Source organism: Blennius ocellaris (genome assembly GCF_963422515.1).
Source record: "Blennius ocellaris genome assembly, chromosome: 19".
Taxonomy (NCBI): Eukaryota; Metazoa; Chordata; class Actinopteri; order Blenniiformes; family Blenniidae; genus Blennius; species Blennius ocellaris.
This window is the reverse complement of record NC_137668.1, coordinates 3,940,990-4,010,699: the sequence shown is the minus strand read 5'-3', so window position 1 is coordinate 4,010,699 and position 69,710 is coordinate 3,940,990. Positions and strand designations below refer to the sequence as shown.

The window sequence follows — 69,710 nt, the reverse complement described above, 5'->3', positions numbered from 1 at the left end:
CCAAAAAGTCCCTCCTTTCTCCTTATCTATGGACTTTACCTTAACCCCCTGGATGAGGTCACAGGGTAAAGGAAAGGTGTTAGGAGACTTCCTGAAGGAGCTAAGGAAAGGAGTTGTCCAGTACTGAAGGTCCTGTTCCTCCATGGCCAGTACTGAAGGGCCTGTTCCTCCATGTCCAGTACTGAAGGGCCTGTTCCTGTTCCTCCATGTCCAGTACTGAAGGGCCTGTTCCTCCATGTCCAGTACTGAATGTCCTGTTCCTCCATGTCCAGTACTGAAGGACCTGTTCCTGTTCCTCCATGTCCAGTACTGAAGGGCCTGTTCCTCCATGTCCAGTACTGAAGGTCCTGTTCCTCCATGTCCAGTACTGAAGGGCCTGTTCCTCCAAGTCCAGTACTGAAGGAGCTGTTCCTCCATGTCCAGTACTGAAGGAGCTGTTCCTCCATGTCCAGTACTGAAGGTCCTGTTCCTGTTCCTCCATGTCCAGTACTGAAGGTCCTGTTCCTGTTCCTCCATGTCCAGTACGGAAGGACCTGTTCCTGTTCCACCATGTCCAGTACTAAAGGGCCTGTTCCTCCATGTCCAGTACTGAAGGGCCTGTTCCTCCATGTCCAGTACTGAAGGGTCTGTTCCTGTTCCTCCATGTCCAGTACTGAAGGGTCTGTTCCTGTTCCTCCATGTCCAGTACTGAAGGTCCTGTTCCTTCATGTCCAGTACTGAAGGTCCTGTTCCACCATGTCCAGTACTGAAGGTCCCGTTCCTCCATGTCCAGTACTCAAGGTCCTGTTCCACCATGTCCAGTACTGAAGGGGCTGTTCCTCCATGTCCAGTACTGAAGATCCTGTTCCTCCATGTCCAGTACTGAAGGGTCTGTTCCTGTTCCACCATGTCCAGTACTGAAGGTTCTGTTCCTCCATGTCCAGTAGTGAAGGTCCTGTTCCTGTTCCTCCATGTCCAGTACTGAAGGGCCTGTTCCTCCATGTCCAGTACTGAAGGACCTGTTCCTGTTCCTCCATGTCCAGTACTGAAGGTCCTGTTCCTCCATGTCCAGTACTGAAGGTCCTGTTCCTCCATGTCCAGTACTGAAGGTCCTGTTCCTCCATGTCCAGTACTGAAGGACCTGTTCCTCCATGTCCAGTACTGAAGGTCCTGTTCCTCCATGTCCAGTACTGAAGACCCTGTTCCTCCATGTCCAGTACTGAAGGGCCTGTTCCTCCATGTCCAGTACTGAAGGACCTGTTCCTCCATGTCCAGTACTGAAGGTCCTGTTCCTCCATGTCCAGTACTGAAGACCCTGTTCCTCCATGTCCAGTACTGAAGGTCCTGTTCCTCCATGTCCAGTACTGAAGACCCTGTTCCTCCATGTCCAGTACTGAAGACCCTGTTCCTCCATGTCCAGTACTGAAGGGCCTGTTCCTCCATGTCCAGTACTGAAGGTCCTGTTCCTCCATGTCCAGTACTGAAGGGCCTGTTCCTCCATGTCCAGTACTGAAGGGCCTGTTCCTCCATGTCCAGTACTGAAGGACCTGTTCCTCCATGTCCAGTACTGAAGACCCTGTTCCTCCATGTCCAGTACTGAAGACCCTGCTCCTCCATGTCCAGTACTGAAGGACCTGTTCCTCCATGTCCAGTACTGAAGGTCCTGTTCCTCCATGTCCAGTACTGAAGACCCTGTTCCTCCATGTCCAGTACTGAAGACCCTGTTCCTCCATGTCCAGTACTGAAGGGCCTGTTCCTCCATGTCCAGTACTGAAGGGCCTGTTCCTCCATGTCCAGTACTGAAGGACCTGTTCCTCCAGGTTCTCCTGAACTTTGCGTCACGTCTTCAGTCACCAACAATCCTTAATTCACACGTTTCCTCTGGAAAAGACAGAAAATTATGTTTCAACGCTGCATCAATAGTATTTGACCAGCAGAGACTGAAACCAGACTGTCTTCCTCTGTCGTCTCCACCTGGTGGAGGGACGTCCAGTCTGAAAGACACATTAGTGATTTGACCAGCAGAGACTGAAACCAGACTGTCTTCCTCTGTCGTCTCCACCTGGTGGAGGGACGTCCAGTCTGGAAGACACATTAGTGATTTGACCAGCAGAGACTGAAACCAGACTGTCTTCCTCTGTCGTCTCCACCTGGTGGAGGGACGTCCAGTCTGGAAGACACATTAGTGATTTGACCAGCAGAGACTGAAACCAGACTGTCTTCCTCTGTCGTCTCCACCTGGTGGAGGGACGTCCAGTCTGGAAGACACATTAGTGATTTGACCAGCAGAGACTGAAACCAGACTGTCTTCCTCTGTCGTCTCCACCTGGTGGAGGGACGTCCAGTCTGGAAGACACATGAGTGATTTGACCAGCAGAGACTGAAACCAGACTGTGTTCCTCTGTCGTCTCCACCTGGTGGAGGGACGTCCAGTCTGGAAGACACATTAGTGATTTGACCAGCAGAGACTGAAACCAGACTGTCTTCCTCTGTCGTCTCCACCTGGTGGAGGGACGTCCAGTCTGGAAGACACATTAGTGATTTGACCAGCAGAGACTGAAACCAGACTGTCTTCCTCTGTCGTCTCCACCTGGTGGAGGGACGTCCAGTCTGGAAGACACATTAGTGATTTGACCAGCAGAGACTGAAACCAGACTGTCTTCCTCTGTCGTCTCCACCTGGTGGAGGGACGTCCAGTCTGGAAGACACATTAGTGATTTGACCAGCAGAGACTGAAACCAGACTGTCTTCCTCTGTCGTCTCCACCTGGTGGAGGGACGTCCAGTCTGGAAGACACATTAGTGATTTGACCAGCAGAGACTGAAACCAGACTGTCTTCCTCTGTCGTCTCCACCTGGTGGAGGGACGTCCAGTCTGGAAGACACATTAGTGATTTGACCAGCAGAGACTGAAACCAGACTGTCTTCCTCTGTCGTCTCCACCTGGTGGAGGGACGTCCAGTCTGGAAGACACATTAGTGCTCTGCTCTTCTTCAAACATACAAACACACATATTTCAATATTCAAACACATCAAGACCCTATGAGGGTTTTTAATTAGTCACACTGACATTATGTTATATTTATATTTATTATATTAGTCATTAGAATGATTCATTGTTGGCTTCAAAACCTTCCAGACATTTGAACTCAACATTGTGTGGAAGAACAAGACAACAAATCAAAACAGCTTTTAATTTTGGAGGTCAACTGTTCAGAAAGTCTCTAGTTCAGATTGTGAAGGTCAATTTGTGAAGAGTAAAGTTTTCTATAAAATTTTCTGACAGTCATGTTTATTTCCTGAGTTTCACAAGTGATTTCACCATTTTGAGTTTGAACTGAGGGGATTGAACACTTTTCTTTATTTCGTTTTAACTGATTGGCTCAGAGTTTTCTGGATTTATTTCCATGTTCAAAGTTCTCCCAGCGTAATCTCTGTAGTTGAAATTGTGTTTTATGTTCAATTATTTCATTCAAATCCATTTTTAATTTCCTTAACTCTGTTAATAAGTGGTCGTCATTGGAAGCAGCATGAGCTGTCTCTATGGTCTTGATTTTATCTTCTAGTTCTTTTTCCTTTAGTTTTTCCTTTTTGGTTTTGTATGAGGAGTAAGAAATAATTTTTCCTCTCATGACAGCTTTAGCGTCTCCCAGAGGACACCGGGAGAAACACCAGGCAGGTCGTTTGTATCTAAAAAGATTGTCCATTGTTTTTTAAAGAATGTGAGGAAGTCTTGATCCTTGAGCAGTGAAGTGTTAAATCTCCATTGTCTACTAGGAGGGTGATTGTTCTATTAGTGACGTCATAGTGACAGGTCATGGTCAGTGGTAGTGACGTCATAGTGACCGGTCACGGTCACTGGTAGTGACGTCATAGTGACGGGTCACGGTCACTGGTAGTGACGTCATAGTGACAGGTCATGGTCACTGATAGTGACGTCATAGTGACCGGTCACGGTCACTGGTAGTGACGTCATAGTGACAGGTCATGGTCACTGATAGTGACATCATAGTGACCGGTCACGGTCACTGGTAGTGACGTCATAGTGACAGGTCATGGTCACTGGTAGTGACGTCATACTGACAGGTCACGGTCACTGGTAGTGACGTCATAGTGACAGGTCAAGGTCACTGGTAGTGACGTCATAGTGACAGGTCACGGTCACTGATAGTGACGTCATAGTGACAGGTCACGGTCACTGGTAGTGACGTCATAGTGACAGGTCAAGGTCACTGATAGTGACGTCATAGTGACAGGTCACGGTCACTGATAGTGACGTCATAGTGACAGGTCATGGTCACTGGTAGTGACGTCATAGTGACAGGTCACGGTCACTGATAGTGACGTCATAGTGACAGGTCACGGTCACTGGTAGTGACGTCATAGTGATGGGTCACGGTCACTGGTAGTGACGTCATAGTGACAGGTCATGGTCACTGATAGTGACGTCATAGTGACGGGTCACGGTCACTGGTAGTGACGTCATAGTGACAGGTCAAGGTCACTGGTAGTGACGTCATAGTGACAGGTCACGGTCACTGATAGTGACGTCATAGTGACAGGTCACGGTCACTGGTAGTGACGTCATAGTGACAGGTCAAGGTCACTGATAGTGACGTCATAGTGACAGGTCACGGTCACTGGTAGTGACGTCATAGTGACAGGTCACGGTCACTGATAGTGACGTCATAGTGACTGGTCACGGTCACTGGTAGTGACGTCATAGTGACAGGTCATGGTCACTGGTAGTGACGTCATAGTGACAGGTCACGGTCACTGATAGTGATGTCATAGTGACAGGTCACGGTCACTGGTAGTGACGTCATAGTGACAGGTCATGGTCACTAATAGTGACGTCATAGTGACAGGTCACGGTCACTGATAGTGATGTCATAGTGACAGGTCACGGTCACTGGTAGTGACGTCATAGTGACAGGTCATGGTCACTGGTAGTGACGGGGTGAATCTGTCTCCCAGGTGTCTTTGATCACTGAGTTACTCTCCAGAAAGTAATCTAAGTGTGAATAGGACTGGTGCACTGCTGAGTAGAAGGTGTACTCTTTAAGAGGAGGATGAGAGGTGCGCCAAGCGTCACAAAGACCAGAGTCACTCATCAACAGGAGGGGTCATCAACATCTGGGCCATAGATGTTTGTGATACACATCTCGATGTTCTGAAGAGAGATATGAAGAATTATAAATCTTCCCTCTGGGTCTATGGTTGTGTCTTCATGAGAGAATTGTATTTTATTGTGATTAATATAGCTCCGCCTCTCTGCTTGGAGTTCTAACCAGCTGAGTGTGTGAGGGAATTGTGGTGAGATCAGTGTGTGATGTCCTGTGGAAGGTGTGTGTGTCTCTGGTAGTAAGACAATGTCTGCCTCTAGTTTATCCAGGTGTTCGAAAACTTCTTGTCTTTTTGTTTGTGTGTCCATTCCAGGTGACAAATCTGAACATGTTCCTCGCTACACTCATCTTCTAGGTGGGTTTTATAATGTGTGTGTGTGTGTGTGTGTGTGTGTGTGTGTGTGTGTGTGTGTGTGTGTGTGTGTGTGTGTGTGTGTGTGTGTGTTGGAGGGGTTCATGCTCAGTTAATGAGGACCATCAGTAGAGCCAGGTTGTGACGTTGGGGTCTCGGTCCCGCTGGTTGGACGTAGAGTCTGTCCACAGTGATGTTGACTCAGGATCCTTCAGGATGAGCTTCTTCCTCACAGGAAACAACAAGAGACGTCTACGATCTTCTGGAACTGGTCGTTACGCTGAAGCTCGTCCCTCGTAGTTCCCTGCTGGTCTTCACCACTTCTTTCTGCTTGAAGGGTTCAAACTTAGTGGTGATGGACGGGGGCGCTGGTTGTCCTGTCCTCTCCCTCCCAGGTGGTGGACGGGGGCGCTGGTTGTCCTGTCGTCTCCCTCCCAGGTGGTGGACGGGGGGGCTGGTTGTCCTGTCCTCTCCCTCCCAGGAGGTGGACGGGGGCGCTGGTTGTCCTGTCCTCTCCCTCCCAGGCGGTGGACGGGGGGGCTGGTTGTCCTGTCCTCTCCCTCCCAGGAGGTGGACGGGGACGCTGGTTGTCCTGTCGTCTCCCTCCCAGGCGGTGGACGGGGGCTGGTTGTCCTGTCGTCTCCCTCCCAGGTGGTGGACGGGGGGCTGGTTGTCCTGTCGTCTCCCTCCCAGGCGGTGGACGGGGGCTGGTTGTCCTGTCGTCTCCCTCCCAGGTGGTGGACGGGGGCTGGTTGTCCTGTCGTCTCCCTCCCAGGTGGTGGACGGGGGCGCTTGTTGTCCTGTCGTCTCCCTCCCAGGTGGTGGACGGGGGCTGGTTGTCCTGTCATCTCCCTCCCAGGTGGTGGACGGGGGCGCTTGTTGTCCTGTCGTGTCCCTCCCAGGAGGTGGACGGGGGGCTGGTTGTCCTGTCGTGTCCCTCCCAGGAGGTGGACGGGGGGCTGGTTGTCCTGTCGTCTCCCTCCCAGGAGGTGGACGGGGGCGCTGGTTGTCCTGTCGCTCCCTCCCAGGTGGTGGACGGGGGGCTGGTTGACAAGGTTGTCTCTCATGCTCCTGCTTTGACGGTCCAGGATGGATTCCTTCATCTTCTTGTTCTCCTGGTTCAGTCCTTCAGTCCCTGGTTCAGCAGCTTCACCTCGTCTCCGAGCCCAAGGTGTTGATGCTGTCCAGGATGTCCTCCAACTGTTTGTAGGTGAAGGAACTGCTGTTGGAGAGCTTTAAGCACGGCTGCCCTTCGAAGATGACGTCTGTGGAGTCTTGGACATGACGAGACGGTCGTAGCGTCCAAGTAGGTTTGAAGGTCTTCTATTGTGTCTTCTTGCAGCGTTATAGTTTAGCTTAATTTACCCTTTGTTTCTTTGTTTAGTTTAATTTGGGTTTTTTTTCCCTCAGTGGTCAGAAAAGTTTGTCCACTTCCGGTTTAGGCCCCGCCCACTCCGAGTACAGATCATTTAGATGGTTGAACAGGTACAGATACAGATACAGATAGTGGTGTACTCACTCATCCCTACAAGTAACCTTCCCAACCCTGGACATGTTGTACTTCCAGGTAAAGTCTTCAGTGTGTTCAGGCTGTTGGTTGTTGTCATGTTGGTACGTCACAGAGATCAACCACAAACATGTTTCCATTATGGAATACATGTTAAATGTAAACACACCCATATACAATATAAATTAAAATAAAAGAGAAAATGAAAAGCAGCCACTTTTATCAATCGCTACTGGATTAATATTACTCTACATTTGATATATGTTAATTTCTTTACTACAACTGATTAAGGTTGACCTATTTTTAACAACGTTAGATATTAATATAAACTACAGTGATGAATCATGTTGGTTTACCTTATATGTTGATACTTTGGTCGTCCTGTGAGAACCTCGCTTCTCTAAAACCTTCACACACTGAGAAAAACATGTTTTCTACTTCAGTGCAATGTATTAGCTACTGCATGGAGGGTTTATCGTTTACCTGACATTTTACAAACTGTTTCACCCATTGGATATATGAACAGTTACTTTACGTTATGTACTTAAAAAATGTAAACCTGGGGTGCTTTAGCCACCGTTAGCATAACTTAGCTTTAAAATGACACGGACCCTAAACCACTGGTGTGACACACTGTCATTCTCATCATCAATGTATGTTAGTTTACAGCAGCTATATAAACGGCGACCACACGCAAGAAACCATACATTCATAACTTTTTTGGGAAATTTCAAAGTAGCAACTTACCAGTAATATATAGCTTGTGCCTGTGCATTCGGGTTAAATGTGTTGTCATTTCCTGTCTGAGAGTGGAGGACGCCTCACAGTGGAGGAAGCCTCACAGTGGAGGTCCTGCAGCCAGACCCCTCCCCCTTTATTGGAGCTTTAATGGACAAGAAGTCAAGATGTGAGTAATGTATGGCTGCAAATGACAGGAGGAAGAAACATTTCGTCTCTTTGGATCAGGCCAGTGTTTTTCTACCTTTTGTGTGTCGGTTCATATTTGACAGTGAAGAACTCCTCTGACATGCAAATTATTGAGAGCAGGGCTGAAAAGTGCAGGAGTACAGGAGCTTGTCTATGAGATATGAGTTATCACTTTGATTTAGTTTTGATGGCCAGACAGTTGCACTGAATCATATGAGTTATTGAGAAAGAACAAATATTGCATATTTTTCAGACTTTATTTGGAGTGTCGAAATTAACTGTATTGCGTTACAAACTGAGTAGGTCTATTATACTATCTATTGTTTTACTTCAGGTTTTAGTAAGATGCATAACATTAAGAAGTATAATTATATAGTGTTGAAACGTGTAATTTTTGCATTTTAATCATCTGCTATTCAAAAGTGAATAATTTGTCACAATATTCATCTCGTCAGAAAGTTGTTACTGAAAAGGACCAGTTCAATTGCCAGACAACCAGTAAATGCATTTTTTTACCACAATCAACTGGATTTTGACTGATATAAACATATTAAACAGTGCACCTGTGTGTTACTAAACTCGTCTTTGTTCTACTGAAACATTTAGCTTGCTAGTCATCGTCCAGTCCTGTGATGACAGAATCATTATGCTTTAAGACTCAAGCGGTTTTGTTCAGGAGGAAGAGGGAATGGTTTGCAATGGAGTTAATTTTTGACATTTCTGCTTAAACTATTTAAGTTCAGTTTTCCAATATGTGTCCCCCCCTAAACTCATTCCTATGCCCTTGGGTGCCGGTCCCTAAAAAACCCCAGAGCTACAGTTAAGAAGCAGTTGTGTTTTCCAACTCTGGTCATGTGTGAATGAATTATTACTCGGACATTTTCCATTTGATTAAAATGCGATCCTTGAGCTGCTGTACAGAAGCTTTTACATTTAAAAGCAGTGAACATGCTTCCTTTTTGCCCAGAGGAGCTTTTCATCTGCGCCTCCTGAAAATGAAATCTCTACGTGTTAACACAGAGCAGCTTTACAACGGAGGTAAAAATCCTGGATTTTAAACGCTGCCTTTAATATTTCAGCACGTCAGACACTGAGGAGAATGTGTTGGCTGGTTGGATTCCTCCTCCGAGGGAAGCAGCAGACACTTTCCCTTCAGGAGGCAGAAGTGGAAGGAAAGTCAGATCCCTGGCAGACTGGCATGAAGCCCATGAGGCAGAATGTACTGACTGCATTCAGACACGTTAACGTTTGGTGGGAGGCTGTTTGAACGTCTGATCGCCAATTTGAGGAAAGCCTTGAGGGAGCACAGGCACTCGGTTCTCACTGTACAGTTTACTTTGCTGCTCTCCCTTTTACTCAGGCTCTTACATGGATCCGACGTCGCTGCTTGGTTGTCTGCAACAAGGAGGCAGGAAGCAGATTCTATGGGAGGAATCCGTCTTGCCATTTCCCACCTGCTGTCTGGTGGCGGTGCTGCTCATCACCTGCTCCTGGAAAGTACCTTTTAGTTTGGAGAGGAGCTTCCTGCTTCCTGTTTGCTGCTGCCTCCACATGTCTGAGACGTTTGTTCTCTGTGCTAAGTTACATAACTTTGTTAAATGTTTAATATTTTCTAGCTTTTCTATAACAGATGAGACATAAAGCTCAGATCCTCACGGGTGTTCTGGCAAATGTATTTGCTGAGCAGAAGAAGAGTAAAGAAGATGAACACAGGATTATATAGAAGAGGGCATCTGCTTGTGTCGTCTTCTAATCTTCTGCAGAAACATTCTCTTTCTATCCTCTAACTCTAACCACAACAGCAGGAAATCTCCTCCTCTGAGTCTGGTCCTGCAGGGAGTCTCCACCAGTTTTATGAAATGGGGTTTAGTTAGTTTTTAGATCCTCCAAACCGCCACCAATAATCTTTGCTGTAGCAGTCCGCTGTTGACGGAGATCGTTGAGATAACGCCGTGTTGACGGAGATCGTTCACATAACGCCGTGTTGACGGAGATCGTTGAGATAACACCGTGTTGACGGAGATCGTTGAGATAACGCCGTGTTGACGGAGATCGTTGAGATAACACCGTGTTGACGGAGATCGTAGAGATAACACCGTGTTGACGGAGATCGTTCACATAACGCCGTGTTGACGGAGATCGTTGAGATAACACCGTGTTAACGGAGATCATTGAGATAACGCCGTGTTGACGGAGATCGTTGAGATAACACCGTGTTGACGGAGATCGTTCACATAACGCCGTGTTGACGGAGGTCGTTCAGATAGCGCCGTGTTGACGGAGATCGTTCACATAACGCCGTGTTGACGGAGATCGTTGAGATAACGCCGTGTTGACGGAGATCGTTGAGATAACACCGTGTTGATGGAGATCGTTGAGATAACGCCGTGTTGACGGAGATCGTTGAGATAACACCGTGTTGACGGAGATCGTTCACATAACGCCGTGTTGACGGAGATCGTTGAGATAACACCGTGTTGACGGAGATCATTGAGATAACGCCGTGTTGACGGAGATCGTTGAGATAACACCGTGTTGACGGAGATCGTTCACATAACGCCGTGTTGACGGAGGTCGTTCAGATAGCGCCATGTTGACGGAGATCGTTCACATAACGCCGTGTTGACGGAGATCGTTGAGATAACACCGTGTTGACGGAGATCATTGAGATAACGCCGTGTTGACGGAGATCGTTGAGATAACACCGTGTTGACGGAGATCGTTCACATAACGCCGTGTTGACGGAGATCGTTGAGATAACACCGTGTTGACGGAGATCATTGAGATAACGCCGTGTTGACGGAGATCGTTGAGATAACACCGTGTTGACGGAGATCGTTCAGATAACGCCGTGTTGACGGAGGTCGTTCAGATAGCGCCGTGTTGACGGAAATCGCTCACATAACTCCGTGTTGACGGAGATCGTTGAGATAACGCCGTGTTGACGGAGATCGTTGAGATAACGCCGTGTTGACGGAGATCGTTGAGATAACGCCGTGTTGACGGAGATCGTAGAGATAACGCCGTGTTGACGGAGATCGTTGAGATAACGCCGTGTTGACGGAGATCGTAGAGATAACGCCGTGTTGACGGAGATCGTTGAGATAACGCCGTGTTGACGGAGATCGTTGAGATAACGCCGTGTTGACGGAGATCGTTGAGATAACGCCGTGTTGACGGAGATCGTTGAGATAACACCGTGTTGACGGAGATCGTTCACATAACGCCGTGTTGACGGAGGTCGTTCAGATAGCGCCATGTTGACGGAGATCGTTCACATAACGCCGTGTTGACGGAGATCGTTGAGATAACACCGTGTTGACGGAGATCATTGAGATAACGCCGTGTTGACGGAGATCGTTGAGATAACACCGTGTTGACGGAGATCGTTCACATAACGCCGTGTTGACGGAGATCGTTGAGATAACACCGTGTTGACGGAGATCATTGAGATAACGCCGTGTTGACGGAGATCGTTGAGATAACACCGTGTTGACGGAGATCGTTCACATAACGCCGTGTTGACGGAGGTCGTTCAGATAGCGCCGTGTTGACGGAGATCGTTCAGATAGCGCCGTGTTGACGGAAATCGTTCACATAACTCCGTGTTGACGGAGATCGTTGAGATAACGCCGTGTTGACGGAGATCGTTGAGATAACGCCGTGTTGACGGAGATCGTTGAGATAACGCCGTGTTGACGGAGATCGTAGAGATAACGCCGTGTTGACGGAGATCGTTGAGATAACGCCGTGTTGACGGAGATCGTTGAGATAACGCCGTGTTGACGGAGATCGTAGAGATAACGCCGTGTTGACGGAGATCGTTGAGATAACGCCGTGTTGACGGAGATCGTAGAGATAACGCCGTGTTGACGGGGATCGTAGAGATAACGCCGTGTTGACGGAGATCGTTGAGATAACGCCGTGTTGACGGGGATCGTAGAGATAACGCCGTGTTGACGGAGATCGTTGAGATAACGCCGTGTTGACGGAGATCGTTGAGATAACGCCGTGTTGACGGAGATCGTAGAGATAACGCCGTGTTGACGGAGATCGTTGAGATAACGCCGTGTTGACGGAGATCGTTGAGATAACGCCGTGTTGACGGGGATCGTAGAGATAACGCCGTGTTGACGGAGATCGTTGAGATAACGCCGTGTTGATGGAGATCGTAGAGATAACGCCGTGTTGACGGAGATCGTTGAGATAACGCCGTGTTGACGGAGATCGTTGAGATAACGCCGTGTTGACGGAGATCGTTGTGATAACACCGTGTTGACGGAGATCGTAGAGATAACGACGTGTTGACGGAGATCGTTGTGATAACACCGTGTTGACGGAGATCGTAGAGATAACACCGTGTTGACGGAGATCGTAGAGATAACGCCGTGTTGACGGAGATCGTAGAGATAACGCCGTGTTGACGGAGATCGTAGAGATAACACCGTGTTGACGGAGATCGTAGAGATAACGCCGTGTTGACGGAGATCGTTGAGATAACACCGTGTTGACGGAGATCGTTGAGATAACACCGTGTTGACGGAGATCGTAGAGATAACACCGTGTTGACGGAGATCGTAGAGATAACACCGTGTTGACGGAGATCGTAGAGATAACACCGTGTTGACGGAGATCGTAGAGATAACACCGTGTTGGACTGGTGTTTTTTGTTGTCAGCTGAAAACTCAACAAGAACATGTATCATGTATGTTTGGTCTGTGTTGTGTTCAGACGTCAATCAAACTGCAAACCAAACTCACAAATGAACTCAAAGGCAGGACAAAGTAGTTCCTTTCTAAATGTGAACGTCACTGACTTTAGTGGGAAGGTAGACGAGTCGGTCGCATGCACCGACAATCCACTGAACAATTTCAGTTGCAACTGGAGGAACCAAACATGTTTTGGTGTCTTCCAACAACCTGAGTCAAAGCTGCATCACTCGGATCTTTAACCAAACGTTTGTACGAGGGATGCACTGATACCAATACCAGTATTGGGTCTGATACTGCACAAAGTACTTGTGAAAGATCCCAATACAACCCGGTGAGTACTAAGTGACGTCATTCATTTGCAAGGTCAGCAGGCAGACAAGAGAGCACGAGTGATGTCCACAGTTTGGAGACTCTTTAATATTAATGACAAAAGTGAGACTGTAAATGATTTTCAGACCAAATATCAAGAGGAGTAAGATAGTTGGTGCAACAGCAGCAACTTCATCACCAGAGACATTTGGACCAGCAGAGTTAGAACGATGTCGCTCAGTAGTTTAAGTGATCGACACAGAACTCTGAGTCGTGCTCCATGCTACACGCTAAAGAGTTTCAGGCTCACACACCAGTGATGCTGCATGCTTGATTAAACACGATTAAAGTCACTGATACTCATTAACAGATGAGTCCTTCAGTCTACAGTAGCATAGCTCAGTGTGTATCTGTGAGCTTCAACTGTGAGGCCGTTGGTTCGCGGAAACACATAACCGCTGTTTATCGTTTATGGATAAAGTATGAATTAGGCTTCATGGCATTTATTAAGTACTCGTATTGATACTTGGTAATGGAAAATAGTGAAAGGTTAGTTCTCGTACTTGTTAAAAAAACAAAACAAAACGGTGGTATCAGTGAATCCCTACTTTGTCAGAACACTTCAGACGTTTCCGAATGTGACAGGTGAAATCATTTGGGCGAGGCAAATTGGACATGTGACCGGTGTCATTGAGTCATGGCTCGTCTCCCCTGAAGCCACGTTCGTCGAAGGATTCTAATGGATCTGTGTCTGCAGGGCTTTTTTGGAAAAAAAAACAAAAGAAGACCCAAAAAAGAAACTGAAGCATCCAAAGGATAAGAACAGAAATCCTGGGACAGGAAAACCCAAAAGGTTTAACGTTCATTCTCTTTGTTATACTTTAGCCATTGGGTCCTAGAGCTGATCCTCAGTGAGGCAGGGCGCACCTTCTCATTTACCAAGCAGAGGTTACTTGGAGTGCCCATCCATCCATCCATCTTCCACATCACTACCTCTTTTTCAGGATGGCAGGCAGCTGGAACGGATCCCAGCTCTGAGGCAGAGTGAAGCTGGAGACGTCATCTGTCCTTCACAGGACTAACAGAACAAGTAAACACAGGAAAGGCCACCAGATCAGCTCACACGCACATTTTTGAACTGTGGTCAGAGATCCAAGCGTACACAGGGAGAACAGGCTAACTCCGCACACAACGGCCCGGACCTGAACCTTCATTGGAACTGAAGAGGTGCAACAATGACATTTATGGTACCAAGGATGGGTTCAGGACCAAACGACTACAGAAAATAAAGATTTAACCTGCAGAAGAATTCTTCTGAATACCATCCTTGGCACTCTGTCACTTTAAAAGCTGTTTGCCCAGTTTGGAAACCCACGAGGGAGTCGTCCTCCCGAGACAGGAGCCTTTGTCCAGCCGTCTACGGGCCGGGAGATGGAGAGTGGGATCACTCCGTCCTGCCTTGGTGATGCATTGACCAGACGAGCTATTGATCGGCCCTGCCGGTTCGCTCTGATACATCATGTCATCTTCGTCCAGAGCAGGATGCAGGACACAAGCACTTCAAGAGAAAGCTTGCAAAATAAAAGCCCTCTTGCATCAGCGGAACACAACAGAGTGTCTGCAGGATGATGGATCAGGTCATCTGCCGGGTCCCAGGGCCTGACTGTGGAGCATCATCTTCATCAAACAGTGCGTGACAGGACGTCCATCATCACAAAGTCCTGCCGTCGGGCCCGGTCCCTGATGGAGCCATGCCTGCTTACATCAACATGCGGGCAGCAGCTTCATCATTTCCAGTCGTTTATGGCTGCACGTAAATTGAAGCTCAGTGGTTGAACACAATCATCAGGGGCTCCCGCCTCCAGTGTTCACCTTCCTCTTGTGATGGTTAGATTCCACTGCGGAGAGGCGCACGGTGATGGGAAGCAAGGAGTGGAGATTAAATCTCACAAGTTGAAAAGACGCCACTCAACAACTACATACTGAAAAGTACTCCTTGTTTTTTTTTTGCAGTAGAATAAATAGCTTACTACAGGTAGAACTATAACTGATCATTTAGAGCATTGTTTTAAAGATAATGCTGTTTTTTCACCTCAGTGATCAGAACAAAAGACCTTCCTGACCTGTGGTCTGGTCTTTGAAGTCCAGAGAACTCAACATTTTCCAGAAACCAGGTTTGATCTTTGTGAGCTGGATCATCAGAAGATGATCCACTGTGGTCATGAAAGGAAGGACATCCTCAGGTAGACTGCGAAGTTTCAACCTGATCTGTCGTAAATCCCCTTCAGACCATTGCAGTAGCTGAACCGTTGATCCCAGTCAGGATAGATCCGAGCTTTCATGGCGCTTACAACAAATGATGAATGTAAGCCACGCAAATGGAGACTCCTGGAGACATCAGCCTCATGGGGTGAGCCGGTCTTGTGTTAAACTCGAGGATGCATGGGGATGGGTGTCCTCCGCCGCCCTAAAGAGGGGGGGGCCTGACACCCTGCCTCACTCCCTCTGGGTGGGCCAGGGGTGGCGGGCGCTGTGCTTCTGGGCTTGCGGCCTTTCTCTGCCGTCCTTTGGGTGTCTGGGCATCTTGTCTTGTGGCTCGTGATGGTGGCGGTCTGGGGGGCCCTGCTACACCTGAACCACTCTTGGTAGCCCCACCAGCAGGGCGGAAAGCACTCAGACTTTTGGCGAGACCCACGGATGTGCAGGATCCTGCCAGCACTCACTGAGCAGAGCTGGAAAACACTGGTTAGTTTCATTTCATCGTTGTCATCTTGGTGGAAATCTAGAACCCCCCCCCCCCCCCCCCCCCCACACACACACACACACTACCCTACCTGGTCCAGCACAAGTCATGATACAATGCGACCATTCGCCTTCAGGGAGGCTGGTGAGCACTACCCTCCACCCCCTCATAAACACACCTATGACCACTGATTCTCAGAGATCTTTAGTGAGATGGAAATGTGAAACTGAGGTGTTAAAAAAAAAAAAAGAGTATAAAAAAGAAAAGGAGAAATAAAAGAAGAAAATGAAAAAAGAAATGGTGACTCCTCAGACCTCTTCTGGTCCAGCAGATTACATTCTCAGACCAACAACCATGAAGGTTGAGTCACTTCAACCACTTTCATCATCCTCATTGTTTGACCTTCATCACACCAACCTGCAGAAACACTGAGCTGCTCATGCCAGGCGAGGAGGAGCAGATATCAGAGTGAAGGATTAGTTCAACAGTTGGATCTACTAGAGTGGCAGGCGAATGTTTAAAGGATTTGACTTTAGAGTGGAGAACTTTTCCTGACGGAGCTGATAAAGTCTGTCATACTGTATTCTCAGGTTGGTTCCGATTGTTTCCACTGCGCTGTATGGTACGACGAGGCAAAGCACTCAGAACCAATTCTGTTCTGTGCTTCTATAACAAAGCAGGTATGTGCCGTCATCACCCCACAGTATAAACGCTGGACCGATGTGGAAGACATCTGGGCCGCGAGCCTTCAGTGTGACGCAGTTGGAAAATGGTGGCGTTCTAACGGAAAAGAGGGGGTTCTGGTTGGGGACGCTTCTCTTGGAACTTTTGTCAGTGGAAACACAAGCCATACCGCCACATACTGCGCAGTGGAAACCAGGCTGAAGTGGAACCAAAGGAGCTCGTCACCATGACTTGGCCTGTGAAGACGTGTCCTGATGTTAGACTTCGCCCAAACCTCCAGTTGAACCAGACCGAAGCAGAGAGCTGTTGTTTGTGAGAATAGAATGAAGGTTAAAGTGATTACTTTTCCAGACACTGCTAAAAGCAGTCATCATTGACACTTGTGCAATGTGGAAATTGGCTTTGGAGCCGGCAGCGGTGCAAAATGCAGAAAGCGTGGACACAAAGTGACAACTGAGACCATTTATGCAATTGATAAAGGCGTGAGAGCGAGTAGATGGATCAGACAAATTGTCAGGAGAGCGGCGGCCCTCAGAGGCTGATTAGAAAAGAGGCAACCGCCAGAGGAGAGGAGAGCAAGACATCAGAGGAATAGATTGTGTCAGTTGGCAGGGTGGGAAAGGCATCAAGAAAATGTACTTCTTGTCCTGTGAATTAGTAGCATCACAGGCTCAATCTGGCTTATTAGAGCTTGTTTTCAAGTGGCTCCAAAATGGATTTTGGCTTCCTTCCCACCATGAGACTGAGGATGCTTTCAGAAGCGAGCGGAGGAGAGACAGAGGAGGTGAACGCAGCGCAACAGAAGAGATTTTATTAGGCATGCTACAGACGTAATGCAGAATACACCAGAGACCATGAAAAACTCAAAAAGCAGGAACACCAAGTTGCACCTCCCTTGTTAGAAAATACTTCATGCTTTAATTGCGCCGCTTCAGAACCAAACCAAATCCTTACATTTGGAGCTGTAGAAAACTGGAATTGGAAAGAAAAAAAATATACAGAACTACTGTTTCTGAGCAAGTGTTGGGGTTTAAAAAATAAAACGGGAGAAGTCACACTTGAAGTCTGGGCACTCTTCCTCAGAGTGTTTGAAATGCATGTTTTTCTTGTTAAAATGAGTCAAAGGAAACACGAAAGGCACAGAAACTTTGGTCCAACCGAGTAGCCCTCAAGTAAACTGTCACATGACAATGAAATCACAGTGGACTCATCTTCTGACTGCTTCCCCAGCATGCAACACTTTGTGAGATTCCACCGTCACTATGCATGCTTCAAAAAGTCACTGACAATTACACCTCACTGCTATGGAATCAAGAGAACCGAGGATGTGGAGAAAAGGAAAAAGCAGCCACATGGATCTTCTGCGTGGAGCAAATGAAAGCTGATCTCTGCGGAATCACAACTTCCGCTGCCTGTTGTTCAAGAGAGGCAGACAGGAACACTCTGCTCTCCTGGTGGCAGCTCAAAGCAAACTAAGAAACCTGAGCGAGGCTCGGTCGCCGGCGCCGCCGGGGAAACTGTCAACGTCTCCATGACGACAAAACATCCATCCAAGAGCCAAGTGCCGGGGTGGGAGTGTCCAGCTGTACAAACTGTTGATATTGTCGAGTAAGGCACGTATGAACCGTTATCTTTTCAAATAAATCACAGAATCAAACACTGACCTACATCAAACTATGGTAAAGGAGGACAATCGGCCGAGTCGACGCGCTGCCTCACAGAAAAATACTACGGTACTGGGAGGGTCCGCTATTGTTCCGTTACAAGACGACACGGGTCAGAAGGTTTAAGTCTGAAGGAATGACAGAATCAACCAAAGCCCAACAACAAAACCCCCTGGATCTGTGAGACCCCCTCAGAGTCCCGGGGTGGGGGAGGGGAGGGGAGGGGAGGGGAGGGGCGTCAGATTCTCAGATGGTGGACTTGGAGAAGGAGACTCTCAGGTGCTGGTTGGCTCCCATGTTGTAGTTGTGCAGGTCGATCAGGGCCTGGATGGCCTCCTCCACTGTGGACATCTGGATCAGAGCCATCTTACGATCCCTGCAGGAAGCAAACACCAGGGTCAGAACCTTAGGCCTGGGTCAGAACCTCAGACCAGGGTCAGAGCCTCAGGCCAGGGTCAGAACCTCAGACCAGGGTCAGAACCTCGAGGCCAGGGTCAGAACCTCAGGCCAGGGTCAGAACCTCAGACCAGGACCAGAACCTCAGACCAGGACCAGAACCACACATGATACTTTCCTGGAGACACGTTGTGCTCAACGTCTGCCAAGGAATCATTGCCGTATATCAGTGTGTCTGTCTGTAGCAAGACTAGGTCAAAACCACTGCACGGACTTTGTGGAAATGTTCACCACAGATGGACATCAGGCCCTGGAAGAGTCCATTACAGTTTAGAGGTGATCTGGAAGAGTCCAGGTCAATCTTTGACAGACGTCAGAAATCTGTGATTGCATGACATTTATCAGGCAACAGGATGACGTCCTGACTCCGGATTTATCAAGAAACATTTTGTTCTAAAACTATCTAGGTATCGGACTTGGCAATATCCTGCTTGTCTAGTTTGTAATGGTGGAACATCACGGCATGTTACCTGATGTGCAGGGTTGGGTAGCAACGGATTACATGCAACAGGGTTACGTAACTAGTTTTATTAGATCATAACCTGCTAGTTACCTGCCAACACCAACTAGTTTTATTAGCTCATAACCTGCCAGTAACCTGCCAATACCAACTAGCTTTATTAGCTCCTAACCTGCCAGTAACCGACCAATACCAACTAGTTTTATTAGCTCATTACCTGCCAGTAACCTGCCAATACCAACTAGTTTTATTAGCTCATAACCTGCCAGTAACCTGCCAATACCAACTAGTTTTATTAGCTCCTAACCTGCCAGTAACCGACCAATACCAACTAGTTTTATTAGCTCATAACCTGCCAGTAACCTGCCAATACCAAGTAGCTTTATTAGCTCCTAACCTGCTAGTAACCTGCCAATACCAACTAGTCTTATTAGCTCATAACCTGCCAGTACCAACTAGTTTTATTAGCTCATAACCTGCCAATACCAACTAGTTTTATTAGCTCATAACCTGCCAGTAACCTGCCAATACCAACTAGTTTTATTAGTTCATAACCTGCCAATACCAACTAGTTTTATTAGTTCATAACCGGCAAAAATACCAACTAGTTTTATTAGCTCCTAACCTGCCAGTAACCTGCCAATACCAACTAGTTTTATTAGCTCATAACCTGCCAGTAACCTGCCAGTACCAACTAGTTTTATTAGCTCATAACCTGCCAATACCAACTAGTTTTATTAGCTCATAACCTGCCAATACCAACTAGTTTTATTAGCTCATAACCTGCCAGTAACCTGCCAGTACCAACTAGTTTTATTAGCTCATAACCTGTCAGTAACCTGCCAGTACCAACTAGTTTTATTAGCTCATAATCTGCCAGTAACCTGCCAGTACCAACTAGTTTTATTAGCTCATAACCTGCCAGTAACCTGCCAATACCAACTAGTTTTATTAGCTCATAACCTGCCAGTAACCTGCCAATACCAACTAGTTTTATTAGCTCATAACCTGCCAATACCAACTAGTTTTATTAGCTCATAACCTGCCAGTAACCTGCCAGTACCAACTAGTTTTATTAGCTCATATCCTGCCAGTAACCTGCCAATACCAACTAGTTTTATTAGCTCCTAACCTGCTAGTAACCTGCCAATACCAACTAGTTTTATTAGCTCATATCCTGCCAGTAACCTGCCAATACCAACTAGTTTTATTAGCTCCTAACCTGCCAGTAACCTGCCAGTACCAACTAGTTTTATTAGCTCATATCCTGCCAGTAACCTGCCAATACCAACTAGTTTTATTAGCTCCTAACCTGCTAGTAACCTGCCAATACCAACTATTTGGTTTGACACCAGTACTGGTGCTGATGGGAGGAAGACTTTGTCAATACGTTTAGAGGATCATGTTTTAGGGATTCATTGAGGCGACACGTGACAAAACTTTTTTGCTGCTCATTGACTGAGCAGCAGGTTGTTCAGTTATTATCAATCAGTGATTTATGCTGCCAGATACAACCTCTCATCAAACATTCATATTTAGTCTGGAAACAAACCAACATTAAAACCAACAAAGAAATGGGGAGGGGAGGAGAGAGAGAGTAAGATTACAGTTAGAGGGAGTTGGAGTTTAGAGATAAAGAGCGAGTTAAGAGTGAGAGAGATAGAAGGTTTAAGATTTAGAGAGATAGAGAGTTTAGAGTTAGAGCGATAAGAGAGTTTAGAGTTAGAGAGATAGAGAGTTTAGAGTTAGAGAGATAGAGAGTTTAGAGATAGAGTTTAGAGTTAGAGAGATAGAGAGTTTAGAGTTAGAGAGATAGAGAGTTTAGAGATAGAGTTTAGAGTTAGAGAGATAGAGAGTTTAGAGATAGAGTTTAGAGTTAGAGGGTTTAGAGTTAGAGAGATAGAGTTTAGAGATAGAGAGATAGAGTTTAGAGATAGAGAGTTTGGAGTTAGAGAGATAGAGGGTTTAGAGTTAGAGAGATAGACGGTTTAGAGTTAGAGAGATAGAGAGTTTAGAGTTAGAGAGATAGAGAGTTTAGAGTTAGAGCGATAAGAGAGTTTAGAGTTAGAGAGATTAGAGATAGAGTTTAGAGTTAGAGGGTTTAGAGTTAGAGAGATAGACGGTTTAGAGTTAGAGAGATAGAGTTTAGAGATAGAGAGTTTAGAGAGAGAGAGAGTTTGGAGTTAGAGAGAGAGAGAGAGAGAGAGAGAGAGTTTGGAGTTAGAGAGAGAGAGAGAGAGAGAGAGAGAGAGAGAGAGAGAGAGAGAGAGAGAGAGAGAGAGAGAGAGAGAGAGAGAGAGAGAGAGAGAGAGAGAGAGAGAGAGAGAGAGAGAGAGAGTGTGTGAAAAGGGAGGCAAATGCAAATTGGAGAGGAAGAAATAAAAAGTGAGGTGGGGAGGGACAAAGAATTGTGTTTTGGAAAAGATCTTGAATAGAAATTAAAAGCTTTAGTTGTATTGTGGTTTAGATTCTTTAAAAAATAAATCAGTGTTTGACACCTGATTGTTACCGAGTTTAGATTTAGTTCAAAACGTGTTCAGAGTAATTAGAGTACAAGACGTGTCGACACACTGAGCAGACGACATTCTAGTCTTTCTTGTCTTTTTTTTCTATGTTTGCTGGTGAAGTAATCCAAAAGTAACTAAAAGTACTCTGGTACATGACTTTTTTCTTTTAGTACTTAGGGTAAGTTACTGATTCCATTTTTTGACAGGTAACTTGTAATTGTAATGGATTACAGTTTTCAAGTAACCTTCCCAACCCTGCATATAGGAGCGAGTTTGAGGCTCCCTGAGGGACGTACTGGAAAAACTTGAATGCCTTGACGGTTCCTCCGGCGTTGGAGAAGAGCAGCCGCAGGTCCTCCTCCGTCACGTCTTGTCTGGTACAGGGAAACACAGACCACACTCCACCTCTCAATACTCTGAGCACAAACCACCCGCGGGGAGCCTCGGGAAGTCCGAGGTGCAGGAGCAAACGGAGGGCGGCGGGAACCTACGGGACGTTGGAGAGGTGCAGCGTGGCAGAAGGAGGGAAGATGTTCTGGAAGTTCTTGGAGCCGGGCTTCTTGAAGCGATGGAGTGGGGAGTTGGCGTAGTCCTTGGTCAGGCCTTGGTCGTCCAGGCCGTCGCGGGGCAGCGCCACCGTCTGGTGCTTGGACAGCGTCACCCGGATGATCTTCCCGTACATCTTCTGACCGTTGAGATGACTCATAGCTTTGGAACGTGACGGGGGAGGAGAAGGTCATACGTCTGCGACATTCATTATAAATAAAGCTCATGTTTTTGTTGAAATCTCTGATACATATTTGCTCTTCAGTATTTATTTCACGTGTATATTTTTTTTAACTGTTTAATACCACTTCATGTACCTTTGAATGCTGTTGACACCAAACTGAGAATAAACTCCCTCCCTCCCTCCCTCCCTCCCTCCCTCCCTCCCTCCCTCCTTCAACCCGTGGCTTCATGTTGCCCAGACTCACCCAGTTGGGCCTGGTTGGTGTCGGACATCTGAATGAGAGCGCTGTCCTTCTTATTGTACAGGATTTTCACCCTCTGGACATCGCCATACACTCCTGTGTTTAAAGCCACAGGTGGGCAGAGGACAGGAAGGTGAGGTGGAAAGAAAGCAGACAGTTAGGAAAATCTGAAGTAAGCACCGGGAGACAAAAAAAAGGATAATTCAACAAAGACGAGACAGAGAGAGAGAGAGAGACACACAGAGACAGAGAGAGAGAGAGAGAGAGCAGATAACACACCAGAATAAAGTTTACAGTAAACTTCAGAAGAATTGAGGTTTAGAGAGAGAGAGAGAGAGTGAGAGAGAGAGCGAGAGAGAGAGAGAGAGAGAGAGAGAGAGACCCTCTAAACATAACTTATCAAGCTGTGTCAGGTGGCTACAAATTAAAAATACACATGCAGAAAATAATGCATTAATTAACACATTACTCTGTAGTGACATTTAAGAATCACGTAAACAATAACCAATAAACTGGAAACAACATGTACTAATAATTAACTACTGGGAGCAGACAGTAAACAGAAGCCCATAATAATAATAACGATAATAATAATAATAATAATAATAAATGTATTAGAAATAGAATGGAAATAGAACAAAAGCAGGAGAGGAGAGCGAGAGAGAGAGAGAGAGAGAGAGAGAGAGAGAGAGAGAGAGCGAGAGAGAGAGAGAGAGAGAGAGCTAACGATAACATACCGAAGAGGGTAAACAGACTTTGGGGCGTAACCATCTTTAGAGGGAGAGAAGAGCAACAAGCAGCGTGAGACAGGTAGAGAGGTAGAAGAGTCGGAGCGGAGCGGAGGTAGAGATGGACAGATCGATCCAGAACGGAGGTAGGTAGGAGGAATGGTTGGTTTTTGTTCCCCCCGGAGAGTGATGGAGGTGGTGGGTTCATGGAGGAGGAGGGGGAGCAGGCGGCAGGAGAAGAGTGGTTGGAGCAAAGTTAATGAAGAGGGTGATTGAGGATTTATAACCGCCCCCAACAGCGATTGAAGGGGAGGGGGGGCACAAATGGAAGGTCCAGGGAAAGAAAGAGGGAGGAGAGAGAGAGAGTTTATTCAGAGAGACAGAGTAAGATTAGAGTTAGAGGGAGTTGGAGTTTAGAGATAAAGAGCGAGTTAAGAGTGAGAGAGATAGAAGGTTTAAGATTTAGAGAGATAGAGTTTAGAGTTAGAGCGATAAGAGAGTTTAGAGTTAAAGAGATAGAGAGTTTAGAGTTAGAGCGATAAGAGAGTTTAGAGTTAGAGAGATAGAGAGTTTAGAGATAGAGTTTAGAGTTAGAGAGATAGAGGGTTTAGAGTTAGAGAGACAGAGTTTAGAGTTAGAGAGATAGAGGGTTTATAGTTGGAGAGATAGAGTTTAGAGATAGAGAGTTTGGAGTTAGAGAGAGAGAGAGAGAGAGAGAGAGAGAGAGAGAGGTGGGGTGCGTGAAAAGGGAGGTAAATGCAAATTGGAGAGGAAAAAATAAAAAGTGAGGAGGGGGAGGGACAAAAATAAAATATAGGTCAGTACACTGGATAATGCAGGTAGTTTGGTCAGAGATCATGGCTTGGATCAATGTTTTCTTTAGTCAAAATACAGCAAATAACTGGAGACCCAATGTCTTTCATCCTGAACAAGCATGAGGTAAAGGCACATTCACGTCAAAATCATAATCAAACCAGCAATATAAAGTCAGAACCATGGGAGGAAAGAAAACCTGGAGGTGGAGAGGCTCAGCAGGGAGGACGGCACTGCGAGAGGCCAGAGTTCAGAGAGCATGCACTTCAAAGTCATTCCATGTCAAACCAGCTGCTTTACCAAACTGACAACCAGTCACATTCTACATGATCGATGTCAATGGATCCAACAACTCGTGTGCAAGTTTTAGACGTGAACCCTTTTGTGTTTGGTACTATTACACATTTACACAACAGCCCACAGCGACATGTTTTCTGCACTGCTGTTCTCCAGCTTCATATGAAATCAGTTAAGAGCTGTGAACACTCCCGTTAAATGGTTATAGCGTATCCACCACAACACCGGACAACGTCTTATTACGCATTGGACTCATTTTAGAAGTGTTTAATCTTCATGTATTTCGTTTTTCTGACAAAATCCACTTCTAATTCTAAAGTCAAGGATCCAGAACCAACAGTTCGTGGTCAGCTCTAAATTCTATCATGAGTGAGTGACATTGTCATATTGTACCATGCGTTTGCTTTGTCCTTCCTCTACGACTGCGGTGGGCATGTCCAATATTTGCAGTTCAGAAAATGTGCATTTTATCCCGTTTCCACAGAGACAGAGTGACGGCACTTTTAAAAAATCGGGTTCTCAGTGGCTCTGACTACAGTTGTCGTGTGAACGGATATCCAAAATGCTATGGAAGTTTGACGTTTTTACGAGAAACGGGGTCTCGGTTTCAGGGCTGCCACATACATCCCAGTTTGACCTTCAGTAAAAACCACGGAATAAAGTACAGTTTCAACATTTTTGCCTTGTGATGCTAAGTATTGTGAAATCTTTCAAAACAATCAACCAACGGGTTGTAGGTTCGAATCCTACATCAAATGGAGTGTGAATGAATGAATGTGATTTAGAGTGTAAAGCTCTTTGAGGGAACAAAATAACTACAGTGGAGGAAATAATTCTTTGATCTCTCACTATATTTGTTAGTTTGCTCACTGACATAGAAGTGAAAAGTCTATCATTTTAAAGGTAGGTTCCTTTTAACAATGAGACAGAATATCAAAAAGAAAATTCTGAAAACCACATTATATAAAAGATATCAGTTGCTTTGCATATTATTAAGTGAAATAAGTATTTGATCCCCTGCCAACCATTAACAATTCTGGCTCCCACAGACTAGTTAAATACTCCAACTCCTTAAACACACCGAAAGAAACGTGTTAACTGCAGCGAAGACACCTGTGTCAATCAGTCACCTGTATTGAAGACACGTGCCCATGCAATCAATCGGACTCCAACCTCTCCACCATGGGCAAGACCAAAGAGCTCTCTGGGGACAAGCAGGGACAAGATTGGAGACCTGCACAAGGCTGGATTGGGCTACCAGACTATAGGCAAGAAGTTGGGTGAGAAGGACACAACTGTTGGTGCCATCATTCCAAAATGGAACAAATACAAAATGAGCACCAATCGACCTGGTTCTGTGACTCCACGCAGGATCTCACCTCGTGGAGCGTCACTGATCATGAGGAAGGGGAGAAATCAGCCAAGAACTACACCGGAGGAGCTTGCTGCCGGAGGATCTCAAGGCAGCTGGGACCATAGTCACCAAGAAAACCATTGGTAACACACTACGCCGTAATGGATTACAATCCCGCAGTGCCCACAAGGTCCCCCTGCTCAAGGAGGCCCAAGTACAGGCCGTCTGAAGTTTGCCAGATGATTCAGAGAAGTCTTGGGGCGAACGTGCTGTGGTCAGATGACACCAAAATCAAGCTCTTTGGCATCAACTCGACTCGCCGTGTTTGGAGGAAGAAAAATACTGACTATGAACCCAAGAACACCGTCTCTACCGTCAGGCCTGGAGGTGGAAACATCATGCTTTGGGGGAGTTTCTCTGCCAGGGGGACAGGACGACTTCAACGCATTGATGGAAAGATGGACGAGGCCATGTACCGTGAAATCCTGAGTGACATTGTTCCCTCTGCCAGGGCACTGAAAACGGGTGGTGGGTGGGTCTTCCAGCACGACAATGACCCAAAACATATGGCCAAGGCAAGAAAGGAGTGGCTCAAAAAGAAGCATATTAAGGTAATGGAGTGGCCTCGCCAGTCTCCGGACCTTAATCTCATCGAAAATCTGTGGAGGGAGCTGAAGCTTCGAGTTGCAAAGCGACAGCCTCCAAACCTTAAGGATTTGGAGATGATTTGCAGAGAGGAGTGGACCAAGATTCCTCTTGATATGTGCACAAACCTGGTAATCAAGAAACAAGAAACATCCGGCCTCTGTGATTACCAACAAGGGTTTTGCCACCAAATACTAAGCCATGTTTTGCCAGGGGATCAAATACGTTTTTCACTCGATAAAATGCAAGTCTGCTTATGTCTTTTATTTAAAATACTTTCCTGGATTTTCTTTTTGATATTCTATCTCTCGCTTGTCAGTGGACAAACTTACAAAATCAGCAAGGGCTCAAATAATGATTTCCTCCACTGTACACTCATTAAATCATGAACCATCTAATTGTAGTAAAAGAGTCTAGATCTACAGAAAATTCCAAATGTCTCCCTGAAACACGTCGACTTCTGTACGTTGCTGAAAGTGGGAGTGTTCTCCACTGCAAAGTGTTCCAGAGTCCACATGCTGGAAGTGGCTGCTGAGAGCTTCATGTTACAAACATTCTCACACGTTGGCTGGAGGCTCCACCTCTGTGGGTCCAGACAGACGTAATGACCTGTGGATGTGTGGTGTTGTGGAGCAGCACTCAGCTGGTCGTGACCCCCTTTTAAAGCTGGACATGTTCCACACTCGCTGCTGGGTGCTTTGACATCTTTTTAGTGAAATGGGCTGATTTGACATGGCATGATCCACTTTCCTCTTCTTAACAATACGACTTCTCATGCAGGAGTTGATGTGAAGGCCACGGCAGTAAAATGTGGCATTCACACAAGTCTGAGAGGAGCTGAGCACAGACGCTGAGCACAGTATCTTCACACCCGGAGCGGTTGGAGGGTTGGGATACTGTGACTCACTCATTCAGTCAGAGATGAAAAAGAGACAGAGACATTAGGCGAGAGCATTTAAGTCACAGTTTAAAAAAAAAAAAAAAAAAAAAAAAGTAAAAGGAGAGAAGACAGCGAGGCAGATGTTTTGCTTCCGGGACTGAGACGACAGGTTAGAAGACCACAGAATGATTTCATATGAGCTGTTTCATATGAGGAGGAGTGAGCAGAACTTAGAGAGAAAACAGAAGAGAGACAGTTAGCCCAGTTAGATACAGTTCAGACGAGAGGAGGGAGGAGGGAGGGGGGGGGGGGGAGGGGGGTTGTCGGCAAAGGACGGGGGGGTATGGTGAAAACCAGCAAACACCCCCCCCAACTCCCTCTGATGACGTGGAATGACCCAAAGGAAATCAAAACAGCCTGGACCTGTATCTGCTAAGAGCAAACAAACATCCTATGAGGTTTGATTTAAGAAGCTGCTTCAGAGCAGAAAAACACAAACAGCTTTCCCCGAGAAGATCAGAGTTGTTCTCATCTATTGCACATGAGTAGTGCGGCTGAACGCTGGCATTAGTGACACAATCAGTGTTGGTGCATCTCGACATTGTACAATGACCAATCCATGAAGCCGAAAGTAGAAGTTATTGACAGCACTGCTCTTTCTCTTCTGCACCGCGCCATCTTGATACGTCCGTTATTTCCACCTGCAGTCTGTTGTTTTTAGTCTTTTTTTCCTTTTGACTTCTGGTCTCGTCACCAGGTTGTTTTTAATGTTCAATCTCGCGCAGCAAGGCTCCGTCTGATTGGCCAGATGTGTTGACATGCAGAATTTTTGTAAACATAATGTCTAATAATCACTTATGATGCATCGCACAGCCAAACTCAGTGTTCAGTAACATAAAAGGATATTTTACGGCAACCCGTGGCGCTATAGAAATCAAAAGAATTTTAAGAACTCTCACGTTTGGCCTAAAGAACATCAACATCCAAAATAACATGCGAGAGGCAGGAGAACAATCGGAAATACTTTTAGTTGCTGGAAGTCTGTTTCTCCGTCACAAAAAAGAGCTCCATTCAGAAACATAATGTGTTTTGGAAAATTACACTAAAATTAGGAAAAGAAGCTCTCATGAAAAGTTCCAATGTTTCTGTGTATTTGTCTGGTTTCTAAAGAAATGCTAATGTGCCTCCAACATGAAAGTTGATTTTATAAACAAAACAGTGTAATTTCACGAAGACACGTGGATGTTTTCTTCCTCTCTTATGGTGAGTGAATAATATGTTGTTGTGATTTGTCTTGGAAGGACCAATTCTTCACGACAGTAAAATAATCCTGAGGGGGACGTGGTGGGAAGCAGTGCTGGATTAAGACACAAACGACAGACGTTGTTAAGGAGTTAGTGCTGGCGGAGTGCGTCTTTAACAATTCTACTGAAAGGTCCCGCCAAGCGCTTCTGTTGAACTGTACCATCAAATGTTCTCCAGAAATGGCGCCTGGACCTGTGAACGGATCCTGAGGCCATTAAATGAAGCACAAGAAGACAACTGACCAGGATCAGCAACAGAAAAAAAGGAGAGCAGATGGATGGAGGCGGTGGGTAGGGGTGGTGGGCGGTCCTTCTGACTGCGTGTTGGGATGGGAGTCACTCACCTCCTCGTTGAGGTTGCTGACCAGCAGGACCCCGCTGGATCCCGCCTGTCCAGCAAGGGCCACCCTCCCTGCAGCGGCGGCAGCAGCCGCCGCCGCACTCAGAGGATTCAGGGCTCCTGGGGGGCACAAACACCATCATGGGATGGAGAGTGGCACTTTGAACGGGCCTTCTTGTTGCACAGCGGACCAAAGAAAAGAGGAATAAAAGTGGGATGTACCTGGGATCTTACCGAGGAGGGAGTTGGAATCTTTGCTGAAGGCTGCCACCGTGTGGTCCAGACTGGGCTGCCCGTCCCCGGCCGGCAGCTCGGGCCTGGTGTAGTCGCGACTCTTGTCGTTGTTGTATTTCACGTTGAGGTTGACCAGCTTGGAAAAGTCGATACGCAGCGTGCAGCAGGAGTTGTAGATGTTTTGACCGTCCAGAGCCTGTGGAGGGAAGGAGGGGGAGAAGAAGAAAGCTCGGGGCTGCCGGCAGCAGAGCGACCAGTGAGCACGCGTGCAGGTCTGCTCACCAGCTTGGCCTGGTGGGCGTTGGTGGGATCGCTGAACTGCAGCAGGGCCTGGAACTGATTGTTCTTGGTGAATGTGATTATCTTCATGACTGTGCCGAACTTGGAGAAAATCTGCACACAGAAGAAGGAAGCAGAGACGTCGGTGTTTTCCTGCTGCGGTTGCAAGGTGGCGGAACGTTTCAGGGAAATAATAATGGCCTGGATTAATAGAAGACACCAGTCTCTACGCACTACGACATTCACACCAGTCCCACACCTGCCCCGCGGCCGCTGACGGAGGCGCGGCCATTTTGCACCCTCGACCACCACCAACATTCATGCTCCACTCAAACCATTCACACAAGGCAATATGGATAAAGTGCCTTGCACAAGGACACGACGACGGGTTCTGTTATTTGTCTATGGGAAGTTAAGCGGAGGAATTTATGACTATTTGTTGTAATTGAGTATGTTTTGCATCACGATGCCTCGTATAAACACCCTAAGATTTATTTGTGATATTCATCATACAATAGAGAGACAACACATTTGTTAAATACTTGACCACATAATATCATCAAAACTGACTTTGTTCCTTCAACACTCTCTGGGATCAAAACTTTGGTCCAGCACTGTAGAAAACATGCCTGTTTGGCAGGAGGTGGAGGTGGAGGTGTTGACTGTAGGGGGCGTGGCCTCAGTCACCCTGTAGTGTGTTTTGATTGATGTGCAGGTGATGGAGGACCGGCATAAAGACGTTCAACTGTGCCTCCACGAAATCTGGTTGCTCTAGTCAGGATTGGGCTGAAACATGTTTTCTCCAACAATATCTAAGTTCCGCATTAAGAGCTAAACTTCAATTTGGTAGAATCCTGGTGTGTTCACGTTTATTCCTGTGAAAAGTTTCCAACTGCAAATTCCCAGAGTGTTGCCTCTGTCCCCTACCTGCTGCAGCACGTCCAGAGTGACGGGGTAGAACATGTTGTCTATGATGATCCTGAGCACGGGGCTGGAGGCTGCAGCCAGGATGTCCTGCACATCGGAGGAGGGCGACTGGACGGCCGACACGGCCTGCAGCACGGCCTGCGTCCGCTGGGGGACCACAACACAACAAACAGCTCAACAATGCAACCAACAGCAAACAGGCTTCACCTGACATGTTTTAACCCGCCGTGGTTTTTCTTGGGTAAGATTCAATATTTACAGAAAGTGGATCAACGAACACAAACAATCATTACGTTTGTGACGAATGAACGTTCCGTCTATTCTGCATATTGCATCATCTCAGGACGGCAGCCATGATGAATTTGACTTTCATGAACAGAAGAGTTGGTGTTTGAACGCATCGATCCAAAATACAGAGACGGGAAAGGAGCAGGTCAAAGGTTTGACAACTTCCTGGTGAGTCCCCTCATGTGTCAGCGCTGTTCACTGCCTCTTGTTACAGCTCGTCTCCCCTCATCACCCCATCACCACCGACACCTCACATCCACACAAAGCACAGCTGTGAAGCTCCAAAGGACTCGCCTGATTGGTGGCGTCCGTTTTGAGCTCTTTATGATTGGAATACTGGATGAAGACGGGGGCGTTGCGTATATGTGGAGTCACTGTGGTGTAGTAGTTGACCATGGTGATGGCCGCCTCCTCCGTCCCCATCTCCAGGAAGGCCTGCAGCACACAAACTCAAAACTTACTGTTGGCACTGAGAAGGATCTGTAGAAATCCACCGGCACCAAAAACTACACCACTGATGTCACTCACTCACTCACACACACGCACGCACGCACGCACGCACACACACACACACACACACACACACACACGAGAAGATGACATTGCTCAGGTACAAGAACAGGCCAAATATAATGAACATTTAAAATCCTAAATTGTCACTGAAACTTCATAAATGCAATCAAAGAATAATTTTCTATGTACGTGTAACAGAACTACTGTGTAATTAAACTTCATAAAGGTTCTGAACTTGAATTGGTGTGAAGTCACTGAAGTGTCTTGTGGTCACACAGGATGCTGCTTCAGTGCAGTGGAGTGTAAATCCACCAAGCAGAGATGAAGCTGTCCAGCACGGAGACGGGCCAGCTGCCCATCGCCGGGGGCCAGCCGGCACGCCAGCACCAGGAGGGGAACAAAGCAGCTGCACTTAACAGGAATCTGGGGGACCAATGCCAAGAATGTGGTCCAGCCGTCCTCGGTGGACAGACAAAGACATCGTGGAGGTTTCTGCTGCACGGCTGGATAAGCAGGCCCGACGTGCCACAATGAGATGTTGACCAATAACGACTTCCTGCCGTGTGGAGGCAGAACGCCCTCCTGCTCACCTGGTTCTTTCCCTTCAGTGTGAGGATGTTGGTGACTTTGCCGAAAGGCAGACCCAGAGCGATGACTTCGGTCTCGGACGCCTCGTTGGGCAGCTTCCTGATGTGGATGACACGAGACGGGGGCGCCTCCTCCACCCGGAGCTTCTTACTGTCACTGCCATTGGAAGCCCCATCTGAAAATCCACACCAGCGCTGATTGAGTTAATTACAATGTAGAGATGAGGGTGGTAATGTTCTGTATTTATGACACTGTCACACAAAAAAACTATTCTCTAATCTGGACCCAAACAATAAAGTAATGTATTCATCATTTCTGTCTCGTTTGTGACGTCTCAGCCCCGAGACCTGGAACAACCAGCTTCTATCCAACGTGGAACAAGGTGTCGTGAAGAGAGGTTATCTGATCTGATGGATCTCTGACTGTGTACATGTTGGTATTGCAGGAACAGTCTGGCTCATTTCCCCCAGCACAGATTGTTTGTTGGTTCAGGTACTTTCAAGAAGTTTTCCTGATGAGTAGAAAATAAGCACATGCCCTTTACCAGAGAACTAATCCAAAACGTCTCCATTGTCCATGCTGAAGAACAGCTACAGCGCACAAACAGGTACTTCATAACAAGAGACATTTTAAACATGTCACTCTTGAACTTTGACTGCATCAAAACAGGTGCATGTTCACAAATCGTGTGGTTTGACAACATACAGTTACAAACGATAAACCTCAACAATGAAGCTAATGCTGGCAGCAGTCGCAGTGGTCGAATGTTTATGTAAACACATCTATTAGAAGTCAAACGTCCAGACCTGCTTTAAATCAAATGTTCTGGCTTCTCCCTGGTTTTATTAAAGCCAACACACACAACCTGGACAGTAGAGCTGCACGAGGTATCAGACTCTGTCTCCATCATATCAACAGTCTGGATCACAAAAGGCCTCTGCATGGAAACATATAGACACAACACGCTGAATTGTGTTCTGTTATTTGTCTATGGGAAGTTAAGCGGAAGAATTTATGACTATTTGTTGTAATTGAGTATGTTTTGCATCACGATGCCTCGTATAAACACCCTAAGATTTATTTGCGATATTCATCATACAATAGAGAGATGAATGGCCCTCTGACATAAGGGGTGTTTCAAAGAGTCCTTTACATTCTAGGACTCGACACTGAGGCTTGCCTGAACGTCCGGGGCTAGTAAAAGCTTTGGTCTGGCAAATGAAGTATCTTCCCAGCTTGCCCGAATGGGCTCGCGGTTTTTTTGGCGATATTTTGGCATTTTATCGGCAAAAATCTCTTGGTATCACCAACGGATCACACCACCGCAGGGCGCGGCCATTTCTCTCCCGAGAGCATGATCACGTGATTCTGCGTGAACGAGATGACAGCGTGGGAAAACGCTTGTCGCCCATAGCGGCCGCTATTTTCTTCCCGATTGGAATTCCGCATTCTGGTCAGTGGCGCTGCGTCTTGCCTGCCTCACCATGCATTCTGATTGGATAGCGTCACGTAATTCCTTGGGAATCCGTCAAATTACGTAGTCGGGGAAACTCCTGATCGTCCGCCATTTTAAATTTTCTACTTCCGCCAACATTCAGTTCGTCACCGGAACTAATTAAAAACTCACTTGAAATCAACACAAAAAAACAACTTAAACTGAAACGACGTATTTTTGATTATTTTGACTCTCTAATCCCGAAGTTTCATAACTTTTTATGGTTCAGAAAAAAAGTGGACTGAGCAGGAAGAGGAACAGGGACACAATTTGATTTGTTAATATAATAAAAATACATGACACACATTTACCATGTTATTAAAAAAATGTTTATGGATAAAAAGTGACCAATACAATAAATAAGGTGTGGTTATGTAGCATGTCGTAGTAGGGTGTGACACCTCCAGTCTGAATACTATCACATTTCTTTCAGACCAACAGCAAAAAGCTGTTTATTATACATATTATTATTATATTACATATATTATTATATGTTTATTTGAGGCCAGTTGGCCTAAAATGAACACTGTGGGTGTAATTCAACTCATTTAGAACAAACCTAAAATATATATGATTATTCCTTGAGATTGAAGAGTGCAAAGACATATTCCTTCCCTGAGTTTCATTACAATATCTTGATTATTAAAGAAACTACAAGTGTTTTTACGTAAAAAGTTATGTTGGTCGAATTCATACATTAACCCAAGCTTATATATTTCCATTAAACTTCGGCAAGTAAAAAGTTCTAAGCATCAAAATCCTTAATGTCAAGCCCTGCATTGTTCACACCTCTAAACCTCCATCTGAAGAGGAAACATGCAGTACGAACAATGTGCACCAACAGTGGCAAATCCAAATCCTCCTCATCAAAGTTCAACATTGAAACAGGAGCAGAGTCACTGACTCAGTCTCCACATACAACAGTCATACTATTTCCACCTGCAGAGTCTAAACTCAGCTCGGTGTTATTCGTTGAAGTGAACATCATGAATCCACCCATTTTCATAGTAAACCACTGTGTTGAAAATAGACTCCAGTTGGCTTCATTGCTGCGGCAGTGCTGCAGGGCCACGGGGCACGAAACACAACAGACAGCAAACCGCTTCACTTCGGACACGCTGCTGCTGGTGGAAACGCCGAGAGGGCAGACCAGCCAAACAACCAAACCACCAAACCACAAGCCAATATAACCACCAACGACCAAGCAAGCACCTGTAGAAGATGACCTCCAAGACCAAGCAGATGCTAGCGGATTTCAGGAGAACAGAGCAGATCTCCAGCGGGGCACCGATGCAGAGCTGGTCACAACTGGACTGGTCAGACTCACGGCATCAACAGGACAGGACAGAGTTGTCTGTACTTCCTGAGGAGACTGGGGTCCTCATCTGAACATCTGTAACTAACTGCTGCGGATGTTTTACCAGTCTGTCATGTCTGGTGTTCTTTTTCATGCTGTAGTTTGTTGTGGAGAGACGCTGCAGGACTGGACTCTCTGGTTCGGGGACGCTGGACAAAAGCCAGCAACTTCTGCACAGGACTGTGATCAGGCAGGGTTCAGCTCCAGGTTGACGCCTCTGACCTGCTCCACAGACCAGCAGGCCGCACAACTCATCCCTGAGGTGCCTGAGTCAAATCACTTTAAGTCACAGTGCCTTGAAATGTGTAAATATTGTATATTGATGTTTCTAGAGATTTAGCAAAGAGAAAGTCTGTACTGTGTGTTTTGGCTTTTTATTGTTGCATATGAGCTGCTAAACAATTGAATCTACCTACATATCATATACACACACACATACATACATACATCATCCACTCTCAGCTGGAGTATATCGGCACTAAGAGAAACAGCAGGAAGTCTTTAACACCTCTGGAGTGTTTGTATTGATGGCACCTCGTCTTCATCACTACATTGGACATTACTGGATGTTCACTTGCCGTGGTGAAGCCAGACGGAGCAGTTTATGAATGAGAGGTTTAGAGGCCGAGGAAAGCCAGCGCCTTTTATGTGACATGTCTTGTAGTAGTTTCTGGAGTGTTCCTCCGGCGAGGAGGAGGCAGTGAAGGTTTGAGTTTTGTCTTGGCGGATCACGTGCTGTGTGGGTGCTCACCTACTGAGGACTGTGACGTTACTCAACACTGAATAGCTCTCAGAAGAAAACAGAGAACCCACTTTTCAAGCACACCTATCAATTGCTCTGATTCTTTTTTTTTAATGCCGCCTGCCACTTCAGTCCCACCCCCCCCCCCCCCCCCCCCCGTCCCTGTTCAGGGGCGGGCGGAACGAACTCACCGCTCATACCGCTCATGCCAGTGTTGGGACTGTTGTACATACTCAGCTCGTCTGATCCTCTCTGCCAGAGAAAGAGAAAGAGAAAGAAAGACACAGTCAGCGTCAAGAAAGCCATTTCGGTTTTCCAGACAGGTTCCTTAAAGACGGCAGTAAAGCAGAGCTCTCTGAAGACGCTTTAAGGGAACAAAAGGAGGGAGAGGTGGGCCGGGTGTGGGTTTAATCTTGCTGAATTGAAGATGTCAAGATGTGTCATTTCATCCTGAGCTACACGGGGTCCCAGAAGGCTCGCTGGAGCTGCCGGGTGCCCCGTGCTCTTAAAGCTGACTGATGGGATGACGAGGAGCGCGGCCAGGGACCCATTACCCACACAACTTTATAATAGCTTCATACGCCCCCTCCTTGTTTCTGTCTGACTGAATTTGAACCAATTGTTCTTCTGTCACTAACATTCTTTATGGTTACCATAAACTCCATGTTGCAGGCCCCTGCTGCAGCAACATGACACAAATAAATTGAACGGGTAATAAAGTTGTCTGACGCAGGCCGAGATGTGAGCACACGGCGCACAAGATACAAGGAGCCAGAACGGACTTCTCCTCCAACAGCTGGAGACCCTCGGTGGCCGTCTGTGTTGCACACTGAAATATTGATGAAATAAACGAGGTGGCAAAGACCTACAATATCACGGAAGCTGCTGGTTTACTGCACTTTCACTTCTCGCTGGTGGGGGCCAAAATGCAGTGGAAACTCAGATCAGATATCCAGACAAAACCTGGTTCCATTGTCGTTATGAGGGTTCAGTCTCTTTCTAGGATGATTTCCTGATTGGTTTTGGTGTTAGTCACATCACTGTTGAATGGACTGGTTCTCCCTGTGTGTTCTTCATGGAGACACATTTATGTTCACTACTGAAACAAAAACTTGCTTCAAGAAGATTTAAAGACTGTAACTCCATCTCTCTGGATCAGCTGATTCTCTTCTCGTTTCAGCAAAAGGGTTCGCACGTGGCACTTTAGATGTCAGTTTGGAGAATATGAAGAATATGCAAGTATCACTGAAATGCTACAAGTTGTGAAACTACAAATAAAGATGGGTAAGGCTGCCATAGTAATGAAATTGGTGCTGATGAATAATTGACACACAAGTAATTGCCACTGATGGTTTATTTACCTTCTATTCATTGTACGCTTCTGTAATTGTAAAAATGCTGCAAATCCAAGAAATGGCGTTCTGAAAGTTATGTGGCGTTTCCTTTTCCATTTGATTTTAAAACCCTCATGTGTTCAGAGCTGAACTTCAGCTCTACGAGGAAATCTGAACATCAGAAAAACAATAATTCAGTCTTAGACCGGAGCAAAAGAAAAGAGCTGTGACCTGGAGTCAGTCATCAAACTTCTTCAAATCATTACAAAGTGCTCAAACTATATTGTTTTTATCTTAAAGTCATTTTATCTCGCTAAGCTGTCTGAGGGCATAGATAAGCATCTACTATGTGCCTGTGGTTTCACAATACAAGAAAAAAAACAGAGTACACCTTCAGTAAAGAAAAGAGTCTTACCTTCACTCCAACTGCAACGTCACTGATGCTGAAATACAAAAGTTCACAGTCAGAAAAAAGCCATTTCAATTCAAACAAGTGTGTAGTCACCAGCTCGCTTTCCTTCAATCCTAATCTGTTCTTTAACAGGGGAGATGCTCACATTGAGCCTCAACAAAAAAAAAGCTTTTATATTTACAGTCATGACACCTCGACGTCTCCAGCTTCAGCTTATAATGGCGATGAGACTGGACAGTGAACTCTGAAGGCCAAACATGACACGCCGTCAAGGTGAAAAACTGAACCTCTCCGTCAAACAGTTTCCAACTGAAATTATAACGTAATTACACTGTGACTGCTTCTCTACAATACTCATTCAAGGTGGAATACTGAGTCACCAGGAGACTGAGGTCACGTGCCTTCTCCAGTCTGACAACCACGCTGCACTGAAAGTCGAATCCAGCCTGCAGGATCCTCCACATGCAAACTCAACATTCATGTTCAAACAGAAGAGACTTTTGTCACGTTGTTCACTGTGGATTGGAATGTTTTAAGAAAATTAGTGAATGCAATACCAGTGATGAACCCAGTGATGTAGAATAGAGCTCTAACTGCCTTAAAGTGGCATTAAAGTAGGGATGCAACCAGTGCCGAGTCCCATGATATTGATGAGAACGACAAAAGCAAGACTATTAATGATGTTCTGCCATAATATCAAGAAAACTACTGCCTGAACACAGGCAGTATTATTGCTGATAAAGCCAGTTTAAGTTGCAGCTCCATTTCACTGCAGTTTAAAGCAGCGAGCCTCCAGCCGTCATTTGGACAGTCGATCTTCAAGTCCAGCTTGCTGCAAGCATTTAACTTATGTGTTCAGTAGAACCCCGGATGAGGAACCCGGTAAAAGCAGACAAATAGTGGAGTACAACAGTAGACACTACTGTAGATTGTAAGGCTGTTGGAGGTGTGCGTAGCGTTGACATCGAGGCTGTACAGAGGCGGTTCACATCTGAATGTTGTTTACACATGCAGTATGACCATTCTAAGTTAAATGTGGAAATCATTGTAATCTCCTCCTCATTTTATTCATCCTAGACATGGAGTCATACTTAGCATCCCGAACTAGAATACATCTGCTATAATCTGTCATGAATCAACCTGAACATATCTGCGATAATCTGTCATGAATCAACCTGAACATATCTGCTATAATCTGTCATGAATCAACCTGAATTTATCTGCTATAATCTGTCATGAATCAACCTGAACATATCTGCTATAATTTGTAGTGCATCAACCTGAACATATCTGCTATAATTTGTAGTGCATCAACCTGAACATATCTGCTATAATTTGTAGTGCATCAACCTGAACATATCTGCTATAATCTGTCATGAATCAACCTGAACATATCTGCTATAATCTGTAGTGAATCAACCTGAACCTATCTGCTATAATCTGTAGTGAATCAACCTGATCGCCTCTGCTGTAATCTGTAATCTGTAGTGAATTAATCTGAACACCCCTGATGTACTCTGTAGTGAATCAACCTGAACATATCTGCTGTAATCTGTAGTGAATCAACCTGAACATATCGGCTATAATCTGTAGTGAATCAACCTGAACATATCGGCTATAATCTGTAGTGAACCAACTTCAACACCTCTGCTGTAATCTGTAGTGAATCAACCTGAACATATCTGCTGTAATCTGGAGTGAATCAACCTGAACATATCTGCTGTAATCTGTAGTGAATCAACCTGAACATATCGGCTATAATCTGTAGTGAATCAACCTGAACATATCGGCTATAATCTGTAGTGAACCAACTTCAACACCTCTGCTGTAATCTGTAGTGAATCAACCTGAACATATCTGCTGTAATCTGTAGTGAATCAACCTGAACATATCTGCTGTAATCTGGAGTGAATCAACTTGAACATATCTTCTGTAATCTGGAGTGAATCAACTTGAACATATCGGCTATAATCTGTAGTGAACCAACTTTAACACGTCTGCTGTAATCTGTAGTGAATCAACGTGAAAACAGAATAGCAACAGGAGTTATCGTGAACACTGTCGAACCTGCTGGAGCCGCCTTGAATTGGACGTGAGCAGCTCCATGTGTGTAACAGCATCATCCCGTGCCACAACATACATCTTTACTTAAATCGCCACCTGCCTGCTCGGCTAAAGCTAAAGCTAGTGAGCTTCTACACAAAGGATCAATGGGACTACACAGCTAGCACCTCATGCTCATACACTTCAGCGTACCGCCGCAGTAATACAAACCACGAGAGTGTGAATGAGGGGAATGTACGAGCTCATCTCTGTGCGATGGCAACAAACATACGGCGGTTTTAATATTTAACAATAAAAGACCAAATAGCCGCGTGCTAACTTGTAGCCGCATGCTAACGGGCACTTCGTGGCTATGGAAACCCGCTCACACGGAGGAGTCACAGAGCCAACATTTACACACATCTCGACCACTGCTGCCTTTAAATACACACATGACACACGCTTTAAGCACAGCTGATGAATATTACCCGTCCATATCTGTCGCAGTTTATCCGGTTCGGCTTCTGATTTCTCGTCAGTGTACACACCAACTCACACGCACGCAGGCAAAATGGAGGCAACGTTCGACACGACGACTCCTGCCGGAAAGAGCCGAGTGGTTCCGACGAATGACAGCCGGAATGAGCCGAGTGGCCTGGAATGAGCCGAGTGGTTTCGACGAATGACAGCCGGAGTGAGCCGAATTGTCCCGGGACTGTAACTGGAAGAGCCGAGTGGTTCCGAAGCTGCTCTGACCGGAACATAATTAATTTGAATTCATAACTCACAAATGTTTGGGACATAACTAATGCCCGGCAAAGTCAAATCACTTTATTCTCAACTTATTCAACGTTCAGCAGGAGATTACAGTCCAATTCCCCCCGTTTAACAGAAAAAAACAACAAAAACACAGGAATACTTATATTGTAGTGCATAAAGATGAAAGTGGGAGGCGGTGTGTCGAGTGACGGTGCTAATCCTGGCTGTTTTAATGGCATTAAGACATTCGTTTTACAACCACAATGGAGCAGACTCCCAAAACGGTGAGCTCCTAACACAACTAAATACAACAGGGAATTACCACCAGTATTAACTATCCCGTCGGAACTCTGTAACTTAACTTAGGTTCCGTGGGTGAATTATGTAAACTCACTACAATATAAATGTAAATTTTCTCAGTCATTTTGCTGTTTCAGTCATTTTAATAGCTTTAGCAGCTTGGCTGTTTTATATGCTTCAGTTCTCTTTTTAAGTGGAACTATTTAAGACGTTTCAGCCATGTTTGGTGACATGGTGTGTTTATCTGTGTTACTTAATTTGTTATATCTTGAACTTTTTCAAGACTTTATTAATGCTAATCCACAGACTGGATATTGTCCTTTTCTCGAGACGTCACTGAATGTTTTGTGCTGTACTATGTTTTTTAAATTCCTTGTTGCATAATAATAACGAGAATGACAATAGTAAGACAGACTGTAAATGACTGTAGCGGCCACTGTGGAGGGGGAAGGGGGCAAAGAATGGTGGGGAAAAGCTCCTCTAACTTTGTGTATGTGTTGTCTTGGTTACGTGTTTGAGTTCTTCTGTTATTGTTGGGTTATCATCCAATAATCTTTTGTGCATTATTGTTGGCTTGTCCACGTAAGATTTGTGTGCATTGTGCGTAAGGAGGTGAGGTTGTGGTTGAGCACACCCCTCTGAGCGGCGCATGTACATGTGGTTCAAAAATGAAGACCATCCTGAGCAATACAGTCCGTCTTCTGCTCCCTGTATGCATACTGCGGCGCGATATTGGTGTCAGGATGGAATCACCTAAAGAGCACAACCGTCTTTTTCAAGACGCAGCTTGCCGCGACAAAGAGAGAGCAGCCTGGATCGCTGAGGAGTGGAGGATCCCGAGTCGCCTGGATGGTTCCAGTGACCTATGAGTTTGCCATCCGGAGGCAGTACAATTGGTGGGCCCAGACATACATGAAGACTCATTTTCAAACTGTCTTGTTCACTGATGAGTGCCGTGCCACCCTGGATGGTCCAGATGGATGGAGTAGTGGATGGTCTCAACAAGGCTGCCACGTCAGCAAGGAGGTGGTGGAGTCATGTTTTGGGTCGGGATCATGAGGAGAGAGTTTGTCAGCCCCTTTAAGGTACATCCACACGACGAAAAAACAATGTTTTCTCCCCAGCCTTCTCCAAAAAAATCCTGTCAACACATCACTATGAACACGGCTCAACACGAGGCTTAGACATTTAGAAGTAGATTCCTTCCCATAAACCTCTCTATAATTCTAGTTCTATAGATCTATGGCCGCGCTCTTCCTGCTGTTAGCATCACTAGCTTCTGCAGCTCCACCGGAGCTTGTCGTCCCTGATTGTTGTGGTTATTTGATGACATTGCAGACGGCAGTGGGTGGAAGAGGGGGGCGATTACGTCATCTTTTTTCCAGTTTCTGACTGACCACTTTCTTCCATGGTACAAAAAGAAGAACCTTGCTTTACGTCACAAAATCATCTTCATGCATGACAATGCATCATCTCATGCTGCAAGGAAAACCTCTTCATCATTGGCTGTGTTGAATCCAGTCATTTTGCGTCGCCTTTCTGGATCCTGTGCGTTCGTTGATCAAATTGAGGAAGAATGACTGCAAAACAGCTTCTGTCAGTTAAAGTGAATTTATTACAGAAATCTTACAGGTTGGATTGAATGTGCTGGTGCAGAACTCCAGACCCAGTCCCTCACTAGCAGGCAGACATGAAGTCACCCTAGCTCACAAGGAGCAGGGTGCTAAACTGACTACAGCTCTGCTCTGTGATGCAGGTCACCTGGTCATCTGGGGGTCCTCCCATGGCGGATGGTCCCGTTAGTTCACTGGTCAGCCGATGGTTGTCAATCATCTTCCTCTCGATCCTCCCACGGTTGCTGAGGAAAAAACCTATGTCCGCTTCTATTAGTCATGGTCACGCTATTAACATTTCGATGACTTCAAAACCTTGTGTTGACCTTGTCACTAAGAACCAGCCTATTCTCCTGAAAGTTGCTTATGCCAGTGGTTTCAATTACTGAGGTATTTCGACTATTTGTCCCATGTTTGTCGCCGGGTCAGTGGTTTCAGTTCCTTGTCTTCTTCCCCAATTCCTTACTCTACTCCTGCTTTTGCTATTATATGTATGTCTTTCAGGTGCTTGCAGCGTTCAAGGGTCATATTCTGTACTATCTTGTATGCAAGCATTGTCTGGAACAAATTCATTCTTTTTCCTGTTGTTGAGCTAAGCTATATTTTTGTAAGGCAAGGTTAATATGGTCATAGCAGCCTCTAGCTGTGTTAGTATAGAACATACTGAGATATCTGTTTGATATATTGTGTTTGTGTAAAACATATTGAGATATATGGTTAATATATTGTATTAGTATAACATATACTGAGATATATGGTTTATATACTTCAGCTGCTTTGGGCATAAAAGGAGAGAAACCCATCCTCACCTTACCTCAACCCTATTGAGAACCTTTGGAGCATCGTCAAGCAAAACATCTATGAGGGTGGGGGGCAGTTTACATCCAAACAGCACCTCTGGGAGGCAATTCTGACATCCTGCAAAGACATTCAAGCAGAAATTCTCCAAAAACTCACAAGTTCAATGGATGCAAGAATTGTGAAGCTGCTATCAAGCAAGGGGTCATATGTTAAAATGTAACTTGACCCTTAACCCTACAACCTATCAAAAGTTTTGAAACTCTGTTATGCGTAATAATTTGGAACAGTGCATTTTAAGTTTTGGATTTTTGAAAAAACACCTTGAGAAGTACATAAACATCATTGGGAGGTTTGTTCAATAACATTTGCGATATGCGCTAGCGGTTGATGACTTAAATTATGTTGACTGTGATTTGCATCAACTATTTAGGAAAATTAAAGGAATATATCATTTGCATAATAATTTGGATCGCGGTGTACATACAATTGTCAGAGGTACTTGGATGGTGACAAGGCATGAAGTCGATGTCAACATTTCGCACCACATGCTTGAGTAAAACCCGCTGTAACGATGCTTCATATGTAGTTTGTAGGTCATTGACACAGCCAACTTCAGGCACACACTAGAGACAGCAGCCTCACAAGTTAATCTGTCCAACAGTTATGCTGAGTACTTTAGGCTACCATAAAACAAGTTCCTACAATACAATACAAAAATGAGCAAGGTAAGTAAGTGATAAAAGAAAGTACAGTAGTATAGTACAGTGCAGGGGTTGAGAATGTACAGAGGAACTAGTATACAGAATAGAAAGTGGCAGTAATGCAAATGTTTGGAAGCCAACTGCCGTTAAAACTCAAAAACAAACAGTGATAAAAGAATCCATCTGATTGTTGTCCCCTGGAGCAAATCAAGCTAACTTTCTAGCAACAATATATTTTTTTGTTAAATACCCCAAAAAATAACAATACAAATATTCTGCAGTTCAACATTGAGTAGACTCACATATTTGTCTGTGCGTAATAAGGAAACGATCAGTCTATTGTTACCTTCAAAACGACCCATGTCTAATGTTAGCTGTTCTAAAGTTGCTCTAAAGTTTTGTTAAGCTAGAGCCTAACATAATATTTCCTTTTATCACTTCCTCACCGATTTGACATGCCTGTTTTATCTCCTTCTCAGCTGAATTTGCCCTCCCAACTGGACAAAGACTTTGTGGCAAACTCTTGCCATGATGATATACAAGTATGTTTACAATTCAGACAGGGACAAGATTTAAAAGGGAACCTACTGTGGTCTTCCACAATCATTGACATGCTCTGTCTCCATCAAGCATTATCATCACACACAACTTTTGATGAGGGTGCAATTTGTTGAACATCAAAGTGAAACATTTCTTCTATGATGGTAGCCTCTGTGGGCCCACCACCCACAGACACTACCTAGGGGTTGGGTGCAATGTGGATCAGGCGGCAGTCGACGACAGGGGCCCATCTTTTGGCTTTTGGGACATGGAATGTCATCTCACTGACTGAGAAGGAACCCAAGCTTGTGTTATCTTTCCAGTGGTTTGTGTTGGCCAAAAAGGGGGAGAGTTGAAATATTTTAACTTGAATTCTTTCATGCAGTCTGCCATTTTAGGTCCACTGTTAGAGACAATGAGTACATTTGAAATGTCCCTCCTAACTCCTTATTTATCAACTTTCACTGAACCCTGGAAGTGTCTTGTGTGGCGGCCATGATAAGGACTGCCTGAATTCTCAATAAGCAAAGAAAAAGAGGCTGGTTGCTTCCTTAACCCTAGGAAACACTGATGCATCCTTTATCAAAGGAGACCAGCTCATGCTGCCCCACAATTCCTTGCAGTGACAACATTTAAAGGGACCCGCTCATCTGAGCATTTACGGAAAATCACGATGATGGAAAAAGGACACAGATTATATAAGTTACAGAAGCAATAATCTGCATTGAACAACTTTACATCATCTAAAACCCAAATGTGCTTTTTATAGTCCATTTTCACAGACTTGTTGTTGTTTCCCCGCCACAGCAGACGTCATTAACTTGCGCTGCCGTCGCATTATTATGATGTCACTAAGTGACAGTGCGGTCCGGCTGCCGCACGAACATGTCCGCCTTTCACTAACTCCTATATGAAGCCTCCTAACACCTTTCCTTAACCCCGTGACGTCATCCAGGGGTTCAGTGAAAGTCGATAGAGAAGGAGTGAGGAGGGACAGTTCGGATGTACCCAATAGCTTTGCTTTCATCCATGAGCTTTTCCCTCCATTGTCTACTATGTGGCTTCACTGACACTCAGAGACAATAGCCTGTTGAACCATAAACAAGGAAGTGACTGCACTCTGGGAAACTGGAGCCCACCTTAGAAAGGATGAGTCGAGGACAGGAGTCCACTGTGATTGGACAGAGTGGTCAAGGGTCACAGGAGGCGGTTCCCTGGAAGAATCAAAGCACCCAGAGTTTATAAATGTGGTATTTTGTGTTGAATCTTTCTCTTTCCTTCACCGTAAGTCTGGGGAAGTTCATGGCTGTGGTGTGTGAAGCTGCCATGGGCTGAGAATGTCTTTGTTTAATAAATAATTGTGTAACCTCTTAACAATCTCAGCTCTGCTGTTTCCTCATCCAGCCAGAGGAACACGCAGGAATATAGAGATAATATTTCTTACAATGCACAAACTTGTTCAATTCAAAGTTTAAAAGTAAGAACACACTGCTGCTGAACCTGATGTACATGGATGTGTTGTTGCAATAGGATTACTATTGCAACAACACATCAGCAGTAGGGTAAAACTAACCTGTCTCACGACGGTCTAAACCCAGCTCACCTTCCCTATTAGTGGCTGAACAATCCTGACGTGTCGGGAAAGAAAAATTCCCGACACGTCAGTGTTTATTTTCGATGTGCATTAAGTGGAAAAAAATAAGTGCAGGTACTCCCCTTGGTGACATGCCGTCAGTCTCTCATACAAATATGAGACAAAAAGATAGTATTCAGGGGCATGCACAGACATTTTGTACAGCAGGTGGTCAGTGTAAAATAAAGGCTGCCTTATTATAGTAATGAGATTAAAAAAACAAAAGAAAAACAAGTACATGTAAGTAATTGTATATTTAAATATTGTCTGACTTTTACTAATTCCACTCCAATAAAAAAATAAAGAGGGAAAAAGCGAGATGAGTGGATGTCGCAACACACCGTCCTGAATAAGTTCATATATACTTTTATTGTACCTGTGGAGATTCTTTTTTTTTATTAGCCTGTACAGCATTACATGTATTGGGTGTCATTTAAGTGTGTAATTGTGAAAAAAAGCTGCAGTGAGTCCATTTCAAAATTGACACAGAAACCTGGGGTTATGTCGGACAACAATGTGGTGAAGTTTACTGAAAACATTTAAACTTTTTAGGGAGTTTTTACAGATCTGCCTTGACAGCAATATTTCAATTCCGGGGGATTTCAGTGTGATGGTGAAAGAAAAGCTGCAGTGAATCCACTGCTCCATGACCACATGACCGCGGGGTCATGTAGGAATGGACAGGACAGGATCATGGTGCAGTTTGCTGAAAACAATATATTTGAGTTTTTGGGAAATATTCTGCCTATACAGTAATTTGATGTATTGCATGATTTAAGTGTGTAATTGTGAAAAATGTCGATGTCAATAATCACATCAATATGGACCAGAGATATTTGTGGCTTATGTTATTTTTAAAAAATGAACATAAGCCTCACCCACCATATTCAAAAAGAAAAAATCTATTTGTACATATACTGTTAGGTTTCTACGGTGGCCCTGAAGTGCAAACCACAACAACAAATCATTAAACACAACAACAAATTGAAAAACACAACTACAAATTCAAAAACACAACACAAATGAAAAAACCCCACAACAAATTAAAAAACAACAAATTGAAAAACAAAAATGAAAAAAACAACAACAAATTGAAAAACACAAATGAAAAAACAACAACAAATTGAAAAACACAACAACATTAACTTTAAAGGAAGAGCATCAGGCGAGCTCTCTGATTGGACGACGGTGCAGTTCAGCCTTTGAACTGGAAGTTATTCTGCCTGGAGCACGAATTTCCAAACATGGAAAAGTTTGGTGACTCTTCTACCAACTCTTTCTCGCAGCTTGGACAAAACATTGTTGCTCCTTTCCGTCCCGATATTTTCTCCTCTTGAATCCAAACGCGCCACAAGCGAAATAAGCGCTACTGTCCTGTCGTCCAATCAGAGAGATCTATTTCTGCCAACTGGTGCCTACCTTTTCCCTTTAAGTTACCGTCTTTGTGTTTTTTCATTTTTGTTGTGTTTTTTCATTTGCAGTTTTTTTTTTTTTTTATTATTTGCAGTTGTGTTTTTTCATTTGCAGTTGTGTTTTTCATTTTGTTGTGTTCAGTGATTTGTGGTTGTGGTTTGCACTTCAGGGCCACCGTAGGTTTCACTTGCAGACCCCAAAGCAGAGACAGAGGCAGGAGGTGAGTTCAAAGATTTAATCCAAAATAGGTCTCGAGCAGGCAGAGGAGGCAGGGAGCTGAAGAACTTCACTGGAGCAGGAAACACCAGAACACGAGGAAATGAGCAGCCAGGAGGACTGGACAGGAAGGGATAATGTGGCAGTGTAGTGCTGGGCTCATCCGGCTGAAACACAAGGGTTGTCCCAGTCTGCAGCAGCAGGAGCAGTCAGCCACACACTGCTCTGCTGAAAAAACAAAAAGGGAGGAGGGTGCACACAGAAGGAATCCAAAACACAAGTGTGTACCAATCCCTCCCCCCATGGACAAATGAGACCAGCAGCCAGACTCTCAGAAATATAGGTCTCCAGAGCCTCTCTTTCTGGTTTGGAAAGATTGTACAACTTGCTAGTAGGTAATGGAGCACCTGGTATCAAGTCTATTTGACATAAAGCCTGTATGGAGTGAGAGACGAAGCATGATCCTTGGAAAAAAGCCTCCTGGAGGTCATGATACTCCGATGGAACAATGGATAGGTCAACAGGTTTGGGAGGAGAGAGAGAGTCCGAAACTGTAGAAGGAATTGCAGCATGCCGTCAATGGGAGTGGCAAAATAAGCTCCAATCAACAATGGATTGAGTTGACCAGTCTATGTGGGTATTGTGGAGTTTAAGCCAGGGAAGACCCAAAACCAGGGGGCATGTAGGTGAAGAAACAATGTTGAGACTAATTAACTCATGGTGATTACCAGAAACCACTAGAGACACTGGAATAGTACAATAAGTAACATTGGCCAGCACTTTTGTTACGGCTGAGAGCTGGTGCATGGAGTTTCTGAAACCCAAGAGCAGACCAGGAGCTTTACCGTTTAAAGTTAAAAACTTTCATAAGCTTAGGAAGTGGTTCAGAAGGGATCTTAGCCTGGGACACAAATACAGAGTCAATGACATTGTCATCTGCACCAGAATCCACTTGAGCTCGAATTGGAAAGGAAGTGGTCTCATCAGAAATAATACCTTGGAGTTGAGTGCGCTGGGAAGAGGGGTCGATAGGGATGTGGCTCACCAGCGCCCCTCCAGAGGCTCATAGCCTGGTCTTTAGGTGGAACGGGGCACTCCAGTAGAATGTGGCCAGCCGGTCCACAGTAGATGCAAAGGCCTTGGGTGAGGCCGCGCCTGCGCTCCTCTGGGTTGAGTCTCAATCTCCCAAGCGGCATCGGCTCCTCGGCTGAAGATGTTGGAGTGAGTGCAGGGAAAGCAGAGGAGGAGCTGGGGGTAACACGGGAGGACAAGGACACCTGGGGCAGGTGGTTGGTCACCATTCGACGTAGAGTCCTACCTGGATTATCAGACGGTGTTGGGCTGATGGCTTTTCTCGTGTATCTAGATGATAAAACTCAGGTAACACCAGTGCTTTAACATGCATGTTCAATGATTATTATTTTGCACTGCTTAATTCTTGCGCTGAATTTTAATTTGACAGAGATTTTAGGAACAATACTATATGACAAATGTATGAAAGAAACGTTGAATAAACATTGAAATGTTATAAGATTTTTTTATAATTATTAGATTATTATTAGATTAATTAATGATTTAAAATAATAATCGCTCAACTAATCATCGGAACAATAAAGCTTTTTCCCAGCCCGCCACGGATGGTCGATCTTTGCTTTTTGTCCAATATGTCAAGTGATCTTGATAGACACACAAACACACACTCTGTGGCACCAGGGAGGCCCTCCAGGATCGGGTCCTCTCTGGACCTCTCTGGACCTGGTGATGGCTCTGTTGTTGGCAGCTCTGGTCTCTGAGAGGCAGAAGAAAAGAATCAGGCAGTTTTAGCATAATGATTAATGTTGACAGACATACGTCATGCTCCCGGGCCCCTGACAACGTCACGCCCCGGGTGAGACGAACGCCTAACTGCTTATCTTAAAGGACCTGGGATTTAATTAAAAATGACATTTCCCCAAAGAGCAGAGCTTCTGAGGCTGCCATGTTGAAATTAGCTGATGAGGGTCCCTCTGAGGGAGAGGCAAATAAGCAAACTGTCAAATCGCTGCCGTTTATCACTGCTCAGGAAATAATGCCAGACTCACATGCAGCACCGCGGCTACAAGTCATATCGTTAATAACGGGGGGGCTGTCAAACAATGTGGTTGGACAAAATGGGGGGTTCAGTTCTGAAAGCAGCTCTCAGGTTAGGCAAAGAAGAGTTCAGGAGTCACAATGTACGTTTATGTGGCTGTTTCATGTGACAATTCAGCAAAACGTGAAACAAGCTTCTCACCCTCATGTGTCAAACTGGCTTCAGTTGCAGAGGAAACAAACAGCCAATCAGTCATGGAACCAACCTGGAAGATCACCTTCAATAATGATGCTTCCTTTAGCTGAAGAAGAAAGAGATGGGAATGCATCCTGGAAATGTTCACAGTTTGCAAAGATTGCCAGTGAAAATGACAAACTTGTATTGTGTTTCTGGAGTTTGTTTATATGACAACGCCGCTCGGAGCTGCCAGGTAGAGAGAGAGAAGTCACATGACCAACTAAAGGACTGATGAAAGTGTCATTTATAGTCACAGGAACACACACGCACACACGCACACACATACACACACACACACACACACACACACACACACACACACAAACACACGCACACTCACACTCATAGGCACACACACACACGCGCACACACGCACACGCACACGCACTCTCACACTCACAGGCACACACACACACACACACACACACACAAACACACGCACACTCACACTCACAGGCACACACACACAAACACACGCACACTCACACTCATAGGCACACACACACACACACACACACACACACACACACACACACACACACTCATAGGCACACACACACACGCGCACACACACACACACACACGCACACTCACACTCACAGGCACACACACGCACACTCACACTCATAGGCACACACACACACACGCACACACACATGCACATGTGCACACACACACACACACACACACGCACACACACACACACACGCATGCACACACACTGACACACGCGCGGTGCTGCAGGTGGTAATTTGGCCTTACGTGCTTGAAATGGAAACATTTAAACAGAGAACAGTAATGTCATCAAATGTCACTTCTGTCATGGAAACCGGAAGGAAGATAAAATGTCATCTTGTCTGAAAATGAATATTTCTGCAGGTCAGAGAACCCATTTATTAAAACTGTGGCGCCGGCGCCCCTCGGTGCTAAAGACACAGTCTCCTCTGTCGTGTTTCACACCGACCCTCCAGCCTGACATTTGGAGTCCCTCATTTTGTCCTTTCAGCTTTCTGTCACAGTGACGTGTGTGTGTGTGTGTGTGTGTGTGTGTGTGTGTGTGTGTGTGTGTGTGTGTGTGTGTGTGTGTGTGTGTGTGTGTGTGTGTGTGTGTGTGTGTGTGTGTGTTAAGGATTCTTAAAGTTTGGCAGAAAAGGAAAAGATGAACTCCAGATCGTTGTTTTAAAGCACATCCGTCTTCACGTGGGGGGACGGAGTACTATTTCTCTTTTCTTTAAATAAACAATGTTATTTTTGTTGAGATAAATGTTGACAAGAGGAATGAGACCACCTGAACCAAATCAGTCTTTTTTCTCCCCGGCATTTTCTAAAAATCTCACTGAACACGGCTCACCACGATGCTTAAGGGTGTGTAGTCATTATGCCAGGCCTGTAGGGGCGCTGTCACTCCCCAAATACACCAAAAACACACAAGAAGACACAGAGAACATTGACATATTGAAGTTGATTCCTTCTCATAGACTTCTTTGTATCTCAGAGTTGTACAGGTCAATGCTGACTAGGATCAGTAGCTTCTGCGGCGCCACCTAGAGTTTATATGCAGATCCATGTAAATGAAGTATTTTTTGGAAAAGATCAGGTGTAAGTGAAGATTTATTTGTAGACATAGAAGGCGGAAATATCTGTTTTTGTAAAAACCTGAGTATGTGTAAACGTGGCCTGAGCTTTTGTGCGACTACACACTGTGTGTGTGTGTGTGTGTGTGTGTGTGTGTGTGTGTGTGTGTAGTTCTCATTAAGAGGTACGTCTGAGGTATAGGTTCACTGCCAGGGATGAAAAGTATTATTCACTGTTGCAATATGAGTGTAAATGTTGATGCTGACTGCGCTGCATGTTGTTGTGTCACTAAAACAGGCAGTGAGAAACGGGCCGATCAGAGAGCTTGTGTGACGTCAGAAGGTATAATGTCATTTATTTTCACGTGGTGGCATATCTCATCATGACTTGTGTCTTATTATTGGAATATGGCATGGCCTATATCCACAGCGGGCACTGTGAATGTTAGATTGCGTTCCATCCCTTGTTGTTGTATGTACTTTCGAGTTTGAGAACAATATTTGTACTTTGTTTTGTTGGTCCCTGTGGGACAGCGGCACGCGGCCTGACTGCCGTCCCTTTGCCTTCCCGTTGGAATGATTAGTCAGGAGCGTGGGCTGTTATACTGGTTGATCTCTTATCCAGAACAAAACCATAAGAAGCCAAGCAGCATCACAGTACAGAAAACCAGGGTTAATCCTGCAGTTACCTCCAGAAAACAAAATCACAATACATTATATCGCCTCATTAAGATCATCTATTGAATGTTTCAAAAAGTTCATGATTTGATTTTCATAATTTTGCTACAAAAAATGATGATCAAAGCAATGATTTTAATAGTTTAACTTTTGATGAGATATTTTAAAACATTAAAAGGTCTTTCTGATATTAGATTTGCACTTTGCATAAACATTAAGAGAAAGGAAGTGCAGCAGAGTTTGAATGTAAAAGGAGCTTGTCTCAGTCCGGACGGGAGAGTCTGCAATTGTTGGGGTTTCTAATACAATGAAAAAGTTTGGGAACCACTGACAAAGTTCACGCTGAACTGGTTCATGATCATTATCTCAGAGACACAAGCAGCGAACAGAGCATCGTTATTCTCATGTTACACATGGAGGCGATGTTAAGATACCTTACTTTTATGTTTATATGTATTTACATGTAACCTGAGGTTAGATATCACTGTGGGAGCCTGCTCAGACTGCACACACACACACACACACACACACACACACACACACACACACAGCTTGTTAGTTTTTCTTTGGTGGAAAAGCAGGACAGAATCCCTTATGAAGATTGAAGTTGAATCAGGAGCAACATCCTGGAGTCAAATTTAGTCTTTACTTTTTCTTAATGAAACGAGAGTCGCAGGTCATGAACTTACCTGTAAACAAGGCAACACCTTCAAGTGAAAACACAAAACTGTTGTCGCGGGTTCTCTCATCATTAACATTTACAGTGTTTTGTTCTCTGCTGTGTGTGTGTGTGTGTGTGTGTGTGTGCAACGACATTGTTTTCAGTGTTTATACCATTTCCGTGGAACGTTGTCGTGTGAACGGGCCAAAGTGAATGTTTCCAGGCGCCTTAACTCTCACCTTTAGCTCGTCACACGGTTGACGCAGGCCAGTGTTTCTACACGAGTCAGCCAAGTCCAGAGATGACGAATCCACCTGGACAAAGTGTCTTCAGAGATATACTGTATGACCGAGTGGGGATTCACCGATAGCAATGTCAGTATCGGGTATGATACTACACTCTGAGGGAAAAGAGTCCCGAGCCCCAGGTACGCAAGAGAACACCAACAACTAACCAAATAGACGACAACTTACCTGGAAAGCCGTGCTAATCCTATCAGGAAAATAAATGCAGCTTTAAAAATGATTCACATTTTGGAGATTAGGTGAGTAGATTTTCTCCAACAGCTCACTGCTACCTGGTTGTTGAGCAACTTGTCCTGTAAGTGCAACACTTCAGCTCAGCCATCAAACTGGAATGTGCATCACTGTACTCAGAGTGGTGCTCGTAAAGCATTATATGGCATAATAAGCACATAACGATAATTACTACAATAAGACATAATAAACATGATGATGCTAAAAGCACAAGGAGCTTAATAGTTTATGGGAAAGCCGTTTAGTTAATGGCACAGTATTAAAGTGAATGTGATTGTCTGATGCTCTCCCTGATGTGTGATGAAAGCTGATATTTGCTGTTAATGCTGTTATAATCTGTTGGTAAGACATCCCGCTGCTCTTCTCCTGCCTTCCTAAAAACATGATGCCCAGCAGAGAATCGCTGAGCCTCTCAGAGCCGACTGCTGGTCTCCGTCACTCGCTGAGCTTCATTTCCACAGCGTCTCCCGTTGGCGTCTCAAACTGTCCCCATGCAACAGTTCTGTCCTCAACTCGTTGTCTCTTTGTGAAATTGAGTCATTAACATGTTTGTGAATTCCTCTGTGCGTCAGTGGATATGAGCTCTGTGCAGATTTTCCCGTTTCACTTTCATTTGAAGGATTTCGGTAGAATTGAAATGATTAACACAGAGAGAAAGAACAAAGGGAATCATCTTTGTGTGACTTTTTCTTGTCAAGAATTCTATTCAAACTAATAGAGGAGAAAAGCTCAGCATCCTTTGTCCTCTTGATCAAACACGTTTCAGTTTATAAAGAGGCTAAAGCAAAGGTGTCAAACACCATAAACTCCCGATACCCACTTTCTCTACCAGAGGAAATAAGACAAAACTGGCAACTGCATTCATCAATTCAAGCCTGAAGGCAACTGTAAAGGTTAGCTTGCTAATTGATTTCAATTCAATTCAATTCAATTCAATTCAATTCAATTCAATTCAATTCAATTCAATTCAATTCAATTCAATTCAATTCAGTTCAGTTCAGTTCAGTTCAGTTCAGTTCAGTTCAGTTCAGTTCAGTTCAGTTCAATTTGAATTCTCCAGCTCCAAATACAACTCAGTCATTTCAAGACAGTGTTACAGTGAAAAACCAACAATTCCACATGAGCAGGTAGAGGAGATGGAGGAACGGAAGAACCTGCAGAACCAGACTGAGAGGAGGAGAGTTTCTGTTGTTCCAGTCGGGGTAAGAGGATAGAAGCAGGGAAAAGGAGGACAGAGAGCAACAGATATAAATCCTCATTGCAGATGGGTAGTAGTGCAGGAGGATCATAAACTTCCACTTCCACTCTCAGAGACACTTGGGGAGTGAGAAAGGAGAGAAGCTCAGGTCCTCCGTCAGTCTAAACCTCCAGCAGCTTGACTAGAAAAAGGTCCTGAAGCAGCTCTAACTGTAAACCTTATTGAATAGAAACGTCCTTTAAAGCAGAAACTGAAACTGGTTCCACAGGAGAGGAGCCTGAGAGCTGAAAGCTCTCCCTCCATTCTACTGGTAGAAAACCTCCGAACCTCTGGGGGGCAGCACTCTGAGAACCAGGTATTCTTCTGGGTAACATTGGACTAACATGATGTTAAGAGCTTTATAGATTAAAAGAAGGATTTCAAAACTCTATTCTAGATTTACAGGAAGCTAATGAAGAGTGGTTCATTTTGGAGTGATGTGATCTCCTTCTGCTTTCTGTCTGGACTCTCGCTGCAGTGCCACAAAATGAGGCCTTTGACTTTTTCACCAGACAAAGTGAAGCAATTTACATTCGAAGACAGCACACACTCATTGAAAGTAGCAGTGAAGGAGGGAAGAGTGAAGGACACAACCAGGACAAAAGCAACAAGATACCAGGAACAGGAGGAGAATCAGGGCATTAAGCACAGCAAGCGACACTAACACATCAACCCCGACTGATGAGGACTAAAACAAGACCTGACCTGGATCTTAAAACCAATAACCCTACAACCATGACGTGACCTAACAACAATCCAGTACATGACAGAAGTTGATGCAGATTCTGGACAAATAGAGGCCAAGAGGAATGTATCAGCAGCTACCTGCTGCTTCTAAGCCTTGTTTACACTGCTAAAATTATTCTAATGACAAATGTCTGGTATCAGGGCTGATACTGTACAGAAACATCCAAACAGCAACAGGTTATGAAACGTTTGATATCATAGTGCTACTACGCTAGCCTGCTCGCTGACTGCAAGCTGTGGAACGGATTTCCTGAACGGAGGTGGGTCTCAATGAGATGTGGAGTAATGAGTCAGGAGATCCATTCCAGTTTATTATGAGATGATGACGTCACGCAGTCCCCACATTGTCCAAATTGAGCAAAAATAGTTTGTACTCTTTCCTTTTCTGACCTTCCAGTAACCTCAAGTTGTGTTTTGAGAGAATACATGCATACACTCATACATTCCTGTGGAGACCTGTTTATTACAGCTTCATATAAAATCAACAATAATGATAATAATAATATTAAAGATAAACAGAGCTCTGGTATCGGATTAATATTGGTATCGGCAGATATCCAAATTCAGGTATCGGGATCGAAAGAGAAAAAAATACGTTTATCGGAACATCCCTAGCCTCTAGCTATTGGAATTTTTTCAATATAATCGCTACAGACTTTTTTTGTTCTTATCTTGAGATTCGTTAACAGTAAAGACAACCAAATAAACTAGACTTCAACATGATTGTGAACTGCATGAATGTAAGCAGCAATTTAACGTGAGCGAGTTCATCTCCTTGAGGAGGGTGAAGAAACAGTCATGAAACCAGGACGAGGCTGCGCTTGTTTTCACAGCGTACAGTGTTTAGGGATGAATGTGCCTGGCTGTTGAACATGTGTCTGTGCAGAGGGCTGCTGCATTTCATATTCGTGCTGTCTCTGCCTTCTTTTTTATTAGCTTGTTTACCAATGGAGCAGAATACCGAGCGGTCGGGGGTAGTGAATGAAATGTGAGGGAGCGTGAGTCAGGGCTGCGGAGCGTACGAATTGAGAGCCATTTTTCAAAATTTGATCCAATTTCCGTAATTCTCAAGCCTCCTGTTTTCAAAGGTCCCTCCACTCTCCTTTCCAGTGTATGACAGGTACCGAGGCTCACCAAGTAATATACCCCCCCCCCCCAGCAGCCCGCCTGCTCGGCTGCACTGACGCGGGGCCCATTTGCTCAATAGTGGCGCAGCTGCAGCACCAGGGCGCCTCATGATTATGAAGATGAGGGGAAACAAAGAGCTGCAAGCTGCTTGCTGTCTCCTGGGCTGCGCCGCCTCTTCTAGCTTACTCCCTGACCTGCAGGTGAATCAACCCTTCCACCTGACGTACAGTACCAACTGCTGTTTATTTCGTCCGCATCCATGTTGTTTTCATGGCGCGTTGCAGCACAAGGTTCGGTCTGACCATCAGTGTGAGAATAGCAAAGAAAACCCGAACTACAATTTTCCAATAATTGCATCTGTTCCATAGAGTTTGCATTGGTTAACTCAGAGCTGCAGTCGAGCTGCAGTGAGCATTAGCTGAATTATTGCTCGCGAGGTAGCATCAGAGTTGAAGCCACATTGCAGGGTAGACTTTGTGACAGTATGCTGTGTACTGCAGAGCCTCTTCTACATTATAACGCTTCAAGTGAAAACACATTGTTTACATTTTAGTTTCAGAAAAGTTTTGTATCAGGACGATGATGGAAAAAGCATGTCGTTCACCCGGTGTTACGGCTGCGGTCGTTTCTCTGTGTTATTCTGTGTCCCGCGTGGTTCGCCCTGATGTGCATAATAACTATGGAAATAAAGTTTTGCCATCTTGAAGACCTGATTGGCCGAAACCACACCACACGCAGTACTTAAGGAGGACGGGTGGTGGCGCCAGAGGCCGTGGTTCAGATGGGCGTGGCCATGCTCCAGTGTGTGTGTTGAGCCGCAGAGAGCAAGCTGTGTGTATTTGTTGAGAAGTGAAGCGGAGTGAGCTGTGACTTTCTCCTGATTGTTGTTGGCAGGGAGGCAAGACTGTTTTTAAGAATAGAACAATGATTTTGTTTGTTATTTTTGTTAGAGCTCACTCCTTATTTGATTTATTCATTCACTCATGATTTGTTTCTCTATCCAGTGGCGGCTGGTGATACATTTCTGAGGTGAGGCTTTTTATTATTATTTGATTTCAGCCAATGTTAACTTCATTTAAGTAAGTGCATTTATACCATATTACAACAATCTTGCCTTTTTTTAGATTGAGATGCCCCCAGTTATTGTTCGTTTAAAGAGCTCATGAATAGAGACACTCATTAAGACACTTTCATGAACTTGTAAACAAATACAAGCAGAAGCTTCATTAATCCCTTTCAGAAAATGAATGTGTTTTAGGGCGGGCTTACTGAAAATGGCAGTGTGGCAGTTGTTGCCCCCCTCAGGTTCTCCCACAGAGACATAGAGATGGAGGTTCCAAAATCCATACTTTTATTATCCATACTGATGGAGTAGCGCCTCTATTAGCTGCTGATCACCTGCTGCTGCTGCTGCTGTCTTCTCTGGAGGTGCTGAGGCAAAGAGATAGAGGCTCCAGAAAACATTTGATCAAATTAAAGCAAAACCAAAAGTTCGCACTCAGACACTGCTGCCTCATTCAGGCTCTTTTCTCCTCCTGTCACTCTGTCTCCTGTCACTCCATGCCTCCACCTGTTTTCCACCTGTTCTCCACCTCCACATTCCAAAGCATTTTGGAATGTTTTGAAAGAAACCTAAACTAAAGCTCTTAGATTTTCAGTCATTCATAAATATGACCATACCTAAACATTTATAAACATTAAAAAAACCTGGACACTTTTGATCAATTCTGAGCTTTTCAGCCAATTTCCTCTATCAATAGGTAAATTATAAGAGATGTGACGGAGTTAATAATCAGAGCCTCACAGCTTATTGTCTTCATCTCAGCATCTTGTAGAAATATGCGAGAACAAACCTGCAGGTCTGGTGATTTGTGATTTAAAAAGGCGCCCCAAGTCTTGGACATCAGATGAAGCTGATTGGTTTGATTTCATGTCCGTCACTCAGTGACATGGATTTCTTACCTCATAAGGATCACTATTTATGTTGTAGTTGACTATCGATAATGCTTTATAATTATCAAAGATAGTTATTAATAATGTTGTTGAAATGTAATCTGATCTGCATCAGAACCTCGGAGCTCCACCTGTCTTAACAGGAAATGATAGCCAATTCAGTTCTATCAGTCTCATAAGATATACTAAACAGTTAATCAGGAATTTGAATTAATAGTTAATTAATTACAATTACCAGAATTAACAGTAAAGCTTGAAGGATTTTGGAGTTCTTGACACAGAAGAGTCGACATTTCATTCTCCTTTGTGCTCATTAATAAAACAGCAAGTATGATTCCAAACATTATATTTATTTACAATGAAAACAAATAAAACACAGATTCTAACTACCTATATACAGCTGGGTGTGTGTGTGTGTGTGTGTGTGTGTGTGTGTGTGTGTGTGTGTGTGTGTGTGTGTGTGTGTGTGTGTGTGTGTGTGTGTGTGTGTGTAGAGAGAAAGAGAGAGAGATGGAGGGAGTGTGTGTGTGTGTGTGTGTGAGACGTGTGATGGAACTACAAAACAAGATGGCGGATCACAAGAAACTCCATCCCAATGGAGGTTATCAGAGAGCAGGAAGTCTGTCCTGGGTCTCCACCATGTGCTGGAGAACAATGGAACATGGAAGCTAGTCTTTAGCGTCTGCTTCCTGTGTGTCTCTGCTAAAGGACCATTTCTAGAATGAGTTTATGTGAATGAGACTTGTTTTGTAAAACGTCAGGAGTCGTCAGATGGTGTTCAGTTACTGTGTGATGTTGTCTTTGATGTGATATGTGTAGGATTGTGAGTTAACTAGTTAGTAAAGCAAAGATTAGCATGCAGACCCTGTGTCTGTGGCAGAGCTAACGTTGGTTTACAGGTTGATCACTGCTCCTAATATCATTATCTATAGAACTCAATCACTGTAACAGAATCAACACATCTTCATAAAGTTAAACAGTTCTATCATAGCATCAGGTTTAACTAATCTCAGGTAAAGCCCAGTTGTTCCCACTTCCTTGAAGGAGTTCAGTTGTTGTCCTGCTGGAGGGAAGCTGGTGTCTTCTCCTGTAGTTAGCACCTCCTGCTAACTGTGGTTGCTGGTTCTGCAGGCTGAGGAGAAGAAGATGAAGTTGATGTTTCAGGAGTCCTTCTTTGCAGCTCCTGGTTGTTCCTTTTGTCCAGACTGAGGAGCTGGTCGCTCAGGTCTGTGATGGTTTTCCTGCTGGTTGAGGAAAACACAAAGAAGTTCTGTGAGGCGTCGTTTCCCTGGTCCGTCCTGGAGGAACTGGTTGGTTTCCCTGGTTGATGGGAGATCAGACTCTGGGTGCTGGTCTCTGGATCAGGGGAAGGTCTGACCCTCGTGGTGGGTCAGCAGAGGAGTTGAGGAGTGTAGGCCCCTGGTTGCAGGCCTCTGGTGGTAACTGTATGCTAACGCTGGGTGAGTTGAGTGGCTGGGAAGCAGCTCTTCACAGAAGAAGACTCACTGCAAGACTGGTTGCAGGCTTTTGTTGCAAATGTTTGTGAATTCGAAGGTGACGAATCCTGAGAGCTTCAACCAATCAGTGACTGGCTGAGTGCATAGGGGAGCGTCTTGTGAACAGAATGCGGGGGAGGATCAGCCTGCAAGAGGTCCCCTCACTAGGTGTGATGGTCAATCACATTCCTGGGTCGAAATTTATATGTCATGACTGTATCATGACATATAAAAATTTTCATTTCCTGAGAAATGAACAAACTTTCTGTGGTCTCGTGAGATCCCAACATCAGTAATTGCTGAGATCGCAACTAAGCTCACACACACACACACATTGGCAGGTGAGCACCAGATGCGCTGCTCATTGAGTGTGAGCATCCTGCCGAGGCTCCCCAGGTCAGGGCGGACGGCCTCCAGGACGGAGGAGCTGGCGTGGTGAGCCAGCGCCGGCACTCTGACAGGCTTCTGCAGGGACTGTTGCACAGCAGTCAGGGTAAATTGAATGTGCCTGATGAAGGCACAGGATGTGATATAACAGTCCAGGGGAAGAGGGTTGATTACTGTGATTATACATACCCAAATGCCAAAGCTTATTTGAAATTGGTGGTTTGAAGCCTCCTGCATCTGCAGTGAGTAGATCTCTGTCTTGTTTGTCTCTCCTCTCTCTTTCTCTCCTGCCATCTTCTGTCCCCAACAGGAACAAACAGAAAGCATCTACCTGAGTCCAGTTCTGCATGTTTTTTCCTATAAACATTTTCTTTCCACAGTCTCCTCTCCTTGCTCATGTAGAATTGTTTTGTTTTTCTGTAAAATTGTTCCTGAAATTACTGTGTTGTATTTGGAGCTATATATTTAAAGTTGAATTAAATTGATTTATCTGCAGAATTTACCACCTACTTCCTTGAGCTTTACATGGAATTAAAGCTAAGACCTTCTCGTTTCTGGTGATGTGTCGCAGGTGTGTGAGTAAAACCTACCAAGGTGTCATAAGTATACAATGAAACATATGAAAAGCTCTGGAATACTGGACTAGCAAAAATAAAGCTTCCTCGGGGAGGACGGTCCTCCCGAATGATCCTCGGAGCTATGTTGTCTGGGGGCTTTATGCCCCCCAGTAGGGTCTCCCAAGGCAAACAGGTCCTAGGTGACGGGTCATACAAAAAGCAGTTCAAAATACCCCTATGGACAGACACCAAAAGAGAGGAGAGACGTCGCCCGGTGAGGCGCAGCCGGGGCCCCACCCTGGAGCCATGCCTGGTGTTGGGGCTCGTTTGCGAGCGCCTGGTGTCCGGGCTCTTGCCTGCAGGACCCGCCTGGGCCTAGCCTGAAGGAACGATGCGGGCCCCTCCTCCTCGTCCTCCTGTGTGTCCACCACCCACAGAGGCTGCCGTAGGGGTCGGGTGCAACGTGGATTGGCTGGCAGTCGATGGCAGGGGCTTCGACTACCCGATCCCCGGACACAGAATATGGTTTTCGGGACATGGAATGTCACCTCGCTGGGGGAGCCCTCTGTCCGCGCAGGTTTCAACTCCCACCTCCGGGAGAGCTTCTCACAGATCCCGGGGGAGGCTGGAGACATTGAGTCCGAGTGGACCATGTTCTCCACTTCCATTGTCGAAGCCGCTGCTCGGAGCTGTGGCCACAGGGTCTCTGGTGCCTGTTGTGGCGGCAATCCCCGAACCCGGTGGTGGAAACCGGAAGTAAGGGATGCCGTCAAGCTGAAGAAGGAGTCCTATTGGGCACTGTTAGCTCATAGGACTCCCGAGGCAGTTGACAGGTACCGGCAGGCCAAGCGAACTGCAGCCCGGGCTGTGGTGGAGGCAAAAACTCGGGTCTGGGAGGAGTTCAGAGAGGCCATGGAGGAGGACTTTCGGTCGGCCCTGAGGAAATTCTAGCAAACCGTCCGGCGCCTTAGGTGGGGGAAGCCGTTCTCTACCAACACTGTTTACAGTGTTGGTGGGGAGCTGTTGACCTCAACTGGGGATGTCGTCAGGCGGTGGAAGGAATACTTCGAGGACCTCCTCAATCCCACCACCACGTCTTCCATTGAGGAAGCAGAGACTGGGTTCTCAGAGGTGGACTCGTCCATTACCCAAGCTGAAGTCACTGAGCTTGTTGCTAAGCTCCTCGGTGGCAAGGCAACAGGAGTGGATGAGATTCGCCCAGAGTTCCTTAAGTCTCTGGATGTGCAGGGACTGTCGTGGCTGACTCGTCTCTGCAACATCGCATGGCGGGTGGGGACAGTACCTCTGGACTGGCAGAGTGGGGTGGTGGTCCCTCTCTTCAAGAATGGGGATTGGAGGGTGTGTTCCAACTACAGAGGGATCACACTCCTCAGCCTCCCCGGGAAAGTCTATTCCAGGATACTGGAGAGGAGGGTCCGGTCGTTAGTCGAACCTCGGATCCAAGAGGAACAATGCGGTTTTTGTCCTGGTCTTGGAACACTGGACCAGCTCTATACCCTCCACCAGGTGCTTGAGGGTTCATGGGAGTTTGCCCAACCAGTCCACATGTGTTTTGTGGATCTGGAGAAGGCGTTCGACCGCATCCCTCAGGACATCCTGTGGGGGTGCTCCGGGAGTATGGAGTCCGGGGCCCTTTGTTAAGGGCTGTTTGGTCCTTGTATTCCCGGAGCAGGAGTTTGGTTCGCATTGCAGCAGTAAGTCGGACCTGTTCCCAGTGCAGGTTGGCCTCCAGCAGGACTGTCCTTTGTTACCGGTTCTCTTCATCACATACATTGACAGAATCTCTAGGCACAGCCAGGGGCCGGAGGGGGTCCAGTTTGGGGACCACAGGATCTCATCTCTGCTTTTTGCAGATGATGTGGTTCTGTTGGCTTCATCAAACCTGGACCTTCAGCGTGCACTGACGCGGTTCACAGCCGAGTGTCAAGCAGCTGGAATGAGGATCAGCACCTCTAAATCCGAGGCCATGGTTCTCAACCGGAAAAAGGTGTCTTGCCCCCTCCAGGTCAGTGGAGTGCCCTTGTCACAGGTGGAGGAGTTCAAGTATCTTGGGGTCTTGTTCATGAGTGGGGGAAAGATGGAGCGTGAGATCGACAGGCGGATCGGTGCAGTGTCTTCAGTCATGCAGACGTTGTATCGGTCCGTCGTGGTGAAGAAGGAGCTGAGCCAAAAGACGAAGCTCTCGATTTACCGGCCGATCTTTATTCCTGCCTTCACCTATGGTCACGAACTATGGGTCATGACCGAAAGAACGAGATCCCGGATACAAACAGCTGAAATGAGCTTCCTCCGTAGGGTGGCTGGGCGTCACCCTTAGAGATAGGTCACCCTTAGAGATAGGGTGAGGAGCTCATTCACCCATAGAGATAGGGTGAGGAGCTCAGTCATCCTTAGAGATAGGGGGAGGAGCTCAATCACCCTTAGAGACAGGGTGAGGAGCTCAGTCACCCTTAGAGATAGAGGGAGGAGCTCAGTCACCAGGGAGGAGCTCGGAGTAGAGCCGCTGCTCCTCTACATCGAGAGGAGCCAGCTGAGGTGGCTCGGGCATCTGTTTCGGATGCCCCCCGGACGCCTCCCTAGGGAGGTGTTCCGGGCATGTCCCTCCGGTAGGAGGCCTCGGGACAGACCTAGGAAACGCTGGAGGGACTATGTCTCTCTATGGCCTGGGAACTCCTTGGGGTCCAGGGTGAGGGACGTCTGGGCAACTCTGCTCGGACTGCTGCCTCCACGACCTGGCTCCAGATAAGCGGAAGAAAATGGATGGATGATAGATGGACTGTTCATACTCCGCAAAACGCTGCCGAACTCACAGGCCACGCCCCCTACAGCCCTTGTAGTGACCTGGTGGGGGCCTGACTGGCGGCCTGGGGAGTGGGAAGCATCCCCCTCCCCCCAAGTAAGTGTGTGTGTGTGTGTGTGTGTGTGTGTGTGTGTGAGTTGGGGGGGATATGGGTATAGGTGTATACCCATCGAAATGAGGGGGTGGGAACGTGGAGGTGGGTGGGATATGGGGCTCCTGGGGGCAGGAGTGTGGCTGTCCTTCAGCCAGGCGGTGGAGTGGGGGGGCACACCCAGTTCCAACCACAACAGTGGACAAACCACACACACATGATTAGCGAGCTGGAACATGCATGCGCAGCACACGTCAGTGCCGAAGTTTCGGCAGTGCAGCTCCTATGCAGTTTGGCAGGACGGTTGGCACTGCTGAAACAAATTTGTTCAGCCAGAAGGAGCTTGCTGAAGGAAATGATGTGATTTTGTTTGGCAGCACGCCACACTACCGAACTTTCGTCTTGTTCTTATGGAGGATGAATATGCCTTAAGACGTGTGTTCTTTGTTCTGAGGAGTGTGAAATGTCCTCTTGCAGGACTGTCGCACAATGACGGTTCTCTGAGTTTGAGGCTCAGTTGCTACACGATGCACAAGGATTTTTTTGAATAAATCCACCTGAAACCCAACAAGCAGAAATGGCAGAGGCTAGTTGTATTACGCATAAATTGACTGAGGGGGTCTCATGTTGCAGCAGTATTTTCTCTGTAATCACATCATAGCATGACACTGGCCTCTGTTATGGATTGAAGTTAGAACCCCAAAGCAGAGCCCAGAGACTGATCAAACAGAGTTCAAAAATGTATTTTTCCAAGCAGCAGGCAGGACAGGCAGTGGAGACAGGGGGGGGGGGGGCTGGCAGGCTGGCAACGACACTCCAGGAGAGGCACAAAAAACCTGAGCACAGGAACAAGTATTAATATCCAAAAAATGGCAGAGAACTATACTAGAATCCGGACAGGGCACTACCAAGTAGACGGAATAATCTGGCAGAGGTGTGGAGTGAGAACCAGGGTTTTGAAGACTGTAATTAGTGTGGAGTAGATTCAGGTGCGCCTCACTCTCCTGGAGGAGCCAACCACGCCCCCTGTCACACACACCCTGCACAGAAACAGAAAAAGGGAGGGGGAACAGACAACAACAGATCCCTAACAGGCCTCTCTTGTCTGTACTTAACACTTTCACAGTTAGATGCTTTTTTAAGTTGATTGTCAGAAAAAAACATCTTTCACTGTGTCTTGAATAATTTTAACTGTTTCTCCTACAATCAAATATTAAACACGTAATTTCTACCAGTATTTTACACTATTTTTTTTTTGTCTCAAAAATATCCAAACATATTGATGTTCTTATTAAATGTTGAACAACCATTACATTTATGCTGAAAATAGGAATTCCCTTTCAGTGTCTATCTTAAGTTTTTTTACTTTTATGTATGTTTATATTTTGTTCTTACCAGGTGTGTCTTAATTGTAGTTGAAATTTGTTTCATTCTTTTTAATCTCAACTAACATCTATCTATCCATCCATCCATCCATCTATCGTACTGAAGACTGTGAGGCATATCATTGGTGTTGTTAAAATTGACCAAACTTAGCGTGACCTGGCTTCTCATGAATATCTATAGATAAGCCTCAGGGGTGGAAGGCCGGTGACATGCGATGGGAGTTGAGTACAGTTCTTTGTTTGTGTGAAGCTCACTGGGGGGACAGGCCCCCCTCCTCAAACAACCCCCTCACACAGCCCCCTTAAACAATTCCATCAAACAGCCATAGGAAGGCGGAGACTGACCGCCAGACTATGAAAGAAGCAGCATTTCCGGCGCGAGCTCAGTGTCTCTCTGATTCTCACTCTTTCTTATTCTTTCTCTCTCTCTCTCTCTCTCTCTCTGTCACTCTCTGCTGAAGTGGTTCTGGAGCAGAATCCTTTCGGGGTGAAATGCTTCAAAGCCCAGGAATATTCTTGTAAAGGCCAGTACTTTTTCTGTCTTATGTAATAAACTCCTGTGTTAATCCATTCTCAAAGTTTGTAGGTTTATAACTCACTGTGTATCTATTCTCTCTTCTCGGGGAGAAATATTGTCACTCCCTGTCTGTGCGGATTCGAAGGAAACAGACTTAGACAGTGTATGCAGTATGAATTAAGGTTTATGGCGTTTGATACTTGTATCAGTACTCTGTATCTGCAAGTTGCTAATGGTTAGTACTTAAAAACAATTAAAAAAAGTGGTATCAGTGTGTCCCAAGGTTCCATGTTTTTCTTCTGGTCATCAGGGTATCAATCCTCCTTCGAAGCACTAAATTGCCACAGCCAGCATGAAGAGTGCCGTATGAATAAAATGTGATTGATTGAGTGACTCTGCAGTTGAGCGTCAGTTTGATCTGAAGCAGCAAATCAAACTGAGCTTACATCCAGAAAACCTGTCCGGGAGTTTTTTCACTCAACAACAGGTTTTACAAACTGTGTGCTCACACAGACGTCCAGCTGCTCTTCTGTTCCAGTCAAACCTGAAGGTCACACATTGATCTAGCTGTGACGCTTCCTCTTCTCTGGATGCTGACAATGTGGCCTCAGCAGGTTTCACCCTTTGCAGCAGCTGATAGACTCGGTCTGAAAACCACAGACAGTTTTTCCCTCAATGCAACTTATTCATGATTTGTGGTCACAGAGTTTCATGAGAAGAAGATGATTTGTTTTACTGCTGAGGGAACAAAGCTGGACAATGTCAGAGGTCGTAACACTGAGAGCCACGACTGAACAGCAGTTAGTAGTTAGTCAGTGACAGCTTGTGAAAGCATATTACATATTAGGCAGTTAAATAATATGTGTATGTAAGGAATGTTCACCATCGAAGTAGAAGATAGTGTAGCATCCATCTATCCATCCATCCATTGTCTGCCGCTAATCCGGGGCCGGGTCGCGGAGGCAGCAGTCTGAGCAGAGTTGCCCAGACTTCCCTCACCCCAGACACTTCCTCCAGCTCTTCTGGTGGCACCCCAAGGAGTTCCCAGGCCATAGAGAGACATAGTCCCTCCAGCGTGTCCTGGGTCTGCCCCGAGGCCTCCTGCCGGAGGGACATGCCCGGAACACCTCCCCAGGGAGGCGTCCGGGGGGCATCCGAAATAGGTGCCCGAGCCACCTCAGCTGGCTCCTCTCAATGTGGAGGAGCAGCGGCTCTACTCCGAGCTCCTCCTGGTGACTGAGCTCCTCACCCTATCTCTAAGGGTGACTGAGCTCCTCACCCCATCTCTAAGGGTGACTGAGCTCCTCACCCCATCTCTAAGGGTGACTGAGCTCCTCACCCTATCTCTAAGGGTGACTGAGCTCCTCACCCTATCTCTAAGGGTGACTGAGCTCCTCCCCCTATCTCTAAGGGTGACGCCCAGCCACCCTACGGAGGAAGCTCATTTCAGCCGCTTGTATCCGGGATCTGGTTCTTTCGGTCATGACCCATAGTTCATGACCATAGGTGAGGGGAGGAACGAAGATCGACCGGTAAATCGAGAGCTTCGCTTTTTGGCTCAGCTCCTTCTTCACCACAACGGACCGATACAACGACCACATAACTGCAGACGCTGCACCGATCCGCCTGTCGATCTCACGCTCCATCTTTCCCCCACTCCTGAACAAGACCCCAAGATAGTGTAGCAATTGGTAGAAAATGTGTTAAATTCTAGCACTTAATCCTTCCTTAATGTTGTTGATCCACTCAGTGTCACCAAGTCCTCACTACAGGGTAACAAGGGTCTTGAAGGCCACACACCCCTGAAGCTGATTTCTAAACAATTTCTACCCGTTTTAAAACCATTTCAGCTCTAGTTTGTACAAGAACAACATAAGACCTGAAATTAATCTTATCCGTTCAATAAAAATCAACTCAGTCTTTCTGATATCTGCTGATCAGTCAGATTATGAAAGTTTGAAATGAGTCTGAAATGAAATAACCTTCTTCATTCAGTTCAAACTTCCTCAGAAAGCAGCAGCAACAGTTTATTTTCAATTATGAAATCATATTTTCCTAAGAATTCTGATTACTTCATAGCAGTTTCTCAGTGTAAGTGATGAGAAGGTTCAATTCCCATCTAAAGCACATGTAATGATTGGCTCAAAATATTATAATATTCCATTCATGTCATGAAAATCATATAGTTTAAAAAAAATTACATCTTGATGAATATACATAAATAATGAATTTCTTTGATGAGCTATTTTTGAATTAAGTTAGAGAACTATAGTGCAAGGTTGTTAAGAAGTTCATAAATGAACAATAACATTTGTGCTCTAAAGTTCTTTGATTCATCAGCGCCACTTGACGATTATTTTTAATATTCTGTATGTTTTATGTTCCAACATCACTCGAGCCTAATGAGCTGCGCACAACATGTCTGACAAACAGTGAATTGAATGGGGAGTTCTCGTTCGTGGAAATCATTGCTTCTCTGTCAGTCACTGATGCATTTACCAATTATTTGTATGAGACATGATTCATTTCCAGTTGTTAGAGAAACAGTAGCAGAATCTTTAGCTTAGATATGATTCAATGTTAACCTAACTTTATCCTTGATGATCGTAATGAAATGGAGGTCCTTCACCCCCTAAAACTATTTCCCATTGATTTAGCTGTTTCACAACAGCTAAATCAGCCTTCGTTCGCTTTAGTTGCTGCTTCCTGTTGCTGCTTCCTGTACTTTTAATCATCTTACAAGGATGGAGTGAAAACTGTCTCAAAGGATAAAATCATCAATGTAATTCTGCAAAATGTGTCTTTCTACCATGTAAATCAATGTAGACCTTTAAAATAAAAACACATCTTATAACTTTCAATGATTAGGTCCCCACATTGGTTCTGTGGTGTTCTGCATATGGATTACAAGAGAACACAGACATATTAACATTCAAATGTGTAACTTAAAGACCGGGTGGATGTCCTCGCATCGCGTCTGCATTCCTGGCCTCATCACAGATGTTGCCGCTGTCATATCACCGGTGACGCAATGTGACACCGATGTCTCACGACCGGCTTTATGCCGCTGGAGTGCGCTCCGGTGTCATTTCGCTAGGACAACATCACCCTGGCCGGCTAGCGTTCGCTCTCTCAGAACCAACATGGAAGTTGCAGCTGCAGCTCTGTGATGCAAAAAAAGTTAAAACAACTTGTGCAAAGCCACTCTGTACTGCACCGTACTGCTCCATACCACTCTGTACCATTCTATACTGCACCGTACTGCTCCACCCCACTCTGTACCATTCTGTACTGCTGCATACTGCTCTATATCGATCCATACTGCTCTGTGCCACTTCATACTGCTCCATACAACTCCGTACCACTCCATACTGCTCTGTACTGCTCTATTCTGCTCTATTCCCTTCTGTACCGCTCCATATCGCTCTTTTCTATCCCTGTACTCCATGTGCTGTGGAAATGGGGCTTTTGTAGTTATTGCAACAGCTTAAACTGCTTGTGGAACCTTTTAGTTTTGGACACGTCTTCACCTTTTAACACAGAAACCCTGGCAGATGTCAGTGATGTCAGTGAGAAGCTTACGTACCGCTTCTTGTCATCAATGAGAAACTTGGTGGGAGAATCTGTGTACGTTCTATCGCACAATCTATGTTTTGAGCAGGATTTCAACTTTTCTTTCCCGTATGTGGGTTTAATCAATATTTGCAACAGGTTTCTATTGAGTGACCCAGCAGCAGTCTCCCTGCTGATTCTAACCCTCAACAAAGTTTCAGAGTTCAGTTCCAGTTTGACTGTTTTGGGCTCCTCAAACGTTTCCCCAGACTCATAACCGGGTGACATTTGAAGAATTTACAGAAATGATCTGAAACTTTTAAGACCTCGTGTCCAATGAGACGTCTTGTCTTTGACCCTGTCGACTGTTCACACCAGTCGAAAGCATCTTCTTTCTCTGTGTTGTTCTTAAAAATTTAAACTGTTTCAAAACAATGTAGAACACATGCTCAGGCGGCGCCGTAGCTGTCACACAAAATTCACCAGACAAAGAGAAGAAGACACGGGCGATGACATCGTTCTCAGGTAATGTGCGTCTTTCCTGTCCACACGTAAAGGTCGAGGCGGAGTTTTTAAATGTCTCCACTCTGGAACAATGGCTCCAAAACACCGTGCCAGGTGGAGAATCCCCTAAAAACCATGTGGTTACATGAAAAGGGCATTGTGGTGTGGACAGGGCCTGGATGTTGACGAGGAATAAGAGGTTTGTGATTTTATATCGACGCTCATAGAGCTGTCACACTCAACAACCATACCAAGCAAAGCCTCATCAGAATCTCCATCTGAAAACACTTTTCAAGTATTTTCCAGGATGTCCTGGACACATTCTCAGTCATCATTCAGGGGCTTGACCTTTCTAAGGTGAACGACAGTATTTGGTAAATCCCTGATTCATTCTACTCCTCTGATAGACTGCGACAATAGGTCCAATATATTTGGTAGCTGTGTGGCAAAAACTACATTTTACAGTGAAATAGCGGCACACTGGAGTGTGGAGAGGTTCTTTTATAGAAATACAGAAAGGAATTGATCTCAATATTCAGCTAGAAATCTGAAATGTTTGCCATTTTATGTATTAGTGCAGCCATACATCCATGCAGTTCATCAGATATTCTCAAAAGCTTCTTGACAGCTGCT

General features: G+C 45.4%; 1 protein-coding gene across 2 annotated transcripts; it reads right to left on the bottom strand.

The window, feature by feature from the left end:
• Positions 1-16,828: 16,828 nt before the first annotated feature.
• On the bottom strand, positions 16,829-39,526 carry LOC308144261 (polypyrimidine tract-binding protein 2-like). 2 transcript variants are annotated; one of them, XM_080515338.1, is made up of 14 exons: positions 39,458-39,526; positions 36,930-36,957; positions 35,372-35,432; positions 31,589-31,761; positions 30,780-30,920; positions 30,198-30,344; positions 29,274-29,384; positions 28,980-29,187; positions 28,762-28,877; positions 23,134-23,167; positions 22,400-22,492; positions 21,917-22,133; positions 21,722-21,799; positions 16,829-18,378 (listed from the first exon to the last, which is right to left on the bottom strand). In XM_080515338.1, exons 1-14 carry the CDS (start codon positions 39,463-39,465, stop codon positions 18,249-18,251), a joined length of 1,545 nt encoding a protein of 514 aa, XP_080371464.1. In that variant the 5' UTR covers positions 39,466-39,526; the 3' UTR covers positions 16,829-18,248. The 2 variants fall into 2 exon arrangements, with proteins under 2 accessions (XP_080371464.1, XP_080371465.1); XM_080515339.1 differs by having other exon boundaries at positions 28,992-29,187.
• Positions 39,527-69,710: the final 30,184 nt, after the last annotated feature.

What these genes read in the sequence shown, in the direction of transcription:
- LOC308144261 (XM_080515338.1), bottom strand. An exon ending in CTCTGGACGTGCTGCAGCAG is followed by an intron (nt 29,385 to 30,197) that starts GTAGGGGACAGA and finishes TTCTGTGTGCAG; the next exon opens with ATTTTCTCCAAGTTCGGCAC. An exon ending in CTGCACCTCTCCAACGTCCC is followed by an intron (nt 21,800 to 21,916) that starts GTAGGTTCCCGC and finishes TCCCTGTACCAG; the next exon opens with ACAAGACGTGACGGAGGAGG.